The following is a 54,414-nucleotide window of genomic DNA, read 5'->3' as shown; positions in this document are numbered from 1 at the left end:
TAGAAAGTACTATTAGGAAGTAGGAGTAGGAAGTAATAGTAGGAAGTAGTAGTAGGAATTAGTAGTAGGAAACAGGAGTAGGAAGAAGTAGATGTTATGAGGAGGTGTGGAAGTCGCAGGTGAGGGCGTGGAGTTCGTAGATATGATGAGGGGGTGTGGAAGTCGCAGGTGAGGGCAGGGAGGTCGTAGATGTTATGAGGGGGTGTGGAAGTCGCAGGTGAGGGCAGGGAGGTCGTAGATGTTATGAGGGGTGTGTGGAAGTCACAGGGGGGTAGACTAGGTGGGGGTGGGAATGTAGTAGTGCAGGAGTGTAGTAGTGCAGGCCGCGTCGTAGCAGATAAGGTTGAGACGGTAGCAGGACTAGTCCACCAACGTCTCCTAAAATCAGTTTTTTTTTTTTTTTTTTGTCGTATGAGTTGCACAAAAAAAACTTGTTTTTATCAGCATTTTTGAATTACTTTCACCTTTTGTAATTGAAGTGTTTTCCTGGTCGACCATGGCAGTGTGGGGCTACTCACTCTAAACATTGTTTTTTTCAGATTTATAAGAATAACGGAGCTTTTCAATTAGTCTTTAGTACAACATGAAGGTGTAATATAGATACTGTGGAGAAAGATTATCTGAGATCACTTTCAAGAATGTTCAAGCTGAGTCTGACTAGATTACGTTATATTAACTTAGATTACGTTAGGATAGATTGCGTTACGTTATGTTACGATACGGTACGTTACGATACGTTACGTTACGTTACGTTACGATACGTTACGTTACGATACGTTACGTTACGTTACGTTACGTTACGTTACGTCAAGCAGGATTAGTATAGGAAAGGTTTGATAAACTTTGGTTAAGTTAGTTTACTTCACTTCTGATTACGACACTAGAAAGAAGAAGGGAGAGGGGGGGGACACGATAGGAACGTATAAAATACTCAGGGGGATTGACAGAGTGGACATAGACGAAATGTTCACACGGAATAGTAACAGAACGAGGGGACATCGGTGGAAGCTGGAAACTCAGATGAGTCACAGGGATGTTAGGAAGTTTTCTTTTAGCATGAGAGTAGTGGGAAAATGGAATGCACTTAAGGAACAGGTTGCGGAAGCAAATACTATTCATAATTTTAAAACTAGGTATGATGGGGAAATAGGACCAGAGTCATTGCTGTAAACAGCCGATGCTCGAAAGGCGGGATTCAAGAGCCAATGCTCGATCCTGCAGACACAAATAGGTGAGTACACACACACATACACACGCACACAAGGAATCCTTTGTGTAAGGAATCTTTCATAACTTTGTATACCAAATACGTAAGACCAATCCTGGAATATGCGGCCCCAGCATCGAGCCCATACCTTGTCAAGCACAAGACGAAGCTGGAAAAAGTTCAGTGGTATGCCACTAGGCTAGTCCCAGTACTAAGAGGCATGAGTTACGAGGAAAGGCTGCGGGAAATGCACCTTACGACACTGGAAGACAGAAGAGTTTGGGGAAAACATGATCACTACCTACAAAATTCTCGGGGGAATTGACGGGGTAGACAAGGTTGGATTATTTAACACGGGTAGTACATGCAGAAGGGAACACAGGTGGAAGCTGAGTACCCAAGTGAGCCACAGAGACATTATAAAAAAAAATTCAGTGTCAGAGTAGTTAGCAAATGGAATGCAGTAGGAAGTGATGTGGTGAAGGCTGACTCCATACACAGTTTCAAATGTAGACATGATAGTGCTCGAGAAGCTCAGGAATCTGTACACCAGTAGATTGACGGTTGAGAGGCGGGACCAAAGAGCCAACGCTCCACCCTCGCAAGCACAAGTAGGTGAGTAGAACTAGTTGAGTACTCATACATACGCACAAACTATCTGACTCTCACAAACTTACATAGAGGGCTGACACTCACAAACTTACATAGAGGGCTGACACTCACAAACTTACATAGAGGGCTGACACTCACAAACTTACATAGAGGGCTGACACTCACAAACTCACATAGTGGGCCGACTCTCACTCACTAACTCACTCAAATAGAGGGCTGACCCTCACACACTCACATAGAAGGCTGACACTCACACACTCACTGAGTGGTGGGAGGGAGAGAGGGCTTGGCCTACAATCACTGAGTGGTGGGAGGGAGAGAGGTCTTGGCCTACAATCACTGAGTGGTGGGAGGGAGAGGGGGCTTGGTCAACAATCACTGAGTGGTGGGATGGAGAGCTGTTAGTCTCCACACAATGAACTATATTGTTAGCATGGAGGAGGTCTTAACCTGGAAGCAGTTACCATAAGATGTGTGCGGTGTACCTCATCAAGAGCATAAAACATGAACAAACACCACGGAGGAAAAGCTCGGGCGAGCAGAGCAACTTTCATGATGACTCGGACGTGTAACAAAAACCCTCGCCGCTTGAATAACACCACCGCACCTCTTGCAAAAAGCAAGACAACTTTTGTTGGTATCTGTTGCTCTTTTCGGGGCGAGGTGGGGGTTAGGGAGTGTTCGGGGGGCGGGGGCTGGGGGTGGGGATTATGGTGGGTTCTGGGGGAGGGATGGTTGAAGGTTGGGTACGCAAAACTTGTCCAACTCGCTTCCCCTCACACGTGGTACAAGTCTCACCTCTTGTACCTCACCCCCCCCCCTCACCTCTTGTTTACTTACTCACTTGCACTGGTCGGTAGAGTGGCGGTCTCGCTTCTTGCAGAACCGAACTCGATCCCCTAACGGTCTAAGTGGTTGGGCGCCGTTTTTTTCACTCCGTCCTACACAAATAAATCATATTAACGTGATGAATCAGAGAAAATTCAATAGAATCCAAGAGGATGATTCGAATCTGCACACTAGGTACTGCCAAGCACATGCCTAAAACCACTAGGCCACGCTATGCTACAAAAGAAATGTAATCTGGGATTCAACTGAATCCTCGAGGGTCCCTGCGGTGTCTTTTTAGCCTTAACCCAAGTGGATTCAGTGGAATGCCAGGTTAATTTAGTTTTGTACCATCTGGTGGCCTAGTGGTTCTAGGCGTATGCTTGATAGTACCCAGTGTGCAAGTTCGAATCCTCGTCATGGCTCAAGCTAATTTTTTCGTTGATACATCATTTTAATGTGATGTCATTGTGCACTTGAAGAGAAGCGTTTAAGGTAGTACTCCTATTCCACAGTCAGTGTATGTGGGTAATGGGTGAAATTTGGTATGAGGATGACGTGATATCAGAGGATGTCTCAAGAACTCTAGTGGATTCAGTTGAATCCCAGGTCTCATTACTTTTTGAAGCATATAGCGGCCTAGTGGTTCAAGGCGTGAGCTTGGGAGTGTTCACTGTGCAAGACTGAATCCTTCTCATAGCCTACTGATTTCACTGCATCCTATCCCAGTTCCTTGTTCTCATATCCCTTCAGTTGCTATAAAGTCGTTCTGGCTGAGAGCTTGCTATCATTACTTAACCTTACCTTACTCCTGATCCGAGGACTTTCAAATCCAGGGATTTCATCACAAAGATTATACTCTTCAAATCACTTGTGCTGTCCCGTCTTGAGTACTGCTCAGTACTCACTTTCCTCTTCAGAGCAGGAGAGATTGCTGAAATAGAGTGAGATCAGAGAACATATACAGCATACATAGACGCGATAAAACACCTAAATTATTGGGATGGTCTCAAAGCTTCCCAAATACACTCACTAGAAAGGAGACGAAAGAGATATCAAATAATATACACGTGGAAAATAATGGAGGGCCAGGTCCCAAATCTACACAGTAAAATAATAGCATACTGGAATGATCAACATGGAAGGAAATGCAGAATAGAACCAGTGAAAAGCAGGGGTGCCATAGGCACAATCAGAGAACACTGTATAAACATCAGAGATCCACGGATGTTCAACATCCTCCCAACGAGTATGAGGAATATTGACGGAACAATCTTGGACATCTTCAAGTGGAAACTAGATAGTTTTCTTCAAGGACTGCCGGACCAACAGAGCTGATGTGGATATATGGGCCTGCAGGCCGCTCCAATCAACCGCCTGATGGACCAAGATCTCACAAGTCAGGCCGGGTTTGGGGAGTAGAAGAACTCCCAGAACCCCATCGAGCAGGTATCCGCCCTCCCTTACCCCTGACCCGCCCTCCCTTCCTCTTACTTTACACGTGACTTCTTATGCAATTAAGATTTCGTCGGCTCGTCGTACTTGAAGGCAGCAACACCCTGCACCAGACTCCTGCTCTTTTTGCCTCTCCCTACACCACTTCGTAGGCCTGGACGCATCTGTTACTCATACCTTTGGTCCGAGCTTCTCGACCTCACTCATTCTCACCATTCTCCTCATACATCTCTATAAATGCCCCTCATACATACTCCACGACCTCTCCCTTTCACTTGTTCCAGAGACCTGGCTCCCCCATCTCCTCATACTTGTTGCCTCCCGCCCCTCACATATGACTCATTACCGACATGTTTACCGTTACCTTCGTGTGCGTTAACATATTGGGCAGTCATCTTTGCTTTCAGATGTGATGAAGTCAGTGGTGGGCAGCGGGCGGTGATGGGGCGACATCCTGCGCCTCTCCCTGCCCCCAGACAGTGACGGAGAGACATCCTGCGCCTCTCCCTGCCCCAAACAATGACAGGGAGACATCCTGCGCCTCTCCCTGCCCCCCACAATGACAGGGAGACATTATGCGCCTCTCCCTGCCCCAGACAATGACTGGGAGACATCCTGCGCCTCTCCCTGCCTCAGACAATGACAGGGAGACATCCTGCGCCTCTCCCTGCCCCCAGACAATGACGGAAGAACAAACTGCCCTTCTCCCTGACCCCATAAAGAGATGACGAAGCAATATGAGCTTCTCACTAAGACAAATGTAGATGGTACAGCAAAATGTTCTTCTCCCTGACGAATACGGTGATGGGGAGCAATCTTTGCCTCTTCCCTACCCAGACAGTGATGGGGGAGAAACCTTGGTTTCTCCCCTACCTAGAGAGTGATAAGGAGAAAATTTTGCTTCTACCGACCATAGTGGTACAAAGTCGACCACCCCAGAACTCTACTGAGTTCTCAAGGAGGTTCTGGGAGAGTAAAACCCTAATTGGGCCAACCGGGCCTCCAGAATTCTCAGAGTTCTGGGTTGGTCGACTTTGTACCACCGTGGCCGTGTCGGTTAAGGCAAGTGTCTGTGAATCACCAGAGGAATAGGTGTTTTGTAGAAATCACCTAAAAAAAAGGAGAAAAGAGCCCTGAAAGAGATCATTGACAGAGAGGTTACCCCAACTGACGTTAACCAAAAGATAAAACTACCAATATTATATAAGAGTAAGAAAACCACCAACCTGATAATGAAGAATTTTCCCGATACCAAGGAAAAATCTTGAAAAAGACCAACGTTGTCTACGCATTCACGTGCCCACTTGGGGATTGTCAGCTCCAATGATCTCAATATAAAGGCGAGAAAACAACGTCCCTCTCTAGGCGATTAACAATGCACAAACAACAGGGCAACATCAAGAAACACATAATCGCCACCCACAATGAGACGATCACCAGGGATATTTTGACGAGCAACATTTAAATAACTGATAGATACAATGACAGTAGAAGATTAGACATCAGTGAGGTGCTGCTTATCAAGAAATCTAGACCAGCAATAAACAACCAGCTAATACACAATTACACTCTGCCCACTTCAAGACCCTGGGCCAATGCAAAGGCAGGACCGAATGACTCCGCAACAGGAACGGACATCAAAACTTCCCAGACACCAAACAGAACGCCTTGAAGGAAACCAACGTCGTCTATGCCTTCAAATGCCCACTTGGGGACTGTAAGCCCCCAAAGAACTCAGTATATAGGCAAGACAACAACATCTCTTTCCAGGCGATTAACGATGCATAAGCAACAGGCCACCATTAAGGAACATATAATCTCTTCCTACAACCAGACCATCACCAGAGAAGTCTTAACAAAAAACACTGAAATCATCGATAGATACAGCGATAGCAGGCGGCTTGATATCTGTGAGGCACTACACATTAAGAAGTCAACACCAGCAATCAACAGCCAATTAATGCATAACTATATTCTACCCACTTCAAGACTCCGCACCAATATAGAAGCATCAAGAAATATGGGCCAATAGGCCCTTTGCAGTTACTTCCATTCTTCCCTTTAACTTACCCAATATTATACCCATTGCTTCGTGTTCTGTCTTTTGTTGAAAGTTTGTTTTCACCTCATCCAAAACTGTTGTAACATATCACCTCACCCAAATGCAGGTATAAAATGAAAGCTGTTTAAACTCTGTTTAGTGTTTGCAGGTTATAGTTGTGTGTGTGTGTGTAAACTAAAGTCTTTGAAAATGTGATAAGTTATTACAAAACGCGTTCAAGTGTCGCGTCAGACTAGAAATAAAAATACATTTTGGAGAATTGATTTTTCAATTACCATCGACAGTGAAAAGAAACATAAGAAATATCGAGAAAATTCGTGTTAGAATTATTAATCTTACTTTTTCGGTCATATTTAATAATATATGTCTACAGAAAAGACTGCTACCAATATATATATTTTATATATATATATATTTTATATATATATATATATATATATATATATATATATATATATATATATATATATATATATATATATATATATATATATATAAAAGCCCAGATACCCGGGTACCACCCCATTTCAAATATTCGAGACATGCAGCAGTGAGCAATATTGATTGAATTTACATTACACACTAAAAAATATTATTTATACTGATATTGTGAGATCTGTTCCCTCTCTCACGCTCTCTGCCCACCTTCACTAAGCTGGTCATTCTCCAACAGAAAGCGGAACTTCTGAGGCGCAAAACCAGTGCAATGTTTTTGCAGTCAGCCTTTGGTCACGGGGAAGATTTTTAGATTTCGTGACGTGCAGTTTTTGCCAATCTTAAAGAAATGTGATAGAATGTATTAAATTTTTTAGTTGATCGTCATCAACCAAAGGAAGTAAGCACATAAATATAAGCCTCCCGCGCCGCTCCACAGTTCACAGTTTGCCTCTTGCCTCCAGCAGTCATGGTAGGATCCCAGACCTGATAGATTATAGTTGAGCGTTGGTGGTGTTTAGTGCATGTGAAGGTTAAATAACTCTGTTACAGTAACTATTAAATAACCGTAATTAGGTCCCATGGCCGTTTTCTTCAGTGTTGAGTTATAATGTTGTTAGTGTTTAGTGTTGACTTGGGAAATATGTAATAATCTTAATGCATCAAATGGATATAAAAAGGGCGATACAAATTACACACACACACACACACACACACACACACACACACACACACACACACACACACACACACAGATGACGCAAAATTAATGAGAAGAGTTGTGACAGACGAGGATTGTAGGATCCTCCAAGAGGACTTAAACAGGCTGCAGAGATGGTCAGGGAAATGGCTACTGGAGTTTAACACCAGTAAATGTAAAGTTATGGAAATGGGATCAGGTGACAGGAGACCAAAGGGACAGTACACAATGAAGGGGAACAGCCTACCTGTAACGATTCGAGAAAGAGACCTGGGAGTGGATGTGACACCTAATCTAACTCCTGAGGCACATATAAATAGGATAACGACAGCAGCGTACTCTACACTGGCGAAAATTAGAACTTCATTCAGAAACCTAAATGAGGAAGCTTTTAGGGCGCTTTACACTGCCTACGTGAGACCCGTCTTAGAGTATGCCGCGCCATCATGGAGCCCCCACCTGAAGAAACACATAAAGAAACTGGAGAAGGTTCAGAGGTTTGCGACGAGGCTTGTCCCAGAGCTACGAGGGATGGGATATGAAGAGCGGCTGAAGGAACTGAACCTTACGACACTAGAGAAAAGAAGGGAGAGAGGAGATATGATAGGGACATATAAAATACTCAGGGGAATTGACAAAGTGGAAATAGATGAAATGTTCACACGTAATAATAACAGAACGAGGGGACATGGGTGGAAACTGGAAACTCAGATGAGTCACAGAGATGTTAGGAAGTTTTCTTTTAGCGTGATAGTAGAAAAATGGAATGCACTTGGGGGAACAGGTTGTGGAAGCAAATACTATTCATACTTTTAAAACTAGGTATGATAGGGAAATGGGACAGGAGTCATTGCTGTAAACAACCGATAGCTAGAAAGGCGGGATCCAAGAGTCAATGCTCGATCCTGCAAGCACATATAGGTGAGTACATATAGGTGAGTACACACACACACACACACACACACACACACACACACACACGCTGCTTCCGATAAACTTCCCCTAAATACATGCAATTTTGATATTCACAAGTTTACGACTTGTTCTTAACCTCGACGTCGAAACTGTCACTGGCGGGCCATCACCACACTGGCGGGCCATCACCACACTGGCGGGCCATCACCACACTGGCGGGCCATCACCACACTGGCTGGCCATTACTCTACTTAGCATTCGGCAAGTGTCCGTACACAGAGCTGTTGACCAGACGCTTCCTCCCCCGCAGGGTGCGTCAACAGCGGTGGTGATGGTGGTGCTCCTGCTGGCCTCAGCAGTCCTCGCCTCCCCGGACTTCGGCTGGGGGAAGGGCAGTAAGGGCAGCGACTATGAAGATGAGGACCAGTACGAGTATATCTATGTTCCCGTCCACATTCCTGTCCACGAACATGCAAGCGGATATGGCGGAAGTTATGGTGGATATAGCAGTGGATATGGCGGTGGATATGGCGGTGGATATGGCGGTGGATATGGTGGTGGATATGGCCACGGAGGCGGAGTTATCATCAGTGGAGGATATGGCGGCGGGTATGGAGGTGGGCATGGAGGCGGGCATGGAATAATCATCGGTGGAGGACACGGAGGTAAGCGATACACATGTATTACAGTTTCAGTTATTGTAACATAAATGTATTTGATATATCGAACTTAGATTTAATGAAGTTTGACAGTTCTTCATATTGACGTTAAGACAACTGTTGTCTCAAGTTCACTGAAGGTAAAATTAACATCAATACTTGTAATATGTTCAAGAGGACTAACTAACAAGAAGGGTTATTCAGTAAATTCAGTATTTATAAGAGGATTGGCTGTGGAAAAGTAAAAATATAATTTGCAAACATCCATTCAGAAACACTCTTAAGTGCCAAAATTCCCACACTAGGAAGTGACCATTGACTGCTGAGGTTACAAAGTTTGCTTGAATATGTTCCTTTGTAATAGGTAACAAAATGTACCAACTGAGAAACAGAACGCAGGCGACACACTACAGAAGAAGACAAATAACGGAAATGCTTAAGTAAACACGACTATCCAAACAAAATAAATGTCATTTAAACATCGAGATTAAAAAAAATCGAGCAGAAGCTGACGCAATTGATGTCGAAGAAGGAACTGGTAATGCAGAAATCATGATGACAGCAAAATTCCAGGAGGCGCTGCGCATTCTCATTCATCTTCCCAAATCCAAACTGGCCCAGGCAGGAAGGCCAAGAGCTGTGATCAGAACCAACTCTTGCATTAAAGTCTCCCAGGAGGAAGACTGGCTCTTGTTGAAATATGTCTCTAAGAGTTGGGCCGAGGTCATCATAAAACTCGTCCTTTGCTTCGGTAGAGGTGGTCAGTGTTGGTGCGAAAGGCATTGATGAGGCTGACCATTCCTGCTGCTGTATGAAACTGAAGTTTGATGATTCTTGCAGATCCCTCTGTGGGCGGTACTATGGACTCTAACAACCTGTTCCTTTCGGCCAAGCCAACGCCATACTCCCTTGCCTCTTCCGGTGGTTTTCCCTGCCAGCAGAAGGTAAAGTCCTTTTCTCGTACGCTGCCGGTCACGGGCAGACGTGTCTCCTGCAGGGGGGCTACTTCCATCTGGAACCTGCATAGTTCACTGTTGATCACAGCTGTCTTGCGGGCGTCGTTCACTTCCAGTAGATCTTCAAAGAGACCCGGTGTCATGATTCTTACAATCCACGTGGCCAGTTTTAGACCTGAGGAGCTGTGTGTTTGTTTTCTTTTGCCTTGTGCATGGTTGACGATGCGCTTGTTGGATTGTGGCCTAAGCCCCACGTATCCAGTGGAGCAGGCGGACCGTGGCGGGACAGCACCTTATTTGCTGGGGGCTGCCCAGCTTGAGGGGGGCGGAAGCTGTCCTATGAAATCGGATGATTTCTCCCACCGACGGGAGCAACCCCTGGCGCCTCACTCTACGCCAATTGAGTGGTAGGCTTATCACCTGTAACTGGCGCTTCCCATCTTGAGCCGTCGTCAAGGCGATGGTGGAGTGTCCTCTCCAGGACACAGGCCTGGACAGTAGTTATGGAGAACACGCTGTAGCCCATGCAGCAGTTCCACCCTCTCCAAGGTCCAAGGAAAGGGCAGGCGCCGATACGCTTGGCACCAGTGTCGTCGAAGGAGTTGCCGGAACGTAGCTGTAGACAGCTGCAAACCACCTATGGGACTCCGACTCCGGATTTTTCCTCGGGGGTTGACTCCCGAAGCCTTTCCCATGAGTGGGTTTAGCCGCAAGACCGTGAAGGTTTGGATTCGGGGTATTCCTTCCCCTAGATGAGCTGCCTTCCCAGGTTGACGAGCCCCATCTGCCCAAAGCAACTGGTTTTGAGGTGCCAGACGCCCGCCTCTGCCCCTTCTTCTGTTAGTAGAAGCAGTTCCGCCAGGCCTAGAGGCTCGGCCACACGTGCAGGCCAGGAGTTGGAGTAGGTTGTCAGAGCTTATTTGAGACGCACGCCATCGAGGGCACTTTACAGGCTGTGGGAGCTTATCTCCAACCCCTCCCCCCCCCCCCCATCCTGGCTATGACAACCCTTCGAACCCTTAAATATGATAAAACATCTATATTACTGGGACTTTCTCGAAGCTCTCAAGATGGTTTCTCTAGAAAGGAGACGAGCGAGTTATTACATAATTTATGCATGGAAGAGACTAGAAGGCCAGGTCCCAAATTTGACGCAAAGAGTGACGTAGCACTCGCCATGAAGTGACGTAGCACTGACCATGAAGAATAACGCAACACTTGTCATGAAGAGTGACGCAACAATCGTCACAAAGTGACGCAGCACTGGTCATGAAGAGTGACGCAACACTCGTCAAGAAGAGTGACGCAACACAAGTCACGAAGAGTGACTCAACACTGGTCACGGGTCAGGTGAGAGTGTCCTGGGGATTACCTCTCACCTCCGAGAAAATATGTACGGAAAGAGGCCTCACATTCGGCCGTTATTTCATAACTATCAGTTGCTCGACCTCCTTTTTCTCTGTTATGTTTTTTTCACGTCTTTTTTTGTTCCAAATTGTCGCTGATGCAAGAAAAGATCAGCCACTTTTTGGAAAGATTTTCCCCTTCACAATCTATGACGTGTAGTAAGTACTCACTTATGTCAATTTTACCTCATTTTGCTAACATTTCATAGAGATACATTCTCGCGGGCACGTTCCTCTCTTTCCACATGCTCTCTCACTGCTGGGGATCTGTCTATGTTGCTGGACCTGTCCATGTTGCTGGACCTGTCTATGTTGCTGGACCTGTCCGTGTTGCTGGTCCTGTCTATGTTGCTGGACCTGTCCGTGTTGCTGGTCCTGTTTATGTTGCTGGTCCTGTCTATGTTGCTGGACCTGTCCGTGTTGCTGGTCCTGTTTATGTTGCTGGACCTGTCCATGTTGCTGGACCTGTCTATGTTGCTGGACCTGTCCATGTTGCTGGATCTGTCCATGTTGCTGGACCTGCCCATGTTGCTGGACCTGCCCATGTTGCTGGACCGGTCCATGTTGCTGGACCTGCCCATGTTGCTGGACCTGCCCATGTTGCTGGACCGGTCCATGCTGGAAGCGTGGGCAGGGTTAACGAGGTCATCGCTAACGAGCTGTAACCCTCATTACGTCTCAACTTTTATCCAAACTTATTTATCGTGTCTTGTATGTAAACCGTCGGAGTTACTCTCTTGCTATATATGATTCATCAATCCTACGCCTCTCTATATCTGAATCACCAATCGTAAGCCTCGTGTCATGCGATATATATATAGATATATATATATATTTGTTATACTATATTTAATACAGGTGCGTTATATCCATATATATATATATATATATATATATATATATATATATATATATATATATATATATATATATATATATATATATATATATATATATATATATATATATATATATATATATATCTGCTACATTATATAATAAATGTGTTATATTACACATAGATGTGTTACATGTATATGAATCTCGGCCTATATGTTCTGACTCTAGTTCATCTTCTTTTCACAGGCTACGGCAAGAAGTAGACCAAACGGCTCTGTTGATTGTTATGTATTTGTTATTTGATTGTGTTGATTATTTTTCTTAAATAAATGCGAGTAATTGCAAAGATTTTTTACTTACCATAAACCTATATACATGCTGCCAAAGACTGATCGCAGTTCGAGTCTCCTAGTGCCCAGGTGAAGGAAATGTTTACCCCCAGTGTAGTGTGGGTGAGGATGATGTAGTGTGGGGAAGTGTTTCATATGACATGTTTACATATATACTTAAATAAAAAGGCAGGTTCTCCATTTGGATATTATTAATGAAAAAATAAAAAATATCTATACTCACGATATGAAGGGTATGGGTAAAAGATAGAGCTCAATTCCAATGCAATGTCACACGAAATAATTAAATCAAAATTTAAATAAATCGAAATCTATGAAAATTATACTTAATGCTATCAGAAACAGTGAAATGGAATCATAAAATATTTAGTAGAGCGTATGTGGCTTTTACGTCCAACAGATGGTGCTGTTTTCAAAAAAGCAAGTTTTTACCTGTCACAGGTGTAGTATGTATATAGTAGGTGTATAAAAACACGCGCATATTCGAAGGCAACTTTGTGTCAAAATGTCAAAGCAATCGATAAAGAGGTTTCGGAAACTTCCCTCATGAAAAAACACAGTTTTTCAAAAAGCATGCTTTTACCTGTCACAGACGTAACATCAATAGCGTAGGCATATATAAACACATGTGAATTCGAATAGAACTTTGTGTCAAAATTTCAAAGCAATTGGTGAAGAATACAAATTATCAGTGTTCCGTGATCGTCAATTGCATATTACATATATATATATATATATATATATATATATATATATATATATATATATATATATATATATTACAAAACTGTTAGCAATGTATTTTCTGACCAATACCACGTCTTGCCAAGGCGTGTTATTGGTACATGAAACGCTCCCAGTGTTTACAAATGCCTCGAACGCTCTCTAGTCTCAACGCTCATGTGAAGCTATTTTTGTCGTCACACTTACTGAGTGTGACGTCTATACTCAGTGCCAAATTTCCTGCCTCTCACTGCAAGTGGCACTTGGCAATGAATACTAAGATTATATGCAACACTTGCGGTCGTTTACAAGCGTCATGGAAGACACGAAGTCTATACTAAGATCATGTGACTCACTATCTGCCACGACGGTTTGGCAGTGTATACTCAGAGAGTTTAACAGATTTAATGTTATTTCCAGTGTCACTAAGGATTGGATGTCTATATTAATATCAAAATGAAACACTTCCTGTCACGTGAAACACTTCCTGTCAATCCACTTCTGTCATATGAAACACTTCCTGTCATACGAAACACTTCCTGTGACATGAAACACTTCCTGTCACATGAAACACTTCCTGTCATACGAAACATTTCCTGTCACATGAAACACTTCCTGTCACATGAAACACTTCCTGTCACATGAAACACTTCCTCTCATATGAAACACTTCCTGTCATATGAAACACTTCCTGTCATATGAAACACTTCCTGTCATATGAAACACTTCCTGTCACATGAAACACTTAATCTGGTTAGAAGTGCCTCAGAGACGAGAAGGTATTTGTTGTGAAGGTGTTCTTGTGGCGAGTCATGGTGACGACGCACAGTAATCAAGAAGAGAAACCACGTACCCACAAAGGCGTACATTCGCGCTCCCTCGCCCTTGTCAGTATTGGGTCATGAGATATTTTGACTACTGACCCCGATGGCTTTGCCTAGTCTAGCAGGTGAATGTGTTGGTGCCCAAGTGAGAGGAGCTTCACGATATATATATATAAAGTTCTGGATTTTATGTTCAGTTAGTGCCTTCCTCAGACCTGCTTCAGCAGTCATGGTGAGCTCACCACCAGAAAACTGGTTGTTTGATACAGAGTACTGAAGATCCTACGTTCAAGATGTGTGCCTCTAGGGCTGGCTCCGTCGACTAGTCTTGGGTTCGAAGCAGTGATTTCTATACGGGTGTCATCAATATTTATCTGTCCAGCCCTACGAGCTAAATTGGTTATTCCGTGCAAGTGCTGTTATAGTGTTCTGTAAATGAGCTGATGCTAAATACTACAAAAGAAATTCATTCCAACCTACATTACCAAGCTTCCCCCTCTGGCATACACAGTACCATAACCACTTCACCAGCAATGCTGAGTGAGGTCGGTTCCTGCCTCTTGTATCTGCTGAGTGAGGTCGGTTCCTGCCTCTTGTATCTGCTGAGTGAGGTCGGTTCCTGATTTGTATCTGCTAAGTGAGGTCGGTTCCTGCCTCTTGTATCTGCTGAGTGAGCTGGCTTCCTGACTCCTTGTCCTCCACCTCCTCCCTCTTTGTTCGTTCTGATTGCTATATTTCATTCCTGTTTACATCATTCTTTAAGTGAACTATTTTTAGCCATGTATTTCACTAAGATTTAATTAGCAATTCATCAGAATTCTCTATACACTTTCATTTGCAAACACCATCATGAGTAGCCACGTGTTTATCTTGTTCTGTGCTCCATAATATGACCCCAGCTTTTATATTTCCTCCAAGTTCCTTTGTACTATTAAACCTAGAATTTTCAAGAATTAAACGATAAATCCTCTTTAATATGCTAAAATCAAGGCTGACACTTGGTCAGCCTTGGTTTTACTTGTTTTTATCTCGGGCTTTGATTGATTATTATAATTTTCATCCATTTCAGTTATAATCTCGTCTGTACTTTCATGGTTTGGAAGACATTATCTTTTTTTGTTTTTTGTTTTTGCACCTTTTGGCTATAACTACTTGGTCCCACTTGCTACTGTTCTCAGGATTCATGTTGTTCAATTTAAAATCTATGGCTTCCATTCTTTCCAAAGGCTATATGTCGTTACTATCTATCTCCTTAGTTTTAACTTTATCAGTTCATGTTCCAATTTTATCAGTTAATGCAAACATTTCATTTGTTTTCCGCAGTTTGTTATCAGAAAGTATTATTCAGTATTCTTCGTTTCCTTCTGATTAATTCTGTATGTTTCCACTTTTTTTTTTCGTTTTCAATTACCTAAATTTTTCCTCAGTGCTTATCCCTCCCCTTCTCAGCGTTGCCTCCTTGACTACGACTTTTGAGTAATATTATGCCATTTAAATTATCTTTATCTCAGATTTATAATTTATTATATCTAGCTATACAGTCAGCTTTCATATGCTCCATTTCTGATCTTCCATCAATTGTCAAAGTTCCCTCTACTCCTTACTACCTGCGAACTTACTCCTTTATTGTCTTCCCAACTTGTTACTCCCCCAGAGAAGGAAGGAATAGCCCTGTCTTAGTCCTCCACCATGTCTAGACTAACTCAATCTTGTTCCTCCACCATGTGGAGACTAACTCAGTCGTGCTCCTCCACCATGCCTAGACTAACTCAATCTTGCTCCTCCACTATGCCTAGACTAACTCAATCTTGCTCCTCCGCCAGAACTACTTCGCCAGTATGTGAAGTACTAACCCAGTCCTGCTTCCCCAGCGTGTGTCGGCGGCGGTGCTGGTGACTCTGGCGGTGGTGGGCGGGGCCCTCGCTGCTCCAGGCTTCAAGAAGGGTGGCGGTGGCGGCGGCTATGGCGGAGGAATAAGCTACGTGTACGTGCCCATCCATATTCCCGTCTCGTACGGAGGTGGACATGGAGGCGGCTACGGAGGCGGATATGGAGGCGGCTACGGAGGCGGATTTGGAGGGGGATTAGGAGGCTTCGGCGGTGGACATGGAGGCGGTGGATATGGAGGTGGTGGATTTGGAGGTGGTGGATTTGGAGGTGGCTTGGGCGGTGGGTATGGAGGTGGTGGATTTGGAGGCGGTGGATTTGGAGGTGGTGGATTTGGAGGCGGATATGGAGGTGGTGGATTTGGAGGTGGCCTCGGTGGTGGATATGGAGGTAAGAAAACATTTGTTTATGTCACACGTTATGCTTATGTGCGTAATGTGAGTGACCGGGGTGGGAGAAGTGAACGTTGGGTGTTAGTGAATGGGTGGATGTTGGGTGTGAGTGAATGGGTGGATGTTGGGTGTGAGTGAATGGGTGGATGTTGGGTGTGAGTGAATGGGTGGATGTTGGGTGTGAGTGAATGGGTGGATGTTGGGTGTGAGTGAATGGGTGGATGTTGGGTGTGAGTGAATGGGTGGATGTTGGGTGTGAGTGAATGGGTGGATGTTGGGTGTGAGTGAATGGATGGGGTATCATAGTTGTGTGGCTGTGGTGAGTGGCTAGGTAATATGATCATACTCTCTGTTCTACCTACACTCCCTCCCTCTACTTTACATTGAACTAAAAGAGATACCACTTCTCTTCCTTCGTCTGGACCGCAGAATCAAACGAAAAAAATTGTCGTGACAAAGCTGCTTGAAATATCTAGTGTGACTGTAACTTTTTTCATACCTCCCCATGTGAATGTGCACAGGTATAACTCAAGGGACAACACCTACCACACTTGATCAAAAAAAATTATGTTTAATTAGTTTATGAGGAACCCCAAACCCATTTTGTGGACATTGGAAGAAAGTCTAGAGTCTCATAATGGGTTCAGAAACTGGATATCACTGTTTTGTAAGTTAAAACAATTTACTTTTGTGTTGAGAGGATACAGTAACATGGTAGACTCAGCCAGTCCATTCACTTCCTGCACCAAACATAATTACAAGACTCGGTTAAGCTTTTGGTTGATATATAATTATGGATGAAATGCTGGAACTTTTCTTGAATTTTGATTGAGGATGTCCACACTTGGCTAAATTATGCACTATGGAAACGTAAGTAATTGCATTTATTAATATAATGATGATTGCTCTGCGTTGCAATAGATCATTGGTTGCTTTGCCTGCAAATGGAATTTCGGTTGCACAACGCACTCATTAAATATTGGTTGTTCTACATAAATTAGAGCATTGGCCTCTAAATACCAATAGAACGTTGGTTTCTTTACAAATCAACACATCGTTGACAGTTCTGACGTTCTACCAGAAGGATCAGTCGGTCTTCGGTTGCTGAGTCATTCAGTATCGCGATGATTAAGGGCTACACTTCCAATCAAAAACAAAACATTGGATTTATACAACGTAAGAAGACAGTTTCAATCTTTTTTTTTTCTTTTTGTTTACGGACCGTTCTCGCTGCGGAGAAAGTAGAGTGCGTGGGGCCTCGCTCCCTGCTGACTACACAACTTGGGTATTACGGTACATCTGCATTTTCCCGTTATTTCCGTTTCTTTAAAAAAAAATATGATTCAACTCGCTCATGACGCCAACGTGACCCTTAGGCTTCTCCCACGCCCCTCCCACGCCTCTCCCACGCCCCTCCCACGCCGGCGGCACCTTGTCTACACACAGTGACCCCGCGTTAGAAGTTCACTGACCACTCCCGCTCTCCTTGCCCTACTAATTCCTCTTCCGTGAGGCAACACTCTGCCAGTCTTTGCAGTCTACGATGCTGGTGACCCGGCCCCGTGTGTCTGAGTGCCTGGGTGTCTGAGTGTCTTGCGTGACGCTGGTGACCCCGGTTACTTGACCCGGTAACTGAGAACCCTCACAGATGTAGTACTAATGAGTTACATGGGGTTGGAAGCAGCGTAACTGGTCGCTGGGTCGTTCAGACACCGCCCTCACGCCTTTGCAGGAATCATATGACCTACGCGCAGAATAAGGCCGCGATAATGTCCCTGAGAACCCAACAATCTAACTCCCTCCTATGAAGTGAAATGCGAGTTACGCTGCTCCACATAACTTCTTCCAGCGCGTGGCCCGTCACTCGTGCGCGCGGCCCGTCACACGCACGTCAACACGTGTGTGTGGGGGGAGGGAAGGGGGAACCTTCCAACTTGCTTAATTAATAGATTTCCCTAAAATTATTTACATTTTGTCTTTCTTGAGTTATGTATTTATTATTTGTTCCATTTCGTCATTTTGGTGTGTGACTGTAACATATAGTGAGGGACATACCTCCCTCTCTCTCTCTCTCTTACACAATCCCGGAGATAATATGACATTTGATGTCATATTATCACTCATAAACACATTTCCTCACAACAGACCTAATTTTAACTTTTATTCAGTATCACGAGTAGTTTCAACATGCTGGTTCATGGTGTCATTGGTCATTGTAGGCGATGGTGTCATTGTTCATTGTAGGCGATGGTGCCTTTGTTCATTGTAGGCGATTGTGCCATTGTTCTTTGCAAGCGATGGTGCCTTTGTTCATTGCAGGCGATTGTGTCACTGTTCATTGCAGGCGATGGTGTCACTGTTCATTGCAGGCGATGGTGTCACTGTTCATTGTAGGCGATGGGGCCATTGTTCATTGCAGGCGATGGGCAGGGCTACATGTGTAGGCTCATCCTCCTGTGAGGTAGTTACCAGGGGTTTGGAGGGAGGCGGGCTTAGATCATGCCCTGGCCTGCTTGGGTCAGGAAGAATTCTAGGGGGGCAGGGAGTGCTCGGGGTGAGGGGGCTCGTCTTCCTGTTATGTAGTTACCAGGGGTTTGTGTGGAGTTGGGGTTGGGGATGGAGGGCTTAGGTTGAGGCAGGGGCTGCTTGAGGCAGCAAGAAGATCAGGGGATCAGGGGAGGCAGAGGGTACTCGAGGTAAGGGGGAGGGAGGAGCTGGGTGGTATGATGGCCATTGTGTAAGGGGAAGTGGGGGGGTTTGTGCTTGGGGTGAGAGGGGCTCCTATGGGGTGGCAGGTTGGGGTGTTGCAGTCCCCTCTGCGGTTCCTGAATTGCTGGATTGGGGTTCCCCACTCCCCACTGGGGTTGTTGGGTTGAAAGCTGAGGTTCCCTGGCTCCCTTCCCTCTCCTTGCATCTGCTGCATGTATTATCTCACCCTGGTCATGTCCCTCAGAAGGAATACCTCTCTGTATTTTCTTACCTATTTCAGTTTGCTCTTCTTGACTATCAAGTCCTCTTTGGTGGCCTCGTTCCTAAATGCTACCCTGATAACTCAATTTTTGTCTTTGTTTTACTGGCCAATCCGGTATAACTTTTCTATGCATTGTTCAGCCCCTTCCATTTGTATCTCCTTCAGTATCCCTGACACTGCAGCTTTGTCCTTAACCCTCCACTCTTCCTGCCTGAAACGTTCTAGTTTCTCAATACCTACCACAACTACAGCTCTTTTCCTTTCCATTAGCTGGCTCGTGAATCTAGCTTCCTCCCCCGAAGTTACTGCTTTCATTGCAACTTCCTTGACTGTGGACATGGCTTCTAGCCTCTTCCTCAGCATTTCAGCAAAGGTGGCACCCATTGTATGGATCCCTGCCATTGCTATATCTCCTTCTACCTGGGAGTTGGTTGCCTGGGCCTAATTCTGAGGAGGGCTTGTTTTCTGATTTTTTATCTCTTCCTGCACTGCACTTAGTTTCATCTGTAGTTTACCTATGGTTTCCCTCATGTATTTCAATTCCCCTCTGATGTCTCTCCATGTCTGAAATATCATCTTTATGTATGACTTGCCCTGCCCCTTTTCCCCACCTGTGTTCTGTTGTCCTACCATCATGCTTGATCCCTTTTTGTTCTGTAGGGTTAGTATTACACCACAAGGACCAGAGAGATGAAGAGAGAGAAGAGGGAGATAGAGGAATGGTAAGGGGGAAGACATAGGGAGAGCTGGATAAAGGGTGGAGGTGGAGGGAGATGAGATGAGAGATGACCGAGGAAGGGAGAGACAGATATAGATGGATATGGAGGTATTTGGGATATGGGCTATTGAAGGGGTATGGGACATGGTATGGGGATATGGGAAGGGTATAAGAAATGCAGGAGTGATTTGGGAGAGTGAGGGGGGGTTAGGGATAGTCACTGGGATCCTTGTCACATAGGTGTCAAAAACGTCCTACCTTGAATGAGCCACTTGACATTTCTAAATATAGATGAAATATTGAGAAAATTTGTATTTTAACTCGCTCCATACAACAGATATTTGACTTAGAAAACAATACCTACCAGCCAAGTCTTCTCGTTCAGCATAACCAGGCGAGTAATAGATTGCTGTCCTTATGACGAGGGTCGTCGATAATCCAGTTCTGGTACTCAGGTGTCCAATTGGTTTCCTAACTGGTGGCTCTGGTGTTGCAACAAGGAATCGATCTTTTTATTTATCTTATGTAACACTGTAATAATTCACTATGAGATGCTGATCACTGTGTTGCTGAACAATGCATGGGACAAAAACTATGTTTAGGTCTCTGCCAATTAAATATTCCGGGATTCTGGCGGTAAGTCTTGGACGGGACGTGCGCTGACACGTGTGTCTCCCTCACTGAGGACTCACTGTGTGTGCATTCACCTATTTGTACTCACCTATTTGTGCTTGCGGGGGTTGAGCTTTGGCTCTTTGGTCCCGCCTTTAACCGTCAATCAACTGGTGTACAGATTCCTGAGCCTACTAGGCTTTTATCATATCTACATTTGAAACTGTGTACGGAGTCAGCCTCCACCACATCACTGCCTAATGCATTCTATCTGTTAACTTCTCTGACACTGAAAAATTTCTTCCTAACGTCCCTGCGGCTCATTTGGGTACTCAGTTTCCAGTTGTGTCCCTTTGTTCGCGTACAACCAGTGTTAAACAATTTATCCTTATCTACCCCGTCAATTCCCCGAGGATTTTGTAGGTAGTGATCATGTCTCCCCTTACTCTTCAATCTTCCAGAAGAGTAAGGGGAGACGTTCGTGTGTGTGTGTGTGTGTGTGTGCGCGCGCGTCTATATTTATGGGAAGAAGGAATACACAAAGTATTAAACTTGTTTACAAAATAAAAATGAAATATTTGTACAAATAATAAGTAGAAATATTGAATTAAACCTTTTCATTAAGGGCTAACTTAGGTGTGGCCACAAGCAAGGACAATAATGACTAATTATTTTCTTGTTTCCTTCTCTTGCAGGCTATGGCAAGTAGATGGCAGCACACCTTGACTGTTTTTGTTTTTGTTTGTTTTAGTGAATGACTGACATCCTATTTTGGATGAAACGACTTTAATAAATAAATATTTTAAAAATTTTATTTAAGTTTCTCGTTTCCTTTTCATATGTAACGGCTACATTTGCCTAACTTATATGGTGCAGACTTGGGCTAACTTATCATTTTTGTATCGGAGGCTGACCTATCTTGAGGTAACATGTATAGATAATCTTTTCTTAGGCTTAATTTCATTAAACTAACTTATGTTTTCTAGCTTGCTTCAAATTAGTTTATATTGAGCCTTGTAACTTTTCTCTGGTTAATATGACTTAGGCTAAGTCATTAATATGACTTAATGGCTCATGGAAGAACTATCCGGATGAGAAATAGACTAGATACAGGATCTCTGGATTTTTTCAAGTGTAGGTTAACATATATTCATGAGTTCAGGGGGACATAAATTGAAGTTGCCTCATATAAATATTATTTATTATTGGGGGTGCCGGTGGCTGAGCGGACAGAACACTGGATGCGTGATTATGTGGTCCCGGGTTCGATCCTGGGTGCCGTCGAGAAACAATGGACAGAGTTTCTTTCATCCTGATGCCCCTTTTACCTAGCAGTAAATAGGTACCTGGGAGTTAATCAGCTGTCACGGGCTGCTTCCTGGGGGTGGAAGCCTGGTCGAGGACCGGGCCGCGGGGAAACTAAGCCCTGAAATCATCTCAAGATATAGGCCAATAGGCCTGCTGCAATTAAATTTATTCTCATGTTCTTATAAGCTATGAGAAGCTGATCCCAAAACCATGAGATTCTATTCCTTTGAACCATGAAACCGTTTAAAGAATATCGAGTGAAAAGATAAACAAAAAATCGGGCTCAAAACATGGTAAAGAAACATGACAAGCAATACAATGAACATTTCAACATATGCGTTGAATTAACGAAGCCCATGGCTTGAGGGCTGACGTTACCACACATCACAATACCAGAGAATGGCTCGGAATCCCACACAAGAAAATCATAATACCGTAATAATACTACGAGAAAATCTTTTGAGCAGAGATCCTATATTATTCATAGTCCGCCCCAGTAATGTAGATGATTGCTACGGCCTGCTTGAGCCAGTAACCGGATTCTTTCTGAGTAATGGGCCTTAGAGCCTCTTATTATGTGATCCCACCCCAAGTTACTGGTAAGTTCTCAAGAATTGGCGGTACCAAGTAATTGTTCAAGGATTAAAGGTGGTAAACAAGACTAAATAACACCTTCACAAATATATTATTCTGTCGTATAACTTCACATATGTACACATGGTCTCTTTCGCACAGGACACTTAATAGAAGTGTTTTTTGAATCCTTGTGAATCCACTATCTTCAAGTACACGTCATCCACGTTCTATGATAATCACCGGCGAGAACACCTTATTCAACAAGGGCCAGTCTCACACCGTATCGTCACGATGTCCCAATACCCCCCCCCCCCATCTGCTCTCCATAAACCCCCTGGCAGAGGGCTTCAGCAACACACTGACAGGGGGTCACAAATAATCACTTCCAGGGGGCTTTTAACACCCTGGCAGAAGTCTCTAGCAACACACTAGCAGCACTTCTCAGCAGACGGTCAATACTGACGTCTTGTAACTGCTCTTAGCCAAATCCCGATTACGTTGGTCCACACAACACTGCACAAGTACAGCAGTTAACACACTGTCTGCTACCGACGGCGGTCACTTGTCCTCACAGGAAACCAGTCAGGAATTCTGGACTGCCCGAGGTGAACTGATGTCCTCAGTGCAATAGAATTTCCACGTTACCTCTGTGAACATAAATGTCATTAGCAAGACAGAAACGATACAGGGAGAACATAGATTGGCAGCTTTTCACCGGGGAACTGTGAAATGCAATCGGAAGCACAATCTAGATGGCGTGGATATCGTTACATCACTCACCAGAGGTCATCATCATCGACCTCACCTCCTAACTGAGATATGAAACAGGAGCCTTCCACAGACGCCACACTTCCGCCAACAGATGGCGTTGTCTGCGTCTCACCTAATGCCTTGGACTCGGAGTTCAGGTCAATAGATGGCGTCGATATCACCACACCTCGCTCCATAGAAAGCATTGATATCGTAACTACGATAAAGCTGAGAGAAAAGCAATTCATCTGGTTGAGGAGCAGTCTCGCTCCCTTCTGGGAGTGAGACAGTGACAGTCGCAAGGCGTCACCTATGGAGTCCCACAGGGATCAGTCCTTGGACCTATTCTGTTTCTGATATATGTAAATGATCTCCAAGAGGGAATAGAACTCGTTCCTCTTAATGTTTGCTGATGCAAAAATTATGAGGAGGATTAAGACAGAGGAAGATAGTATGAGGCTACAAGAAGACCTAGACAAACTGAAGGATTGGTCCAACAAATGGCTACTAAAGTTCATCATAAGTAAATGTAAGGTAATGAAACTATGTGGAGGAAATAGGAGGCCAGACACTGGATATCGAATGGGATATGAAGTCCTTCACGAAACGAACATAGAGAAAGATCTAAGAATTGATATCACGCCAAACCGGTCACCCGAAGCCCACATCTAAAGAATAACATCGGCGGCGTATGCCAGGCTGGCTAACATCAGAACTGCCTTCAGAAATCTGGGTAAGGAATCTTTCGGAACCTTGTATACCACGTATGTAAGGCCAATCCCAGAGTATGTGGCCCCAGCATGGAGCCCATACCTTGACAAGCACAAGACGAAGCTGGAAAAAAAAATCAGAGGTAGGTCACTAGGCTAATCCCAGAACTCAGGGGCATGAGTTACGAGGAAAGGCTGAGTGAACTGTACCTCATGTCGCTGGAAGACAGAAGAGCTCGGGGTGACATGATCACCACATACAAAATTTTCAGGGGAATTGACAGGGTAGACAAGGACGGAGTATTTAAAACGGGTGGTACTCGCACTAGGGAACACAGGTGGAAGCTGAGTAATCAAATGAGCCACAGGGACATTAGAAAGAACTTTTGCAGTGTCAGAGTAGTTAGTAAATGGAATGCATTAGAAAGTGATGTGGTGGAGGCTGACCCCACACACAGTTTCAAATGAAGATATGATGGAGCTCGAGAAGCTCAGGAATCTGTAACCAGTAGATTGACGGATGAGAGGCGGGACCAAAGAGGCAAAGCTTAACCCCCGCAAGCACAACTAGGTGAGTACAACTAGATGAGTACACACATCCTAATATTATGGACTCAACCATATAACCAAGGTTGAGTCACCTACTTGGACAACTGGGCGAGTACAACCACTAGATGAGTAAACATATGTGGGGCCTCGCGGCTAAGTGGACAGCGCTCTGAGGTCGTTGTCCAATGGGCCCGGATTCGATCCCTGGCAGAGCCAGAAACAAATGGGCATATTTATACAAATAAATAGGTACCTGAGAGCTAGACAGCTGCTACGGGCTGCTTCCTGAGGATGTGTATGTGTGTGTGTAAGAGAAATATATGAAGTAGACATAAGAGGAAAAATAAATTGGTTAGAATGGCGGGGCCAAAGAGCTACTAGCTTGATTTTGCAGATATAAATAGTAAAAAAAAAAATACAAATAGTAAATACATAGTTTTCGGGCAGTATTCAAGCTGGAGTCTGATTTGCCAGTAGAGCTTAGAGCCCAAACTGAACGGGGAATGCCACAGCAAAGCCTCACGATAACACACAGTGACACCAGAAAAAAAAATAATCACCTACAGGGACTGGATGGGACAAAACCGGGGGACCAGAAAAAAGAGCTAATAGGAACTGTCAGAATGAGGATTGAAGGCAACAACGAACTGTCCTAGGGGCTCCTACCCTGGAGTTTACCTCGAAGTTGATAAAAAAAAAGGGACAGGGGCTGCAAACCCGGAGATCCCCGTGGTCGGGGCCGAAGAAGAACCACCCCAGCAAGGGCAAGAACGACCCCAGCCTCCTGAAGCAGAGCCTGGACCGCACGAGACCTAGGAGGTGGACGTCCCAGCCCCGCACCTACGGGTTCCAGATAGAGATCGTTACATCCTCTTTCACCAGAGGCTGGCTTCCTTCATGACCCAGAAGAAGGAAGAGTGATAGTTATTAAATGCAACAATTATTATTATGACTATTATTATAACAATAATAAAATTAATTAATAATTAATAATTTCCTATTGCTTAGGTACTCCCTAATCCGTTGGAGCACCCTATCAGTTACTCTTACTTGTTACTCCAACTTATGCACTGGCCTTTTATGGGGTACTGCTTCAAAGGCTTTCCAAGAGTTAAAGAAAATGAAGACCATGGATTGGTCTGTTAAGGGAGCCACGGGGAACACCACAACAATACATGGAAAGCCTTCACAACTGTGTTTCTCATGTGACTTCATGTTCGGCAGAGACCAGTCCACTGCAAATAAATTATTACACTATTGTTGACAAACAAAGCACACCTTATCACTCAGTGAAAGCTTATCATTACACATGATATATAACAAATACTGTATTACAGGTGATGTATTATAGATACTGTACTGAGTTACAGATGATGTATTATAAATACTGTGCTGTATTACAAGTAATGTATTTCCAATACTTCAAGATAAAAGGTATGGTGGAAAGGGCTCAAAAAAAGAATCTGCGTCGGTCTTGGAGAAACTTTAAAGTGTCATGAAAAAAGAGGTGTAACTGAAAATTTTGGTATGTTGCGATGTGTGTTGTTTAGCGACACACACCAGTGAACGCTCTCAAGTGACGAGGAAAACACAGCAAAGGGCAAAAACATTTGACTTTTTATGAAGTGTGTTAAAAACAATTGTAATTCTTTTTTCCTCAGGTCTTTCCTTTCTCGAAGCCTGCAGAGTAAACTGAGGTGAATGTAATATTGGCTTAGGTGATAGTGTCTCCAGACGCTCTACATATATATTGGCGATGGTCCACCAAAAGTTGGATTAGTCTGGTGAACACCTCAGTCATGGTGAGTACCTGAGCTGTGTCACGGCACAGTCATGGTGAGTTCCTCGCCTGCCTCACGCCACACTCAGCCTCTTGGCAGGAGCGTATGCAAATGTCTTCCTTACCACTTGCCTGTAGCTCGCCGCGTGTGGTGGCGGTGTTCCTGGTAGTGTTCCTGGCGGTGTTCCTGACGGTGGCGGCGGCGGCCATGGCCTCGCCTGAGATCTTCCTAACCCCTTTTTCTTCTGCTCTACAGCGTGTGTCGGCCGTGGTGGCAGTGTTCCTGGCGGTGGCGGCGGCGGCCATGGCCTCCCCTGGGAAGGGCAAGGGTGGCGGCTACGGTGGCGGCGGCCGCATACACCACATCTATGTCCCCGTCCATGTCCCTGTCCACCATCACAAGACTGTCCATTACGTGAGCGGGTATGGCGGTGGACACGGAGGCGGATACGGAGGTGGAGGCGGATATGGAGGTGGAGGCGGATACGGAGGTGGACACGGAGGCGGATACGGAGGAGGACACGGTGGAGGATATGGAGGAGGACACGGTGGAGGGTATGGAGGTGGAGGCGGATATGGAGGACACGGTGGAGGCGGATATGGAGGACACGGAGGCGGTGGTAAGACTTTAAGTGCTTATGCAAGTACAAAATATAATATTACCACCCATGATATGCGGGGAGGTACAACCAGTGGCTGAGAGTGCGTAGTGGTGGGTGACTGAAGTGGATGAGTGAGTGTAGTGGATGAGTGAGTGTAGTGGATGAGAGAGTGTAGTAGACGATTGAGTGTAGTGCATGAGTATGGGTAGATGAACTAAAAGATTGGGTGAGTTTTATAGATAAGTTATTTACATGCCTCTCACCAGTCACACTCACCAGCCTCATGCCTCTCACCAGTCACACTCACCAGCCTCATGTCTCTCACCAGTCACACTCACCAGCCTCATGCCTCTCACCAGTCACACTCACCAGCCTCATGTCTCTCACCAGTCACACTCACCAGCCTCATGCCTCTCACCAGTCACACTCACCAGCCTCATGTCTCTCACCAGCCTCATGTCTCTCACCAGTCACACTCACCAGCCTCATGTCTCTCACCAGTCACACTCACCAGCCTCATGCCTCTCACCAGTCACACTCACCAGCCTCATGTCTCTCACCAGTCACACTCACCAGCCTCATGTCTCTCACCAGCCTCATGTCTCTCACCAGTCACACTCACCAGCCTCATGTCTCTCACCAGTCACACTCACCAGCCTCATGCCTCTCACCAGTCACACTCACCAGCCTCATGTCTCTCACCAGCCTCATGTCTCTCACCAGTCACACTCACCAGCCTCATGTCTCTCACCAGTCACACTCACCAGCCTCATGCCTCTCACCAGTCACACTCACCAGCCTCATGTCTCTCACCAGTCACACTCACCAGCCTCATGTCTCTCACCAGTCACACTCACCAGTCACATGTCTCATTTATTGGTTAATTACAGATCTTTTTCGCAGTTTTCTTTTCCTTTTTATTTCTTGTTTTCTCTATCTCTAATTTTATTGATAGTTTCTTAATTTATTAAAAACAATTATTTAAAATCTTTTAAAAATAATGAACTTGTGATCATTGGTGTCTCTGAAACAGATTTTTTGTAACATTTTATATGAGAATAACTTCACAATCATGAGCTTGTGTAGCGAGTATGAAGTTATCATATTAACCAATTATTTAACACATTTATTTTCAAAACAATTGGTTAATATGAAGATATCATATATTCTCTTATATGACAACAACCAAGTTAAATACTCTGAACTAGGTACTAGAACCAAAAATATTATCATCCTAACCTTACCTAATTTATTTAATCCAATGTATCTAAAATTAATCTGATCTATTTTGCCTAACCTAATCCAACGTGGTTTATTTGATCTAACTTTATCTAATCTAATTTTATCTGTTTTATCTAACCTATTATAACCTATCTAATGTAAACACCAACGCCATTTAAAAATCCATTAGCCTGCTATAGGGAAAATAAATTTTACTTATTATTGAAGCTGAATAGTGATAGTCTTATATAAAAGCAGCATATATTATTTAAACTCAAAATGCAATGTGATGCAATGCAATTATCTTTGTGTGGATCAATGTGTGTACATAGTTTACCAGTTTCGTTCTCACCATAAGGTCGTACATGCTGACTGCAATAGAAAGGAGTTCTGCGGGTATATGATCTGTAGAATTTGATCTACAGAGGTTAGGTACGGTGTTCATCACACTGAAGAACTGCTGTATACTGGCTGTGAGATTTGGTGGCTCCACCTAGGGTCCGGCTTGTGGCTTGTCGGTGAAGTAGAAAACACAGCTTCACAATGATCTGCTCATTGTTCGATGTTTCAAATCAAGACAGAACTCGTGTATATCAATCTGTATTTTTTCAGCATTATCCGGGCCCATACGCCATTCAAAATACGAAGAAACATGCATTTAGTAATGCCGAACCCCTTGAATTATAATGTACATTACTGAGGCAATTTGTATCTTGGACCGTATTCTTGGGTACGTTGGTAAGTCTGGCACCAGTGTGTGACCCTCTCTCTTCTCCTTACAGGTTACGGCAAGTGAAGAGCAACAACAACACACCCGTCTTAAAATGGAGTGTGCCTATGTATATATGTTTTTTTTATCGTCACGCGAAAGTTTTTAATAAAAACAATTACATTACAATGCAGTTTTCTTAACATAACTACTTTTTTGTCACATTAATTATGATAATGATTTAACTCAAATCCCTATGTACCAAATGACTCAACTAAAAATTCAGAAAACCAGATAAGCCACAAATGAAGCACAGTCTGAGTCAACAAATCTAACAGACAAGCCTCAAGGAAGCGTCAAGGAGTTAACAGACCTACTCGTTGGAATGTATACCAGCGCCGCTCCGCGCACAGCAGTCAAATGTATAAAGAACGTTCACTTTCCTCTCCAGACCACTGACAATATGACTAAACAACTGACTACTGACGCGTTATTTCATCGTGGTGTTAACACATTGTGAGGCCACGTGTTGAGTCCATCACTGCTCGTTGTTAACACATTGTGAGGCCACGTGTTGAGTCCATCACTGCTCGTTGTTAATAATGACAAACAAAAAATTCAGGTAACGGGTCACTGTGTTCCGTAAGGATCACCGCAATTGCTTCGGCCACTGTGAGCTCCGCGAGCAAGTTATTTACGTATTTATTTATTTATTTATAAGAAGGTACAATGGGTTTGTGAGATTACATAATATTGGTATTTTTACATTCTTCAAAAGCCACTAACACGCATAGCGTTTCGGGCAGAAACAGTTGAACTGATCTGGTCTCGTGCAACACATTCACTAGTCCATGTGCGATTCTCGCGTGTTGTGTACATTTTGCCAATAACATTGCACTGCTATATTTTGTGTTTCAATATATAATTTTTCGCTGTGTAAGCCTATAGACAAGTTGGGAATGGCTTGTCAAAGGTCTCTATTGGCCGCCGGATAGAAGACAGACTATGTGGAATGACTGGGTTCCACGATGGTCCATCACTTATGTAGGAAATTGAAAGCAGAGTGGTTATAGTGCTGAGCTGGCAGGGGTATGGTTGGTACTGGTACTGGGACCCGCATGTTCCCAGTACCAGGCAACACGCCTGATGCATATTAGACACAATTATTTCATTATTTCCATCAACATGCTGGGAGCACACACATAGTGTTCATATGTGCAGACAACTTGATTGGTACTCAAAGTTATCACTATAAACTCTTATGACCCAGAACGATTCAAGGAACAGAGGAGATAACAGTGCTCAATGTGCAACACGCGTGTGTTGGGGCCCGTTACTCTCACCACTATTTAATACTTGTAACGAAACGCTGATATAGTGGTTACAGAATTCAACAGCCATTGGGAACACTCCTGTGGACGTGGTTCGATTTTTTGAAGGGTTATAAAGTTTAAATAAATATATAAATATATATATATATATATATATATATATATATATATATATATATATATATATATATATATATATATATATATATATATATATATATATATATATATATATATATATGCAATTGACGATCACAAAACACTGATCATTTTATGCGGAAAATCCACAGAGAAATATGAAATGAGGTGAACGTTTCGGCTTTGTTAAAGCCTTTGTCAACACCAGACTGACTAAGGAGAAGGGAGAAGGGGGAGGATATATAGGCCGACACCTGACCAACCCATCCCAAGGGTTGGTCAGGTGTAATAAACCAAAAACAGGTAAAGCTAAGCTTAGAATGGTCAAAGAGGATTAAGCGGTCAGAGAATAAGGATGAAAGATTAAAGAAAAGCCTCATGAACACACAATATATGAATATACAATTATAATGAGACATTGTAAGCCTCTCTATCAGAGTTGTTTCTTAAACTGTTGTGCAATATTATAACTTAAAAATGGATCAAGTTTGTACATTCCAGTACTAACATTAAGAAGATTTGGACACTGACTGATTAGAGCAGACTCAATCAAATTCCGTTCCACGAAATCCCCACAATTGGTAATGCTTTTTGCCCCATTCCAGTTAATATTGTGATCGCATAAACTCGTATGTAGATACAATGCATTAGACGTTTGGGCAGTTCTAATACTATAAGCATGTTGTGACAACCGCAATTGTAAGGACTTTCCTGTTTGTCCAAGGTACACAGAATCACAATCATTGCAGGGAATCGAACACACACAACCTGCTGTATCAGGGGAGTTTTTTATTAAATTGGATTTGATCGTACTATTAGTGAACACCAAATTTATATTAAGTTTCTTAAAAATCAGAGACAATTTTTCAAGTCCACTCGCATACCATTCTAAGCTTAGCTTTACCTGTTTTTGGTTTATTACACCTGACCAACCCTTGGGATGGGTTGGTCAGGTGTCGGCCTATATATCCTCCCCCTTCTCCCTTCTCCTTAGTCAGTCTGGTGTTGACAAAGGCTTTAACAAAGCCGAAACGTTCACCTCATTTCATATTTCTCTGTGGATTTTCCGCATATATATATATATATATATATATATATATATATATATATATATATATATATATATATATATATATATATAGATATATATATATATATATATATATATATATATATATATATATATATATATATATATATTGTATATATATATATATATATATATATATATATATATATATATATATATATATATATATATATATATATATTGTATATATATATATATATATATATATATATATATATATATATATATATATATATATATATATATATATATTGTATATATATATATATATATATATATATATATATATATATATATATATATATATTGTATATATATATATATATATATATATATATATATATATATATATATATATATATATATATATATATATATATATATATATATATATATATATATATATTATTAAATATGACCGAAAAAGTAAGATTAATAGTTCTAACACGAATTTTCTAAATATTTATTATGTTTCTTTTCACTGTCGATGGTAATTGAAAAATCAATTCTCCAAAATTCATTTTTATTTCTAGTCTGACGCGACACTTGAACGCGTTTCGTAATAACTTATTACATTTTCAAAGACTTTAGTTTACACTCACACACAACTATAACCTGCAAACACTAAACAGAGTTCTAGTATGCTATAATTTAAACGGCTTTTCATTTTATATACTTGCATTTGGGTGAGGTGATATGCTACAACAGTTTTGGATGAGGTGAAAACAAACTTTCAACACAAGATAGAACACGAAATATTGGGTAAATTTAAAGGGAAGAATGGAAGTAAATGCAAAGGGCCTATTGGCCCATATTTCTTGATGCTTCTATATTGGTGCGGAGTCTTGAAGTGGGTAGAATATAGTTGTGCATTAATTGGCTGTTGATTGCTGGTGTTGACTTCTTAATGTGTAGTGCCTCGCAGATATCAAGCCGCCTGCTATCGCCGTATCTATCGATGATTTCCGTGTTTTTTGTTAAGACTTCTCTGGTGATGGTCTGGTTGTGGGAAGAGATTATATGTTCCTTAATGGAGCCCTGTTGCTTATGCATCGTTAATTGCAACATCCATGGGAGACCACGAGCCGGGCACACACCTGCAGGGGGAGACCACGTGCTAGGAGATAATCACCAACACACACACCTGCAGGGGGAGATACTAACCATAACACACCTGCAGTCGGGAGACCACGAGCCAGGAGATACTCACCAACACACACCTGCAGGGGAAGACCTCGAACCAGGAGCCACTCACCAACACACACCTGCAGGAGGAGACCACAGAGGTAATTTTCATGCTTATTTTTGTGTCATTTGCAAAGGATGATACGAAACTGTGACTTGTATTTGATTCTATATCTGATATGACAATAAGGAACAGCAGTGGTGCAAGGACTGCACCCTGAGGTACAGATCCTTTAACTGCGCTTGGACTCGATTTTATATGGTTGACTGTTACTCTTTGTGTTCGGTTCGACAAAAAACTTGAGTACCCAACGTCCTACTTTACCAGTTATTTCCATTGACCTCATTTTGTGTGCTATCACCACATGGTCACATTTATCGAATGCTTTTGCGAAGTCCGTGTATACCACATCTGCATTCTGTTTTTCTTCTATGACTCAGTGATTTTGTCATAGTGATCAAATAGCTGTGAGAGGCATGATCTTCCCGCTTTAAATTCATGTTGGCCTGGGTTGTTGAGGTCATTGGTTTCCTGAAACCAGTGACCTGACTCCTGATCACTCTCTCAAATACTTTTATTATGTGGGACGTTAGTGCAACTGGTCTAAAATTCTTTGTCAATGCTTTGCTCCCTCCCTTGTGTAGAGGAGCTATGTCTGCGGATTTAAGCGCACCTGGTATCTCCCCCGTGTCCAAGCTCTTCCTCCACACTATACTGAGTGCCTATGCTACTGGCACTTTGCATTTCTTTATAAATATTGAATTCCATGAGTCTGGCCACGGGGCTGAGTGCTTAGACATGTTGTCACTCTTCCTTTCAAAATCTGCCACGCTCGTGTTGATATCAATTATATTTACAGGGGGTTTGGATATCACGCATAAACAAGTTGTCCGTTTCGTCCACTTTCATGCTGTTTATTGAAGTGCTAAACATGTCCTCATACTGGTTTTTTTTAAGATTTCACTTATTTCTTTGTCATCCTCCTTGTATGAAACTTCACTTGCACGAATAGGTACAATACTGGCAGTAGTTTTTGCTTTTGATTTCGCATATGTGATGAAATATTTTTGGTTTTTCTTTATTTATTGAATTGCTTTCTGTTCTAGTTGCCTTTCTTCAATCTGATATGAATGCTTCAGCCTCTTTTCGATTGATTAAATCTCCTTGTTTAAATTATTCCTTCTGTATATGGAAAGCGTGTCTCCTTAAGCCTTTCCGGTATTTTTTTTCTTCTTTTGTACTGTAGGTCTGCGTTCTCTTTCTACGTTGGACCTCTTTCTGGCTTCCCTCAAAGGAACATGTTTCAGACAGACTTAATTTTAACACGCTTCCGAAGTCAGTTTTTCTGTTCTTTGTGTAGGATTTATATTATTTAGAACAGTGTCCAATTGAATGTGTGTACGGTCCCTGTTTATTTTCTCCCAGTCTATCCTTTTATTATTAAAAGTTAATTTACTGAATAACCTTTCTCGCTTGTTGTTTCTCTTGGGTCTACAATCGTTAATAACGTTAGTTTGCACTTCAATGATCTTGTGATCCTAGTACGTAGTGTCTGAGACAGTAATGTCTCTGAATAGCTCATCATTATTCGTGAGTATCAGGTCCAGCGTGTTTTCGTTCCTAGTTGGTTCTGTAATTTGCTGACTGAGAGATAATTTGTCACAGATTCTCAGTAGTTCTCTGACCTATGGTTGGTTATTTCCAGGTTGATTTCCTGTATTAATTTTATTGTTTACTATTCTCCATTTTAAACTAGGTAGATTGAAGTCTCCAAGGAAGATAATATCTGGTACTGGGTTTGCTAGGTTATCAAGAAAAGTCTCTACTTTGTGAATCTGCTCGGTGAATTCTTCAACTGTAGCATCTGGCGGTTTATATAATAGAATAACAATTAGATATATATTTTTTACCTTGATTACGAGTACCTCTACCACCTCATTGGTCGAGTTCAGGAGCGCTGTGCATGCCAGTTCCTTTTCAATATACAGACCTACTCCTCCACCTGACATAATTGCTCTGTCACATCTATATAGATTATAATTTGGGATACTCATTGGAACATCCTGGAGTAAGGAGTCTGGAGATTCTCACCAACACACACCTGCAGGGGAAGACCACGAGCCAGGAGATGCTCACCAATACACACCTGCAAGTGGAGACCACAAGCCTGGAGATACTCACCAACACACACCTGCAGGGGGAGACCACGAGCCAGGAGATACTCACCAACACACACCTGCAGGTGGAGACCACGAGACAGGAGATACTCACCAACACACACCTGCAGGGGGAGACCACGAAGTAGGAGATACTCACCAACACACACCTGCAGGTGGAGACCACGAGCCAGGAAATACCAACACACACCTGCAGGGGAGACCACGAGCCAGGAGATACACACCTGCCGGAGAAGGAAAAAAAAGAGACCAGGAGACAGACCAAACTTTTTACCATTTCGCGCGTCCACGAAAGACAACGTAAAAACATTCGTTTTATTTTAAATTTTTGATTGGACTCTTGAAATTACGCCACGGCTCTCCAAGGTTGGGGATGTTGGGGGCGGGGGGTTCCACAATGGTGAATGTAAGTTTGGGTCCAGTGACGGGCTCCATTTCGGTATATATATATATATTGCCCGGGGCCTAAGTCATTTTAGGTCCAGTTTGCATGCAGTATTCGACAGCCATGGTAAGCTCCCGTGGTCACAACGGATGCTGGTTTGCTCTCAAGTCTCTTTGATCTTGGCAAGGGGTCCATGTCATCATTTCTGGGCCAGACTTATGACAATTTGAATTAGATCTGTAGTTGTCATGCCAAATATTTCGATTACTGCTAAGACTTCCAAACAGAACAACTAATTATGGCTTTGTGGCATTAAGGCTTATTTTGTCTCTTGATCAACAATGTTTACATTTTTGTACCTGATTGTCTACTGTAGAATTTTAACTTTTATCTTTATGCTGGCCTTCAGAGTACCATATGTCAAATGCGTTAGAATTGTTTTTTCAACATAAAAATCAAAACATAGGCCAAGGGCTCTTGACTGGTGTTGTCCATCGCCTGCTACCTACTGCCTTAAAGCAGTATCAGACCTCACAGACGCCTGAGCTGGGGGTTTTGAGAGACAACTGCAGGTTTATGTGAGATAATATGCGCCTTCCTGACCTTGCCTGATCTCCCCGACAGCGTGTGTTGACCTTGTTGCTGCTGGTGGTGGCGGCCGTGGCCCTCGCCTCCCCGGGCCACAAGGGTCGTGGCCGCGGCGGGTATAGCCGCCCTCACTACGTCTATGTTCCCGTACACGTCCCTGTCCACCACCACCAAACCGTTCACTACGTTGGTGGTTACGGAGGCGGACACGGAGGTGGTTATGGAGGCGGACACGGAGGTGGTTATGGAGGCGGACACGGAGGTGGTTATGGAGGCGGACACGGAGGCTATGGAGGCGGATACGGAGGGGGTTATGGAGGAGGATACGGAGGTAAGTCTCATATGCCTACATATTTACTTTGCTATATCGTGAAAACAAAAGCCCACACACCACACTACACCACTGGAGGATACACCTCCCCACACTACACCACTGGAGGCTACACCTCCCCACACTACACCCCCGGAGGCAACACCTCAGTGCTTCCTTATAGCACTGGGAAGGGGTCAGGGATAAGGATTTGGGCTGGGACGGAGGAAAAGGAATGGTGCCCAACCACTTGGACGGTCAGGGATTGAACACCGATCTGCATGAAGCGAGACCGTCGCATTACCGTCCAGCCCAAGTGGTTGGTCGAGGCTGCGTAGGAGTGGAAGGGGAAGGAGGAGGGAAGTGGAGGGCGAGATGGAACGGGAGGTAGAGACGGAGGAAACAGAATAGAAGAAACTGGAAGGGTGTGTCTCATTAGTGGTTTAACAGTGAGAGTTACGCGAGGCGGCCATCACTGTGGCGCGTGTCACGGCTTCTCTTCACCAAACGAGCGTTAATCTCTGGGATGCAACGGTCAAACTGCAGTGAAAGCTGAAAGTGATTTTGTTAATTTTTTCCAATCATAGTTGTTTTCCAGTCTTATAATGAAAGGCTTTAGCGTTAAACTTTCCGATATTATAATGACAAGCCACAGCTGTCGCCTCCGGTGGAGGAGCATCATAGTCTGACTGACCCGCCCACTCAACTGCCTCCATGCTCCCGAGGAATTGAAAACGCTCTCACCACGCTACTGTAACCACGGTACTGTGACCACGATACTGGGGAGAACGATACTATGACCACGCTACTTTGAGAACGATACTGTGGCGACGATACTAGCAGAACGATATCATGGTGAAGATACTAGCAGAACGATATCATGACGAGGATACTAGCAGAACGATATCATGGTGACGATACTAACAGAACGATATCATGGCGACGATACTAGCACAACTGAATTTGTCAAGTCACAGAATCTGGTATTACCAGGTCACTGTCTTCCCACAAATCAGTACAGTGCATTATAAAATAATGAAATGTGAAATGGGCCGTACAAAATAATTAAGTGAGAGGAAATGAAATTATGAGAAAGCCCTCAGCAAGTATACCGTTGGATCACATGGAAGGGGGTATGAGGATTTCATCATAAGTCTAAGCTTCAGAGGATTAGTAGATTGATAAAAATTGACATTCCACAACCTACTACCTCAGCATACTATACCCTGAAGCACATTGGCATCAGGTTGGACAATTTTTTCAATTAGTCAGACTGGATCTGACTAATTCAATTCTAAAGACTGGACCCTTTTATTTGCATGGAAGGGAAGGGAGTTATCAGGGGTGTTTGCACAGATTTAGTTTGACTCTGAGGATATCAAAGAGATATTTATTTCTGGTGTGGTGCTCATGGGTTCTATTACACCAATGAAGGAAAAGTTTTAGATCAAGATTGGCATTTAGGAACAAGTTTTTGTATATGTAAATAGCATATGAGAATGCGTGTTGAGTGAGTTTATGTTTAGCATGTTAAGGGACTTAAACAGAACGTTTATGTGTTGTTTGAAGACAGAGTTTGTTATAGTTCTGATAGAAGATTTTTGCTGGGTGATGATGAGCTTAAGGTAATTTGAAGTGATTGAACCCCATGCACAGACAACGTATGCACGATAGGAATAGATTAGTTTGTAGTATAATGGGAGGAGAGGAGAGCAGAGTGGGGAACATAATATCTGATTCTCTCTCTCTCTCTCTCTCTCTCTCTCTCTCTCTCTCTCTCTCTCTCTCTCTCTCTCTCTCTCTCTCTCTCTCTCTCTCTCTCTCTCTCTCTCTCTCTCTCTCTCTCTCTCTCTCTCTCTCTCTCCCTCTCCCTCTCTCTCTCTCTCTCTCTCTCTCTCTCTCTCCCTCTCTCTCTCCCTCTCTCTCCCTCTCTCTCCCTCTCTCTCCCTCTCTCTCTCTCTCTCTCCCTCTCTCTCCCTCTCTCTCTCTCTCTCTCCCCCCCTCTCTCTCTCTCTCTCTCTCTCTCTCTCTCTCTCTCTCTCTCTCTCTCTCTCTCTCTCTCTCTCTCTCTCTCTCTCTCTCTCTCTCTCTCTCTCTCTCTCTCTCTCTCTCCCTCTCTCATGGAGTCTATTTCCTCTGTAAGCAATTTCACTTATCATTCTGATGTCAGATTCCAACTGACTTAATATTGCAAGCAGTTGTTGACACAGGTAGTGAGCGGGTGCAGGTCCTGGGAGTGGAGTCACTCCGCTACACACTCACTGCTGCTGTACACTCCCCACTAATTGCTTAGCCACTTCCTCCTCTCGCTTCTGCTTTTGACCTAATTTTTCGTCTCTTTTTTTTTAACAAGTGGTAAACGTTTTTACAGAATTCTAAGACATGAAAGTTTTAATTTTAATGGTTTAAACTTTGTGAGTGACCAACTCTTTGGTCCAGATGAAGAATAGTTAATTCCATTTTAGCATTTTATTCATTGATTATTGTGCACCCCATATCCCTCCCGTGGAAGGGGGGGAAGGGTTATAGAGGCAAATAATGGGGTCAGCAACTGAGCAAGATTGCAAAGCTGCTGAATTCAATTACTGCATGACTGAAGTGTTGCTCCGTCCTGCAACAACCGGATGTGGTGCTGCTAATGTTATTCTTGGCTACACCCAATGGCCTCTGATGCAAGAGTGTGCGTGTGTGTGTGTGTGTGTGTGTGTGTGTGTGTGTGTGTGTGTGTGTGTGTGTGTGTGTGTGTGTGTGTGTGTGTGTGTGTGTGTGTATGTGTGTGTGTGTGTGTATGTTTCAACTGTTTCTAACTACTACTGCTAATACTATTTCTAATCAACTGTTTCTAACTACTACTGCTAATACTATTTTTTTCACATCACACACACACCCCAGGAAGCAGCCCGTGTCAGCTGACTAACTCCCAGGTACCTATTTACTGCTAGGTAACAGGGGTATAGGTTGAAAGAAACTCTGCCCACTGTTTCTCGCCGGCGCCCGGGATCAAACCCGGGACCACAAAATCACAAGCCCAGCTTTCTGTCCGCTCGGCCGGCCGGCCCCCGTCCGTTCGGCCGGCCGGCCCCCGTGTGTGTGATGTGCGTGTGTGTGGGTGTGTGTGCGCGCGCGCCATGCGTGCGCGCACAGGGAGCTACTCCTCTGAGTTTGAATCTTGCTAGTAATTGTATAAAGAGACAAGCCTGGTCCACGCCATCAGCCTCACCACATTAGCTCTGTGTTTACTCTGACCAGTCATGCGCGAGACTTCCCTTGTTGAACACCATTCTTATTGCTCTCATCTTGGCCCCTTTTACTTGTTATATAATTCATATGATTACATAATAGCTAAACAACTTGCCCCAAGTCAATGTATCATCCTAAAATAGAGAGAAAATGGTAAACAAGTCTTAGTATGATCATATAGTAGCCAGAAAATGGGCCATAAGCCAATGAATGATCCTGTAATTGCCATAAAGTGCACCACAAGTCCATGTATGATCCTATAATCGCCAAAACATGTGCAACAAGTCAATGTATGATCCTATAATAGACAGAAAATGTGCTTCATTCAAGTCAATATATGATCTTATAATAGCCATGAAATGTACCACAAGTCATTGGATGGTCCTATAATTTCCAGCAGAGTTGCCACAAGTCAATGTATGACCCCGTTATAGCCAGAAAATCTGCTTCAAGTCATTTTATGATCCTATAATAACCGCAAAATGTACCACAAGTCAATGTATGATCCTATAATAATCACAAAATGTACCACAAGTCAATGTATGATCCTATAATAATCACAAAATGTACCACAAGTCAATGTATGATCCTATAATAATCACAAAATGTACCACAAGTCAATGTATGATCCTATACCAGAAAATCTGCCTCATGTCAATCTATGATCCAATATCAGCAAGACAATGTGCCACAAGCCATTGCATATATTCAGCAATGCGGAAATAAAAGACTTTCACGCCATATCTCATCGATCCCTTCCACTGAGCCTCCAGGTCCAGCTTGTGCGTCTCATGCACGGCCTCCTTTTCACCTGGCTTGCCTAGGCCTATAGTACCATCATATTGTAGGTTTTATTTTATATTATAAACTTCCGCAATTCTTCTCATGGCTAAATCGCTTTACTTAATTTGATTTTCCGCTTAACTATTTTTCGCTTTCTACTGTGTTCATTCACCAACATTCTTAACGAGGTCTGTGACCTTTGTGTTTTTCTTGCAAGAACTTGCTGCCGTTTTTCCACAGACCCGTGTATGTGTATGTATGTGTGTGTGTGTACTCACCTATTTGTGCTTGCAGGGGTTGAGCTTTGGCTCTTTGGTCCCGCCTCTCAACTGTCAATCAACTGGTGTACAGATTCCTGAGCTTACTGGGCTTTATCATATCTACATTTGAAACTGTGTATGGAGTCAGCCTCCACCACATCACTGCCTAATGCATTCTATCCGTTAACTACTCTGATACTGAAAAAGTTCTTTCTAACGTCTCTGTGGCTCATGTGGATACTCAGTTTCCACACGTGTCCCTTGTTCGCGTACCACCAGTGTTGAATAGTTTATCCTTGTTTATCCGGTCGATTTCCCTGAGGATTTTTTAGGTTGTGATCATGTCTTCCCCTACTCTTCTGTCTTCCAGTGTCTTAAGGTGCATTTTCCCGCAGCCTTTCCTCGTAACTCATGCCTCTTAATTCTGGGACTAGTCAAGTGGCATACCTTGAACTTTTTCCAGCTTCGCCTTGTGCTTGACAAGGTACGGGCTCCATGCTGGGGCCGCATACTCCAGGATTGGTCTTACATATGTGGTATACAAGATTCTGAATGATTCCTTACACAGGTTCCTGAACGTTATTCTGATGTTAGCCAGCCTCGCAGATGCCGCAGACGTTATTCTTTTTATGTGGGCTTCAGGAGACAGGTTTGGTGTGATATCAACTCCTAGATCTTTCTCTCTGTCCGTTTCATTAAGTACTTCATCTCCTATTCTGTATCCTGTGTCTGGCCTCCTGTTTCCACTGTCCAGTTTCATTACTTTGCATTTACTCGGGTTGAACTTCAACAGCCATTTGTTAGACCATTCACTCAGTCTGTCTAGGTCATCTTGTAGCCTCCTACTATCATCCTCTGTTTCAATCCTCCTCATAATTTTTGCATCATCAACAAACATTGAGAGAGACGACTCTATACCCTCTGGGAGATCATTTACATATATCAGAAACAGTATAGGTCCAAGGACTGACCCCTGCGGGACTCCACTTGTAACGTCTCGCCAATCTGAGACCTCACCTCTCACACTGACTCGTTGTCTCCTGTTGCTAACGTACTCCTTTATCCAATGGAGTATCTTCCCTTTCGCTTAAGCCTACATCTCCAGCTTTTTCACTAGCCTCTTGTGTGGTACTGTATCAAAGGCTTTCTGGCAATCCAAAAATATGCAGTCTGCCCACCCTTCTCTTTCTTGCCTGATTTTTGTTGCCTGGTCGTAGAATTCAAGTAACCCTGTGAGGCAGGTCTTGTCATCCCTGAACCCATATTGATGCTGTGTTACAAAGTTATTTCGCTCCAGATGTTCCACTAGCTTTCTTTGCACAATCTTCTCCATCAGCTTGCATGGTATGCAGGTTAGGGACACTGGCCTGTAGTTCAGTGCCTCCTGTCTATCCCCTTTCTTGTATATCAGGACTCCGTTAGCTGCTTTCTAAATTTCTGGCAGTTCCCCTGTTGCCAGTGATTTGTTATACACTATGGAGAATGGCAGGCACAGTTCTTCTGCTCCTTTCTTTAGTATCCAAGGGGAGATGTGTGTGTGTGTGTGTGTGGGTCTACTCACCTAGTTCTACTCACCTAGTTGTGCTCTCGAGGATTGAGCTCTGGCTCTTTAGTACAGATTCCTGAGCCTACTGGGCTTTATCATATCTACATTTGAAACTGTGCAAGGAGTCTGCCACCACCACATCACTGCCTATTGCATTCCATCTGTTAACAGAGTGCATTGTATACACACGCACACACACTTTACACTGTTATCTGATATTGACTCACATTTATATTTTGTGTATCTTGGTGTATAAATATTTACATGCAATACTGACATACGTGCAAGATATGTATACGTTTATGTTGCATTTGCAATGTATGAAGCAGGATTTGTGAGTATATTCTGTATTACAACCTGCTGAATTATTTCAGGGTACGGGAAATAGCAGAGACGCAGTAACTTCAGGTTTATATGGTGTGTATTGTATATGGTCTGTATACTGTGTATTGTCTGTATACCGTGTATGGGCTGCATATTGTATATGGTCTGTATACCGCGAATGGTCTGTATACCGTGTATGGTCTATATATAGTGAATGGTCTGCATATTGTGTATGTCTCATATACTGTGTACGGTCTGTATACCGTGCATCGCCTGTATATTGTATATGTCATCACCTTCATGTCACTCATTATTGTAACGAAACTTTAAATAAAAACTATTAACTGGATTCAATCTTAAATAATCCTAACAATTCTGTTTCATAAACTCACCTCTTTGTTGTATATTGTATAATGATCATAAACTCAGAAAATAACCTTAGAGGTTCATTAATCACAAATTTCCAGCATTATCTTTTCCTGGGTAGACGAGATCCGGGTAACAACATTCCTTCTCGACAGTAAGGACTGCAAAACGCTACTTGAAGCAAAAGACTAGATTCTATAGAGATAGAAAAGATAATAACCCTTTTAATAAAGAAGTTCCGATTAACCATAAAATTATACTTAAGAAGCAAAACAACTAATATCATTCATTCACATAAGCACAGACCTTGTGGTGTCCACACTAGGAATAATGATTCCACGGACCGCTGCTAACAGTTCCCAGATGTCGGGATAATTGAGTATTTACTTCGACATTCTAACTTCGACTTGAAAAATTTCGACATCCCTTGACGAGTCCCAGGGGAGCATAATCACAGCGATGTCTAATGATGGAGGCCGAGAGAGGCGCTCTGTCAGACATATCAACACAAACTCCTAGAAGCTTGTACTCGGAATCTTGTTCCTTGCAGATCTCCAGTGCCAGGAAAGTACGACAGGCTCACCATAGCACGTGGTGCTTGGAACATTTTGTTCCGAGTAGCTGAATCTAAAACAACAACAACAACAAACAACCTTGTTCAGAACATTGCATTCAGTACTTGAGAAAGGATGACGCAAAATTTGGTTTTTAATACACTTACACATATATTGTGTCTTTCATTCTCCTTCATTCAATCACTACAGCATCATAATACGTTTCTCCATTATTTTATAATGTGGTTTTATGTGTTAGGTCTATGTGAGGAGAGGAAAGGTGTTGTTGTTGATTTGTGGCCCGTTGCCGGATGCGCCCCGGAGTGCCGGTGTTGGGTGGCACGTGTAAATAGCCTTGCGGCTTACACGTCGCCTGTCAGCGGCAACTAATGTGTCGCTCAGCAGACCAACAAACTGTTAGGCTGGTGTTTGATGAGCCCCTGCAGTCCCGAGAGGGGGGAGGAGGGCCGGACATTACCCCTCATAGTGAGGTAACTGGAAGGCTATCGACATCCAGTGACCCAAGACGATAAGGTGTCAAGCGTCCTGTGAACTCTGGGTCGCGATCACAACCCGTCCTAATAATAAGTCGCATTTTGACCTATACTCTACCTAAAGTAAAAAAAATGGCGTACCGGAAAATAGTATCGCAAGTAGCAGAATCGCGATGGTTCATCCAAAACTTGAGCTCAGTCGGTCAAAAGAAGTCTTCCAATGACTTCCGACAAAGCAGGAGCCAGACGCCGACCATGACCCGAGGATGCACTAGACGCCCACCATGACCCGCTAACCCCAAGCACCTCATGGCCAAACCCACGCCGGACACTGTTGCTCTGCGCGAAGATCCAACCGGCAAATGGAAAAATCTACCGGCACGAACATGTCAGTTACTCCAGGCGACAAGTGCACCAGGCGTTGTATCACTCTTGGCAATCGAAGAGAAATGCCAAACGGCAACATCGAAGCCCAATTGCCAAAGTCGCGTCAAGAGGTCGGAGGTCCCCAGGCAGAGCAGTTATCCAGACGTTCATTGGTCATCATTGTTGAACTAGGAATTCCACCCTGTTCCAGCCCGTCCTCAGACCAGGATAGTTAAAGCTGCAATCGCCCTGCATTAATCAATTATAGCGTATTGTGTTTAAAAATAGTTTTGTTCTAATTTCAATATTAGTCTTATCATATATTAAAGTTCTAGATATAGATCAGCATAAATTAGGATAGATTTGTCATATAGTCCTGGGTTGACAGGTCGGATGAAGACGGGCTGGACGTTTTCAGGAAGTGTGTGAAACACTGTTCAAAAGAAAAAAGTTCCACAGTAATCAGCTGTAAGTCATGTGTGAATGATTTTCCCTTCATAAATGGGAAGGTGATTTGTAGGGGGGCATGATTAAAAGGCTTTTGGGCAGCGTTGAGGTCTGGTCGTGATCAACACAGGTGTTGATGAAGACAAAATCTGTGAAAACAACACGTGTTGTCTATTAACACCATAATGGACAACTTCGGCTTTTGATCTTTATCAAACATTTAATGTTGTGTTATATCACACCTTTAGGATTTGATTCAGTATCAAACAATTAAGCTTTTGTTATTTTTCAAACATTCAAGCTGTTGTTATCATTCAGACATTAGAGCTATTATTTTATTTTAATGGGAACGGTTAAGATTTCAAAAATGTTAAAAGTGTAGAAATTTTTTACATTTCAAGCGTTTATTTTTCAAGCAGTTAAGATTTTGTTATATTTCAAACGCTTTTATTATATAGCAAACATTAAGGCATTTGTAATATTTCAAACATTTAAACATGTATCATATTTCAAACAGTTATCTTCTGGTCCTGTTTAAAAGATCTCATCATGTTCATAAACTTCTGGGTCGCTATCACGTTCCTGAACCTTCCCTGGCAACCTATTGCTTACACATCTTTACTAAACAGCGCCTCTCTTGTTTATAAACCTTCTATGACCTGCTGTTCGTCTCTTAAAACTTCAAAGAGCTGCTGTTATGATCATTAACCTTCCATAATTTGCTGTTATGCTCTAATACTTCCCCCGTAAACCTCCCATGAGCTGCTGTTGTGTTCATCAACCTCCCATGAGCTGCTGTTGTGTTCATTAACCTCCCATGAGCTGCTGTTGTGTTCATTAGCCTCCCATGAGCTGCTGTTATGCTCTCGAAGCTCTGTCAATCAGGTGTTAGCGCGTTAAACTTCACGGAGTGAATGTCTTGATCATATCTGGTCCAGACAAACAAGTTATGGAGCGCACTGCCTCTTGCCTGCAGCTATGAGGCTGCCCGCTAGTGCACATTGGTCGCTGGTACACACTGGTCGCTGGTGCACACTGGTCGCTGGTGCACACTGGTCGCTGGTACACACTGGTCGCTGGTACACACTGGTCGCTGGTACACACTGGTCGCTGGTACACACTGGTCGCTGGTACACACTGGTCGCTGGTACACACTGGTCGCTGGTGCACACTGGTCGCTGGTGCACACTGGTCGCTGGTACATACTGGTCGCTGGTACACACTGGTCGCTGGTACATACTGGTCGCTGGTACACACTGGTCGCTGGTACACACTGGTCGCTGGTGCACACTGGTCGCTGGTGCACACTGGTCGCTGGTACATACTGGTCGCTGGTACACACTGGTCGCTGGTACATACTGGTCGCTGGTACACACTGGTCGCTGGTACACACTGGTCGCTGGTGCACACTGGTCGCTGGTGCACACTGGTCGCTGGTACACACTGGTCGCTGGTGCACACTGGTCGCTGGTACACACTGGTCGCTGGTACACACTGGTCGCTGGTACACACTGGTCGCTGGTACACACTGGTCGCTGGTGCACACTGGTCGCTGGTACACACTGGTCGCTGGTGCACACTGGTCGCTGGTACACACTGGTCGCTGGTACACACTGGTCGCTGGTACACACTGGTCGCTGGTACACACTGGTCGCTAGTGCACACTGGTTGCCGGTGTTTAACACCATAAATGTGTTTTGTATATTATTTTACATAAAACGAATGTATTATGTAAAAGTCACACAGGATACGTGTCGCCAGTTTGTCGGCCCTTAGCAATTAAGAAGTCACATCTTTAGAGTTTTAATTGTAACAGGTTGCCTTCGGGTCAGGTCGTGTGAAGTGACTTTGCTTTCTGCTATGCTGATAATTGCAGCCGGTTGGTTGTCTTTCCATCAAACAAGACGCTGTCTAGGTGGTAGTTAGATAGCCAGAAGCTATCTCCTGGAGGGCAGAGCTTAGCTCCTGGTCCCCCCTCTTATATATACCCGTGGAACTGAACATTTGAGACATTGAGAAGGACAGTGGTAACTAGACCGCTAGTCCAGAGAGAGAAGTTCCCGCAGCCAGACTAGGCCTGTCAGGCCGAGTTGGTGAATATGTCTGTCAGCCAGCGCCCCCCCCCCCCCTCCCCCTTCTATCAAACGTATTCTCAGGGATTTTGGAGAGTGAACTTGTAAGGTGACGTATTTTGTGTATTCCAACTTAAGTGTTGTGTAATTTTCAGGGGCAGTCAGCCCTAGTGCTCTCAATTTCTTGTGAGGTGACTCAAATTTGTGAATTAAATGTTGACATATTGAACATCAAGTGAAATGGGTGAATTATGATTCCCATAATAGTAAATATATAATTGATTAACTTATTTTTGTAAATTGTCTTTAATTCTGATCCCAAGATTTTGGATTTTTTAAGCTGGAGTGGAGATCACTCTGAAGTTTATTGGCTTAAGATGTTCACCTAAAGATTCTTGGTTACATGAGTTATATTCGTACAGCGGGTATATGATAACACCAGATAATATTGTGGTGCAGATAAGCTCCATTCCTTGTCTTATATATATACTTAAATTAAATGGATTGTGGCAGCAACCTTCTATTTTTCCATTATTCTAGCGCTTTTACTTTCTATTCTTCTACTTTCATTGATCTCATTTTCTCCCTCTCATTCTAAACTTTCCCTTTCCCCTGACCACTCTACCTGCCTCACCCTTTCTCATTTATTCTATTACTTTTCCGATACGTTATAGGTACACACTGGTCGCTGGTGCACACTGGTCGCTGGTGCACACTGGTCGCTGGTACACACTGGTAACTGGTGCACACTGGTCGCTGGTGCACACTGGTCGCTGGTACACACTGGTCGCTGGTGCACACTGGTCGCTGGTGCACACTGGTCGCTGGTGCACACTGGTCGCTGGTACACACTGGTAACTGGTGCACACTGGTCGCTGGTACACACTGGTCGCTGGTGCACAATGGTCGCTGGTACACACTGGTCACTGGTGCACACTGGTCGCTGGTGCACACTGGTCGCTGGTACACACTGGTAACTGGTGCACACTGGTCGCTGGTGCACACTGGTCGCTGGTTCACACTGGTCGCTGGTGCACACTGGTCGCTGGTGCACACTGGTCGCTGGTACACACTGGTCGCTGGTGCACACTGGTCGCTGGTGCACACTGGTCGCTGGTGCACACTGGTCGCTGGTACACACTGGTAACTGGTGCACACTGGTCACTGGTACACACTGGCCGCTGGTACACACTGGTCACCATATCAAGAACTAGCTATCCTAGATTATACGAAAGAGAGTACAGAGTGAGTCAAGAACTAGCTGCCCTAGACTATACAAAGGGGAGTACAGAGTGTGTCAGAACTAGCTCCGTGATGCTAAAAATCCTCACCACACAGGCTGGTCAGTCATACAGGGCCATGTGGTCAGTAGCCTGCACTGGCAAACTCTGGGTGCATTATGAGGATGTCCTCCAGAACACAAGAGTGAATATGGTGTCAGTGATGCTAAAAGGTCCCCATCTCGCAGGATGGCTCGTCTTCCGTTATCAGTCTGTCACTGGTGCTTTATGCCGGATTTTGAGCATAATACACATATTTTTAGGTGATTCACGCGCTTACAACATGTTTGTTTATATGTTTGACGCAGGTTCTTGACAAGTTTATGTTAATTCCACTTCAGTGTCACATTTGTTGACTATTCTCGGCATGTTTGAAGTATCACTGAATTAAGATGAGTTTTGTGTAATTAAACGATGACCACATTTATTTTTTTGTTGAAAGGGAATGTTAAACATTTTATTATCTCAGCCATTCTCAAATATATCACATTATTATTTGTAACATCCTTAGTGACACTATTAAAATACAATTTTTCCTAGTCGGAATAATTCAATTACGTCTTATTGCAGTGATGATGCTGCTTATATTTACTGCCACACAGGACAGAAGATCTTACATTAGGCTCAAATTGTAGATTTAAACGCATTATATATATATATATATATATATATATATATATATATATATATATATATATATATATATATATATATATATATATATATATATATATATATGTATATATATGAGTGTGCCACAGTGTTAAGTGTGCCACAGTGTTATGAGTGTGCCACAGAGGGTTATGAGTATGCCACAGATGTTCTCAGAGGGTTCCGTTATTGGGCAACATTTTCTTAAATGTTTCCTTCGTTGTATGCAGTCTTGTCAATACATAATTTTACATCCCAACTGTTCATATAAAAACCGAAGTTTAGGTGTCCTGTAGAAATTCAGCAACAAATTGTTTGATGTCCACGATTCTGAGCACTAAACTAGAAAACTGGGTCTATTAACAACATAAATTTCAATGGAGAGATGTACATGTCTAGAACATATCACGGATATGTCTCGAACTTGTAATGAACATATTTCAAACATCGTTAAACTAAGCTCTTGTTAGTTAATGACCACGAATGCTGTGGTCCGTGAGACTGTTGTCGCTTTGCTCGGGAACTATAGTTAAATAAGATGAAAACATGATCAATGATTTACCTTTATATGTTAGACGTCAAGGCTTAGACATCAGTTTCTTTTGTCTCACTTTCTATATAAATATATCGCTGAAGTATGGCGTAATGGTGCTTCAGACCAGGGCTGATGAGGACCTTCCTCCGTCACCTTCAGACCAGGGCTGTTGAGGACCTTCCTTCGTCACCTACAGACCAGTGTTGTTGAGGATCTTCCTTCGTCATCTTCAGACCAGGTCTATTGAGGACCTTCCTTCGTCACCTTCAGACCAGGGCTGTTGAGGACCTTTCTTTGTCACCTTCAGACCAGTGTTGTTGAGGACCTTCCTTCGTCACCTTCAGACCAGTGTTGTTGAGGATCTTCCTTCGTCATCTTCAGACCAGGTCTGTTGAGGACCTTCCTTCGTCACCTTCAGACCACGGTTGTTGAGGACGTTCCTTCGTCCTAGGTGTGGAGTGGACCAACAGATCTCTCCACACACGGGCTGGGTTTGGAGTGGACTAACAGATCTCTCCACACACGGGCTAGGTGTGGAGTGGACCAACAGATCTCTCCACACACACGGGCTGGGTGTGGAGTGGACCAACAGATCTCTCCACACACGGGCTAGGTGTGGAACGGACCAACAGATCTCTCCACACAAGGGCTGGGTGTGGAGTAGACCAACAGATCTCTCCACACACGGGCTGGGTATGGAGTGGACCAACAGATCTCTCCACACACGGGCTAGGTGTGGAGTGGACCAACAGATCTCTCCACACACGGGCTGGGTGTGGAGTGGACCAACAGATCTCTCCACACACGGGCTAGGTGTGGAGTGGACCAACAGATCTCTCCACACACGGGCTGGGTGTGGAGTGGACCAACAGATCTCTCCACACACGGGCTAGGTGTGGAACGGACCAACAGATCTCTCCACACAAGGGCTAGGTGTGGAGTGGACCAACAGATCTCTCCACACTCGGGCTAGGTGTGGAGTGGACCAACAGATATCTCCACACACGGGCTAGGTGTGGAGTGGACCAACAGATCCCTCCACACACGGGCTGGGTGTGGAGTGGACCAACAGATCTCTCCACACACGGGCTGGGTGTGGAGTGGACCAACAGATCTCTCTACACACGGGCTGGGTGTGGAGTGGACCAACAGATCCCTCCACACACGGGCTGGGTGTGGAGTGGACCAACAGATCTCTCCACACACGGGCTGGGTGTGGAGTGGACCAACAGATCTCTCTACACACGGGCTGGGTGTGGAGTGGACCAACAGATATCTCCACACATGGGCTGGGTGTGGAGTGGACCAACAGATCTCTCCACACACGGGCTGGGTGTGGAGTGGACCAACAGATCTCTCTACACACGGGCTGGGTGTGGAGTGGACCAACAGATCTCTCCACACATGGGCTAGGTGTGGAGTGGACCAACAGATCTCTCCACACACGGGCTAGGTGTGGAGTGGACCAACAGATCTCTCCACACACGGGCTAGGTGTGGAGTGGACCAACAGATCTCTCCACACACGGGCTGGGTGTGGAGTGGACCAACAGATCTCTCCACACACGGGCTAGGTGTGGAGTGGACCAACAGATCTCTCCACACACAGGCTGGGTGTGGAGTGGACCAACAGATCCCTCCACACACAGGCTGGGTGTGGAGTGGACCAACAGATCTCTCTACACAAGGGCTGGGTGTGGAGTGGACCAACAGATCTCTCCACACACGGGCTGGGTGTGGAGTGGACCAACAGATCTCTCAACACAAGGGCTGGGTGTGGAGTGGACCAACAGATCTCTCCACACACGGGCTGGGTGTGGAGTGGACCAACAGATCTCTCTACACAAGGGCTGGGTGTGGAGTGGACCAACAGATCTCTCCACACACGGGCTGGGTGTGGAGTGGACCAACAGATCTCTCCACACACGGGCTGGGTGTTGGGGGAGATAATTTACGCTTGGGCAGCAACCATTGTTCTTTGTTATTGATGTAAATTTTGCAGGGTGTTGATATTGGCAATTGATTGATTATTTTTATTGTTGTTTTCATCGTTAAATATATTAAATTTATTAATAATATTTGTATTAATAATATTTGAATTAATGTTTTTATTTGTTTCAATATATATTAAATTTATTGTTATTTATATTAATATTATTATTAATATGATATGAGAATAAAACTTTTGAATTCATCATTACGTTTAGCTAATACAGTGATGCAGTGGCACTGGTTAACACTGTTGCCGATGAGAGTGTGGTGGAGCTGACTATGAAGGATTACCTCACCTGGTAACCCAGAGGAGGAGCCTGAGGTTGTGTGGTGGTGAGAAGGCTGACCTGTCTTACACACGCGTGAAGCAGCGGGTCAAGTGAATGTTCTCTGTGCGCCGCCTCGGTGAGAGGGACCACTACCGCCCGTATATATAATGCTTGGAGTGGCTCCAAGCTTCGTCTAGTCTACTCAGCAGTTCCAGCAGACATGGTGAGTTCCATTAGTGATGGAGCTTATAGCATCATCTTCCTAGTTTTTTTTGTAAAAAGAAATTCTGTAGCATACTTATTGTCAGTTTCACATGAATATATTTACTAAGCTGTGGAAATGATAATTTATACAACCTTCAGTGCTTAGTTCTCCTGCTGGGAAGATCCTACACACAGAGTATTGGCTATTTCCGGGACCAGTCCAAGGTGGAGGCACGCAGTGTAACCTTCCCGTGTTTCCTTCCCCGCAGAGGGTGGTGGCAGCCGTGGTGTTCTTGGTGGCAGCGCAGGCCCTCGCCTCCCCGAAATTTGGCGGCGGCGGCGGCTACGGTGGCGGTGGCGGCAAAAAGGGCGGCGGCGGGGGCGGCTACGGGTACGAGTACGTGTACGTGCCCATCACAGTCCCTGTCCACTACTATACCACCGTCAAGTACGTTAACGGTGGCGGTGGATATGGAGGCGGAGGTGGCGGTGGATATGGAGGCGGAGGATACGGAGGTGGCGGTGGATTTGGAGGCGGTGGATACGGAGGCGGTGGATTTGGAGGCGGCGGATTTGGAGGCGGTGGACACGGAGGTGGCGGCGGATTTGGAGGCGGTGGATACGGAGGCGGTGGTTTTGGAGGTGGCGGATTTGGAGGCGGTGGACACGGAGGTGGGGGTGGATATGGTGGCGGTATTGGAGGAGGACACGGAGGTGGATTTGGAGGAGGACTCGGCGGCGGATTTGGAGGTGGATACGGAGGTGGAGGAATCGGAGGCGGACCTGATGACATTTTCCTGGACGACGTCGGTCTGGAGGGCGGGATTGGTGGCGGCAAGGGACTCGGAGTGGGCGGCGGCGGGTACGGCGGGGGTGGGTTCGGTGGCAAGGGAGGTGGCGGAATCATTGATGGCGGATTCATCGGAGGTGGACATGGCGGTGGTGGATACGGCGGTGGTGGAATCATTGGCGGTAAAGGAGGCGGTGGATTCATCGGTGGCGGACATGGCGGCGGCGGAATCATCGATGGTGGAATAATCGGTGGTAAAGGAGGTGGCGGATTCATCGATGGTGGACATGGCGATGGTGGATTCATCGGTGGCGGACATGGCGGCGGCGGATATGGTGGTGGTGGTGGATTCGTCGGCGGTAAAGGAGGTGGATTCGTCGATGGTGGCCATGGAGGTGGTGGATTCATCGATGGAGGACATGGCGGTGGCGGATTCATCGGTGGCGGATTTGGCGATGGTGGACTCATCGGTGGCAAAGGAGGCGGTGGATTCGTCGGTGGTGGAGGTAAGTCAAACTTACACATATGGATGACAGGCAAGGTAGTGGATGACTCTGTGGATTGATTGATGACTTGGTGATTGATTGATGACTTGGTGTTGATTGATGATTTGCTTCATACACTGTGATGTACCAGGAAGCAGTATGAGCCCCCATACATTACGAGATGTACCGGTAAGCAGTATGAGCCACTGAACAATGCATGACGTACCGGGAAGCAGTATGAGCCCCGTACACTGTGTGATGTACCGGGGAGCAGTATGAGTCCCCGTACACTGCATGATGTACCGGGAAGCAGTATGAGCCCCGTACACTGCGTGATGTACCGGGAAGCAGTATGAGCCCCGTACACTGCGTGATGTGCCGGGAAGTAGTATGAGCCACTGAACACTGCATGATGTACCGGGAAGCAGCATGAGCCCCGTACACTGCGTGATGTACCGGGAAGCAGTATGAGCCCCCGTACACTGCGTGATGTACCGGGAAGCAGTATGAGCCCCCGTACACTGCGTGATGTACCGGGAAGCAGTATGAGCCCCGTACACTGCGTGATGTACCGGGAAGCAGTATGAGCCCCGTACACTGCGTGATGTACATATGATCATAAACCAACTCTTGCATCATGAGCGCCGCGAATCGCCCACTTGGTTATGAACTGAAAATTTGATAATTTACTTAGATATATATTTGTTTATAATAAATGAATATACTCCTGTTGGCCTCTTAATGAAGGTATGAATAGGAATTAACTTCTGGGACTGGGCGAAATGGGTTAAAACATCGTGCTTAGTTAGCCTTCAAAAGTCCCTTGAGGAACTGGGCGTGGTGCCGCAACCCGTCCTCCTAAGGTGGCCCAACGTCATGAAACTGTCGTACTAAAGTGCCTTTATCCTACCTTACCAGGTGACCCGAAACAGAAAACGGAACAGTATGTCATTTTCACGAGCCGCTAGCATTTTCTAGTAAGACGATTTTTGGCCTTGGGTAAAGTATACGTCAAAATGCGACGTTCTATCAGTAGGACGGGTTACTGGGGTAGCGGACTGGTCTCCCCCAGGCGGGGAGTTATATTACCTTCCACACAGTAAGTTGTCTCCACCCTCGGTGATCGCGTTAGCTTCATTTTGATAGAAAAACCAGACAGACAACTTTCCAACTTAAATCCTCGCCCCTGACTTGCAAGTCTGGGTCGGTACTAACACGTTTTTGTTGAGAGGGCGGATACTTTTTACAGGCGTGCATTGGAGCATGAACTCTTGCACACACACACACACACACACACACACACACACACACACACACACACACACACACACACACACACACACTCACACTCACACTCACACACTCACACACTCACACACTCACACACTCACACACTCACACACTCACACACACACACACACACACACACACACACACACACACACACACACACACACACACACACTCTCTGTCTCTCTCTCTCTTCCCCCCCCCCCCCCCCCCCCCGACAATACCGTACATGACAGGGCAGGAGTATATACGCCAGTAATCCACCGGGGCCGGTCCGGTACGTTACCGTTGAATCATCGGGTAATGAGAAAGGCTTCCTTTCACTGAGGCAAATATTTCGCAGTTATTCTATACTTGGTGTTCGGTCAGCGTGAAGACCAGGAGCACTTGATGCAACCCTTCCTCTCTCTCTCTCACCCGCCAGACCCCTCATGCCTCCCTCCTTTCCCACATCCTCTACTCCCTATAAATGGGTGCCTATTTGGGAGTGGACAGCGCGCAGGAC

General features: G+C 44.3%; 5 protein-coding genes across 8 annotated transcripts in view; 3 read left to right on the top strand and 2 right to left on the bottom strand.

Moving 5' to 3' along the window:
• The first annotated feature begins 13,600 nt into the window (after positions 1–13,600).
• On the top strand, positions 13,601–21,362 carry LOC123756670 (keratin-associated protein 19-2). 4 transcript variants are annotated; one of them, XM_069331724.1, is made up of 3 exons: positions 13,605–14,583; positions 15,844–16,249; positions 21,248–21,362. In XM_069331724.1, exons 1-3 carry the CDS (start codon positions 14,416–14,418, stop codon positions 21,259–21,261), a joined length of 588 nt encoding a protein of 195 aa, XP_069187825.1. In that variant the 5' UTR covers positions 13,605–14,415; the 3' UTR covers positions 21,262–21,362. The 4 variants fall into 4 exon arrangements, with proteins under 4 accessions (XP_045595855.2, XP_069187825.1, XP_045595857.2 ...); XM_045739899.2 differs by lacking the exon at positions 21,248–21,362 and having other exon boundaries at positions 13,601–14,583; positions 15,844–18,720; XM_045739901.2 differs by lacking the exon at positions 21,248–21,362 and having other exon boundaries at positions 13,605–14,035; positions 15,844–18,720.
• Positions 21,363–35,154: 13,792 nt separating this feature from the next.
• On the top strand, positions 35,155–42,831 carry LOC123756994 (keratin-associated protein 19-3-like). Its single transcript, XM_045740399.2, has 3 exons — positions 35,155–35,190; positions 35,689–35,983; positions 42,166–42,831. Exons 1-3 carry the CDS (start codon positions 35,170–35,172, stop codon positions 42,177–42,179), a joined length of 330 nt encoding a protein of 109 aa, XP_045596355.1. The 5' UTR covers positions 35,155–35,169; the 3' UTR covers positions 42,180–42,831.
• A 2,458-nt stretch (positions 42,832–45,289) lies between these two features.
• Positions 45,290–46,030, bottom strand: LOC138368692 (extracellular matrix protein A-like). Its single transcript, XM_069331412.1, has one exon. The coding sequence runs from the start codon at positions 46,028–46,030 to the stop codon at positions 45,290–45,292; it is 741 nt and encodes a 246-aa protein (XP_069187513.1).
• A 1,036-nt stretch (positions 46,031–47,066) lies between these two features.
• LOC123756598 (extracellular matrix protein A-like) lies at positions 47,067–49,255 on the bottom strand. Its single transcript, XM_045739828.2, has 2 exons — positions 49,219–49,255; positions 47,067–47,605 (listed from the first exon to the last, which is right to left on the bottom strand). The coding sequence occupies exons 1-2, from the start codon at positions 49,253–49,255 to the stop codon at positions 47,067–47,069; spliced, it is 576 nt and encodes a 191-aa protein (XP_045595784.2).
• Positions 49,256–51,254: 1,999 nt separating this feature from the next.
• Positions 51,255–54,414, top strand: part of LOC123756597 (uncharacterized) — a 3,614-nt gene continuing 454 nt past the window's right edge. Inside the window, exons 1-2 of the mRNA XM_069331411.1 lie at positions 51,255–51,276; positions 51,504–52,640. Of these exons, the coding sequence (XP_069187512.1) occupies positions 51,255–51,276; positions 51,504–52,640 (1,159 nt within the window). The remainder of the gene's footprint in view (positions 51,277–51,503; positions 52,641–54,414) is intronic.

Source organism: Procambarus clarkii, chromosome 26, assembly GCF_040958095.1.
Source record: "Procambarus clarkii isolate CNS0578487 chromosome 26, FALCON_Pclarkii_2.0, whole genome shotgun sequence".
NCBI lineage: Eukaryota > Metazoa > Arthropoda > Malacostraca > Decapoda > Cambaridae > Procambarus > Procambarus clarkii.
This window is presented reverse-complemented; position numbering and strand designations above follow the sequence as displayed.

Excerpts from the sequence above, each read along its gene's own strand:
- LOC123756994 (XM_045740399.2), top strand. The coding sequence starts at position 35,170 with ATGCAGTATTCGACAGCCATG. Across the intron at positions 35,191-35,688 it reads TGCAGTATTCGACAGCCATG|CGTGTGTTGACCTTGTTGCT; the intron begins GTAAGCTCCCGT and ends TCTCCCCGACAG.
- LOC138368692 (XM_069331412.1), bottom strand. The coding sequence starts at position 46,030 with ATGGTGTTAAACACCGGCAACCAGTGTGCACTAGCGACCAGTGTGTAC.
- LOC123756670 (XM_045739899.2), top strand. The coding sequence starts at position 14,416 with ATGCTAAATACTACAAAAGAAATTCATTCCAACCTACATTACCAAGCT. Across the intron at positions 14,584-15,843 it reads TCTTGTATCTGCTGAGTGAG|CGTGTGTCGGCGGCGGTGCT; the intron begins GTCGGTTCCTGA and ends CTGCTTCCCCAG.
- LOC123756598 (XM_045739828.2), bottom strand. The coding sequence starts at position 49,255 with ATGACGAAGGAAGATCCTCAACAACACTGGTCTGAAG. Across the intron at positions 47,606-49,218 it reads TCAACAACACTGGTCTGAAG|TGTGTACCAGCGGCCAGTGT; the intron begins GTGACGAAGGAA and ends TATGGTGACCAG.